Here is a 72,089-nt window from a genome sequence, read left to right as displayed (position 1 = left end):
GGTTTGCCCTCATATCTCTATTTATAGGGGTGCCCCCTCCAGGGTGGGAAATTCCTGGAGATTTCAGGGGTAGAGCCTGGAAGGGCAGGATTTGGGGAGGAGAGGGACCTCAGAGAGGTATAACACCATAGAGTCCACCCTCAAAAGCAGCCATTTTCCTCCAGGAGGATTGAGCTCTGTGATCTGGAGATCAGCTATAATTCTGGAAGATCTCCAGGCTCACTTGGAGGTTAGAAAACCTATCTATTGTCTCCAAGGATTTGACTTTGCTGCCTATGATTTCATCCATTGCTTCTGGCCTTGAGGCCAGAGAACTGACAGCGACCTGCTTTTTCATGACCCCAGGCCATTGTATACCTAGACCGAGGCCTGGTACCTGAGCATTCCCATTGCTCCCTCCTTCACAGTGTTGGAGCTGCTTCAGAAGAGTGCGGGGGATATTCCTTCCTCCTCCAGGCGTCCATTTCCAGACTGTACCTTCTAGCAATGGGCCACCCCTGCATGGCACCTCAAATGCAGGTGCTACCTCCCCCCATTGATTGGTTTGGCAACTGTTCATTATACAGCAGAAAGCCACCCTGAAGCTGTCCGAGCAACTGAGCAACAAGGCCACTCTTGCAGCAATTCTGCTTCTTGACCAAACCTAAGTATGTCCAAATGAGTCTTATTAGAAAAGGTTATACATTATACTTTCCAGATGGGATATGAATTGGTTGTGGGATAGGAGACATTTACCTTTCTAAACCCTCCATTCTTGCTCCACCTCCTTTCTCTGCCTCACATGACTATGTCTTTTCATGCACACATCCATGCCCTCCTTACTCATTGCATGCTTGCACGACAGCAGTAGCAACATGTCCTTTGCTATACAGGCAGTATACAGTGGCTAGAGAGGCCAGTTGTTACATAGGCACCATATTTCTCAGGGAAGAGTAGGAGGGAGAGAGGCAGGGGCAGTGCATGGTACAGATCACATCATTCATTCGGTTTGATTGTTCGTTCGTTCGTTCATTAGTTTGTTCATTCGTTCGTTCATTCGTTCGTTCCGTTCATTCATTCATACTCCACCTTTCTTCCCAATGGGGACCCAAAGCAGTTTACAATATTATCCTCTGCTCCAACCTGGAGTTGGGCAACCCAACTTTTGTGGGCTCTGCGTACTGTCTTGGCTGCCACCTGCAATTAGTCTCTTGGGATGAGGGTTGAATGGGATTTAGGTCCTTTTAAGGGCTTGCCAAAAGAGGCGCTTAGAAAGTGGCTGCTAGATTCAGCACATCCAGGCCCTAAAGAGATATATCTGTATTCCTCTACCATATTCAAAACTTCCCTAGGGAAAACAGATGGAGAAGGTTGCGACCAAGCCCCGTTGCAAATTGCACCTGGACTGCCAACGAGCTCTTCTCCTGGCTCACTCTGATTGCTCTCCCCCCAAGAGCCTCTTTCAGAGACGAAACAAGGCAGGAAAAGCTCTTTGCCCTAATGGGTTGCTAATTTTCATTTCAATTGTGAACTGCAGATCTGGCAGACTAAGTTCTCTGTCAAACTGTGTCAAACAGTTTGTATTTATATTCCTCTGAAAGTGCAATCAAGTTTTCCAACGATTTTCTTCTCCCTTATTCAATTTGCTGTTCAATATGAAATCTGAGCCGGGCGGAACACGCCTCAGGTTTGAAGTTTACATAGAAATTGCTCTCTAGACCCGTTTTGATCCTGATTCAGTTTGATTTGGATGGAAATGTGTTTGTTGTGACTGATCTCTCTCTGCTGGGACAGTGACAGGGGAGTGCCTTCCAACAGATTCTTTAGGATCTCTGGGCAACTTTTGATACTCTCCTGGCTCCTTCAAGAAGGAAAACTATTACATTTTAGTTCTGTTTCCAGGTACCAGATCACTAGGAAGCAGGGAACTCCGAGTCCTGCCCTACAGCCATCCTGACACTGAGAGTCTCTCTACGTGAGATGCCTTGGCATGTGTTCGTCAAGTATAGGGAGACACAACGGTTAGCCGAGAAGCATAGTTTAAAAAGACAGAGCCGGTGGAGACCGCTCCTCAGAGGGTTTGTTCATTTCATCTTCACCTCCCGGAGGGCTCTGTCAATTTCACCTCTCCAGTCTAAAACTGTGTGGGATGGCGAACAGAGGGCAGCGAAGAATGGAAATGGGCTGGAGCTGCCTTCCAGAGCTGGCCTTGGACCTGGAGAGATTATAATGGGCTGTAAGTTTCCTTTCTGGCATTTCACAGACCCTTCACACAGGCCTTTTTCCCACTACTAACCTGCTTCTGTAACGTTGCAAAACATTGAGCAAAAACTGTGGAAGATAGCGTCTTCTCGTGAGAGTTTTGCAAAACTCTCGCGAGAAGACGCTATCTTCCCGCATTTTTTGCGCACTACGTTTCACAACGTTATGGAAGCAGGTTAGTAGTGTGAAAACAGGCCACAGTCTTTGCCCTGCTGATGGCTTTATCTTTTTTAACTACCCTTCCCAGCTACCATTGCATCTCCCAACATGTGTTCTTCATCTCTCAGATGTCTCATGTAGACAGACTCTAATGGAGGGTTTAAATGAAGTGCATGCAACCTATGCTTCTAGAGAAGGGTTGTTAAGTGGAATTCTCTTAAAATCCTCTTTGTCGACTTTCTCCCTGGAATGCAGCAATCCTTTTCTATTCCTCTTTTTTAGGAATTGGGAGTCAGTTTCTAATCAATTCCTCTTTCATGAAGATTCACTTGAGCTCTCTAAGAAGTAATGCGTTTATTTATCTATATACTAGGAGAGTAGTTGAAAAATTAAGAACAAGGTGAGCCATTTAACATACAATTAGACACAAGCCAGGGCTTGTCTGACCATATCCTTGCTCCATCAGTCTGTTTTTTACCCTTTCACACCGTATTATAGTGGTACAACAGGAAGAAACCCACAGGTGAGGAAATCTACACTGTCACATGGTGAAAAAAATCCCTCCGGGATAAATTAATAAGAAACCAATGAGAATTCCTCCTTTGAAAGAGGAAAGAGATAAGAGGAACCAACTGCTGTATCTAAAAAAGAAAAATTTCTAAAAAGAAATTTGAGTCCCTGTAAATGACCTTACTCTAGATCACAAACGTGACTCTTTAAAAAGGAAAAAGAAACCGTAAAGGTAAGGTCTATCGGATGGGAAGGTGGAATGCTAGAATAACCAATATGTGAAGAGAACAGACAGAAAAGTCTTCTATGGGACTAAAGGGCTTCTTAGACATGACTTACAGAAAGGAAAATGAGAGAGGTGAACAGTTGCTCGCTATCCAAGTAATGCAATTTTTATGCCAGTGCACTCCTGTGTATATTCATTACTCATTGTGAGACCCTGTGTGTGCTACTTCCTAATAAAGGACTTGCAATAACCAGCCTTTTGGAAGTGTAAACTTTTGAGATTAGTAATAAACATGTCAATTATCAGCCATGTGGCTCCTTGTTGGTCTCTTGCTCTGAATTTCGAGATAGTTTGGCTTGTGACAAATGGCCAACACCTGTAAAACAGGTTAAATAAGCTCAGCGTTTTCCAAGCAGGAGGGAAAATTCTTCCACACTCTTTAATTGTGAAAGGTTGCAGACCCGTGGCTTAAAGAGTCCTGCAGGAATGTGTGCATCAGAAGTCTCACCTCCTTGGAGCAGGCTGTTGCGGTTTTAAAGAAGTAGGCCATGCTGAGTTATGGAGATGGGACTGAACCTTTTGTGCTGGTTCAGGATCTACTGAGACAGTTGAGGCCTCTAAGGCTTCGATGCCTCTCGAGCAACCGGTTCAGTATCCGAGGAAGTGAGATTTGGCATGGTCTTCTTGGACTCTTTATTTGTGGGGGTTTCTGGAAGAGTCCTGGGGTGACTTTATAGCTTGGCTCTTGGGCCCAAGCTTTTCCACTTTCCCATCCATTCAGAACTGAGCAAGCTTACGGTAGGGTTGCCAATTCTTGGTGGGAGATTCCTGGAGATTAGGAGGGGAGCCTGGGAAGGGTGGGGTTTGTAGAGAGGAAGGACCTTAACAATAGGGTTGGCAGTGCACTGCTGGAGGCGGGGGATCCCCTACTCTGACTATTCACCCCCTACCTCCATTTACCTGACCGGCGGGGGAAAAGGTGGGGGACTGTGCCTCCCAGGGTGCACTCCTGGGCAGTGAGGTGTGCTCCTGCGCTCCACAGTGGGACAATTTCAGCCCTAAATGGGCTCGATTTGGCCCCAAATGGGCCCAAATCACCTCGCTGCAGAGCACAGGAGCACCCCAGGACCCATCCCACCACCCCGGTTTCTGTGTACTGTCTGAGCCTAGGATCCTGGTGCCTTCATACCTACTGGCTGTTCTCCTGCATGGCTGCATCCAATCCATACTGTACAATAAAGTCCAATCACAGCACTGTAAATATGTTCCTTTGTATATAGTTAATGCAAAATAAGGATTCTAGCTTCATGTGCCTATTGGCTGTTGGTTATCTTTGGGGGCGGGGTTTGTGTGTATATATTTGGCTCACGTTGAGCTTGTGTTGTCTGTCCGTTCTGATCTTCAATAAAGACGTTGCTCTGAGCTGAAATCCTGACTAGCTGAAATCACTATGAGCAGAAATCACAACACATAACACGGCAGTGCGCCTGCACTCCGCAGCAGGCCGCTTTTGTCCCCAAATGGGCCCGATTCGCCCCCAAATGCGATGAAATTGGCCCACTGCAGAGCTCAGGAGTGCTCCCAGAGATGGGCATGTGGACTGTGCAATGACATTAGTTCCCAGAAGTGATGTCATTGCACAGCCCAGGAACACATGCGCTCAAGCCACATGTGAAGACTTCTAAAACGGTGAGTGCCAGGTCTCCTGCCTCCTGCCTGGAGGGTATAGGGACCCGGCAATGCTATTTAGCAGTGATGTGATACCAAGGTCCACCTTCCAAAGCAGCCAGTGTCTTCAGGAGAAATGCTCTCTGCCATCTGAAGAATCGGTTGTATTTCTGGGAGATCTCCAGACCCCAACCTGGCGGATGACAACCCCTATCTTAGGAGCTCAAATAATCAAGCAGATAAAATAAATAAAAAGGATGTAGAAACAAGAGTTGTTGACCCTTGTCATAGCTAAGTGAGTTCATGGAGTGCTCTTTGTTGCAACCCAGCTCATACCTGGAGATCAATGACCTTGGTTGTCCAAATGAAGCCACACACTGTACACAGATACATCCCATCTTTATCTTTTATCAGTAAGCGGCAGTAACCTTGGGTAAATACAGCTTATGTTCCCTTCCTGCTAGATTGCAGTGGTGCCAAGGGTATTTATGTTCATCTTCAGGTAAAGGGCATGGAAGAGAGAAGTCACAAGTCCATGGAAGATAAAGCTTCACTCTTCCCAGGGTCTCCCACTGCCCCCCCCCCCCCAGCCACATCAACTTACAAATTAATCATCTCAAACAGACTTCATTTCTCAGGAGCGCCGCATAGGAAAATTGGGCTTAAGAGGTTTGGAATTGAAGGTCTTGGGGGTCAACAGGACAAATTACAGAGAGTAAAAGGACAAGATCTATTTGAGGAAAATCAAATATTGTGTATTGTGTCAGACAGAGAACCTCACAGGGATGGTAAATAGTGACAAAGTGTTTTGAGAAGTCTTCAAATGGTATGAGTGTCCTAAGGCCATCATTTTCCTCCCGTCCTCTAGGCCAGGCCTTCCCAACAATGAGTATCTTATGTCCCACAAACTGCTTTATCAAAGAAACCTGGGGTCCCACTGTGATAGAAGCAAAAAGCCCCACCTTTTCTGAGAAGGATCTTTATATGTTTATAGACATTTTGTTATTACTACTAGCATACCAAAAGGTCACAAATGGATTATCTGTGGCTTGTAGGATCAGCAGGAGGTGGCAAGTCAAACTTCTAGGTAGACATGAGAGGTTGTGGGAGAGTGAATTCTCAGTCGTTGTTATGAAAACCCTACATCCCACCTATACTACTTCTGTGTCCCATCAGTAGTGAAAAAACATCAATTGAGTATCACTGCTGTAGGCCTTTTGACTGGACTTCAGAAACAGAAATCTGCAGTACCGCCTTCTGACCATCTGCAATGGTGGCGCTGAGAGCAGCAGAGTGACCTCTCAATAGCTTCTTTCTACCACGGTAGGGCAGAAAGTAAGATGCCTCAGTCAGACTGCTAGGATCCTCCATTTCAGACCTCTCAGTAAGATCATGTATAATGTGTAATTAAAAATATCTGCACCTCATCTGGAAGAAAAGGAGTTGCCCCAGTTATAAAAATCAACACATGCAGTGAACACAGAGAATGGAAATCTTTCCTACATGGAATTCTCTTGGCTCAGCTTTGTTGTTGCTGTTGCTGTTGTTGTGTGTATAAATAGAAAGGAGCAAAGTAATTAAAAGTGAATGACTTGCAGGGGGTTAAAAGGACCTCAGCACCTTCCTGGTGAAATTCACCAGACTTTGAGACTGAAGATCTTTTTTCTTGCTAATTAAAAACACAGCAAATCCAATTAAAACAATACCCAGAGATCTCTTGAGGCCTTTGGCTTACCCACAAATCACAAGTTATACAGTGAAACAAACTGGAATGTCTCTGCATACTCTTCGCAATATTGGTAATCTTTCAATGTCTCTACAAATTTGCACATGCGCTCTAGCTATCCCCTATGAGCAAGGGTGTGTCTTATTTTCCAGTTCCTGTCCTTGCTAAAACACTGTCCCTGTTTTGTCTTTGTGTGTGCTATTAGTGTACAAAGACATGCTCTAGAGACTCTGTCCATTTATGGGTATATAGATAGTAAATCTCTGAAGGTGGGGCAAAGTGGTAAGCACATGTTTCTTCACCTAATGTACCTTTATGTAAATTAATGCACATGTGCACAAATTGCCAGTATACAGCCCCACTCACAAACTACCTGCTGAATATGGTAATAGATCGAGAGGAGTTAGCCATGTTAGTCTGCAGTAACAAAATAGTAAACAGCCCAGTAGCACCTTTAAGACTAACCAACTTTATTGTAGCATAAGCTTTTGAGAACCACAGTTCTCTTCGTCAGATGCATGGGGCATCTCCATACCTCTGACAAAGCGAATTGTGGTTTTTGAAAGCTTATGCTACAATAAGTTGGTTAGTCTTAAAGATTCTACTGGTCTCTTTACTACCTGCTGGATGTTTTTGATAGGGATGGAATGCTCAAACACCAGTCGATTCAAATAATGTCCTGTTTGCGACAAGCAACTTTTTAGATGATTGGTTTAACTATTGTTCAGTCTATTGTCGAAGGCTTTCACGGCTGGAGAACGATGGTTGTTGTGGGTTTTCCGGGCTGTAATTGCCGTGGTCTTGGCATTGTAGTTCCTGACGTTTCGCCAGCAGCTGTGGCTGGCATCTTCAGAGGTGTAGCACCAAAAGACACTGGGACACTGAGAGATCTCTGTCTTTTGGTGCTACACCTCTGAAGATTCCAGCCACAGCTGCTGGCGAAACGTCAGGAACTACAATGCCAAGACCACGGCAATACAGCCTGGAAAACCCACAACAACCATCTATTGTTCAGTCTGTTTGTGGCTGTTAGGCAGGTTACTGTGCTGAATTCCTTCTTAACCATGCAGTACAGCGCAATTGGTTTTTCATGCATGTATTGTTCTTGCCCAGCCTGAGTCTGTTCCCACCATCCAGGCTGCATGACTGCTCCACTCAGCAGACAATCGCTTAAGTAGCAATTAGATCAGTCACAAATCATATAAATCAGTTAAAAATAAACATTGTGTTTGAATTAAAGTCCTGCCCTTCGGTGTTTATTTAAGTATTCCCTGGTGATGTTAACGGATGTGGATCAGTTGGAATCGGCAATGTCTTCGAGCATACATCCAGAGGAGTTAGCCGTGTTAGTCTGTAGTAGCAAAATCAAAAAGAGTCCAGTAGCACCTATTAAGACTAACCAATTTTATTGTAGCAATAAGCTTTCGAGAATCAAGTTCTCTTCATCAGATACATTGATCCGAACTGGTCAAATACAGAAGAGGAGGGATGAGAGGGGAGAAAAGAAGGGGACATATATCACAAGGAGACAGAATGCAATTAGCGTGGAGGCAGTCAAAACATTCCTTTGCTTGGAAATGTAAACATCTCCTTTTGGTGTGCAGTCAGTTTGCCGTATTCATTTGTAGCAGTGAAAGTATCACAATTCCTATGTAGCATAAGCCTTCGATGACCACAGCTCTCCCTGCCAGCTGCATCTGACAAAGAGAACTGTGATCCCCGAAAGCCCACACCAGGCGTCACTGGGCTCCCCCAGACCACGCCTCCTGTAAAGGGAATCTGTTACCTGTGATAATGTGATAACCATTCATAGTCTCTATTCAGTCCCAGCTTGACATACAGTTTTGCAAAAACCTGATGTAAACCCATTCAGCAGGCGTTCGTGGGTTTTCAGCATAAACCGAACAGGCCAGGTGATTGGCTCGCATCTGAACCGACACAGAACATTTAACTGTCGAACACATTTATGTCAAAATTTGCAGCAACCCTGTTCTTTAACATGCACCTGTTGCATAATATGTACGACCGGATTCGTTGTGAAATGGTTTAGAAAACTTTCCTGGGTTTCATCATTCAGAGAACAAAGAAAATCTTATGAGCTTCTTGCTAATATATCCTGCTTCAGAACTAGTGTGGGACAGGTTGTTTCAGAGGTAATGAAGACCTTGAGCCCAGGAAGTGAAGAATGTACCATAGTGGGGGTTGCAGACATGAATTTTTGGTGTTAAAGAGATTTTAGAATGAGATGTGTTCTAAGTTAATAAGAGTATCCCTATTTTGATTTGTTAAATTTTGGGAATCAAAATCCTGCAACTTGTTGAGCCCCCGTTGGATGTCCAGTGTGGATCCTTTTTTAATTTCACTGTAAAATGCATGATACGCCCAATTCCCCCCTCCCCCCCATGGATGCAAAGAAGGGATCAGAGATGTTTGATCATTCTTCTGTTTCATTCCATTCATCAGTTACAATCAGTGCAGCTTGAATGTTTAATGAAGCATTCAAATAGTGTGAAGTGTGGGCTTCTCAGTAAAAAAATGATTGTGCTCATGCAGTCTTCTGCTGCTTACTCACAGGATTCCCTCTCCTGGCTGCCATATCTTTCCCTGCCACCTGTGCACATGCAGTTTGCCACATTCATACAGTGAAAGAAAGAAAAAAAGATCACATCATTTTTTCAGTGGTTTCCCGAGGTGTCTCTGTATCCATTATGGCCACCTTATTAAATGTTCATTAATGCCAACGGCAGACATACTGCCTGGATGTGGATGAATAACCACAGGCACATTCTTGCACTGTCTCATGGGAATTGTAGTGCATTCCATGTCCTTCAAACTCTTATTGTTAAACTAGCAACAAAGCCGGTTGTGGGGAAAAATAGAATGGACTCTAGAAAACTGATTTGGCTCTGCTCCTCAGTGGGCTGGATAGGGCCCAATGGACCCAACTCAGGCACGGAGCACAGCAGTGCCACTGGGGAGGCGCAATGGGCCCTGGAGCACTCCTGTGCTCTGCAGCCATCCGATTCAGCCCCAATTTGAGCAGCTGTGGGGCCCTGGGAGCACTGACGGGGGGCAGAAAGGGTGCTGGAGTGCTCCTGTGATCCTAGGGTTGCCAGCTCCAAGTTGGGAAATTCCTGGAGATCTTGAGAGTGAAACCTGGAGAAACCTTGGAGAAAGTGGGATTTGGGGAGGGAAAGGACCTTGGCATGGCATAATTCTATAGAGTCCACCCCCAAAGTAGCCATTTTCTCCAGGTGAACTGATCTCTGTGGCCTGGAGATCAGTTGTAATCCCGGGAGATCTCCAGCCACTACCTGGAGGCTGGCAACCCCTGTGTGATCCACAGCCACCCAATCCAGCCTTTGCTTTGGGTGGCTGCAGACCATGAGCATGGATGGGGAGCAGAAAGGGTGGTGGAGTGCTCCTATGCGCCACCATCTCAATCAGCCCCAGCTGTGGGCCAGGAGTGCACGGGGGGGCAGAATAGGTGGTGGAGTGCTCCTGTGCTCTGCAGCCACCTGATCCAGCCCCGATTCAGGCTGAATTGGGCAGCTGTGGAGTGCAGGAGCTCTCTACCACCCTTTCCAGTCCCCTCTGTGCTCTCTTTCTTCCCCTCCATGCAGCTGCCCAATCCAGTCTCATTTGGGTGGCTGCAGGCCAAGAGCGAGGAGGGGGTGGAAAAGGCCCTTGAGCAGCCTCCTGCAGTGCACAGGAGTGCACAACACTAACAGAAAATGTGCCTGGAGGTGCGGCCCCCCTTCCTTTCCCTGTTGGCCAGGTAAGTGAGGGCAGGAGTGGAGGGTGGGAGCAGGCAACCCTAACCTGAGGTGGTACAGAGGCCCAGTGCAGCCCTCCCAAGGCCCTGCAGCAGCCACTCCACAGTGCTGCTCCTTCCCACCACATGGCAGTGGCCTGCTGGGGCCTCCTCGGCAAGCCATATTGCCGAGGCCTCACCTTTTATTCCCGCGGAGGGCATGCGAGAGTGCCTGCGAGGGGATACAAGATGAGTTGCCGCCAATGTGGCTCACCTTTTACATAGGAGTAGATGTTTGTCCCACTAACAAAAGAGGAATCTTGGGGTGATGTGGCTTGGGTTTTGGCAGGGGAACTCTTCAGATGGGGATATTTTATAGATGTGTATTCTCACACTGCTTTGTGCGACCTGTAGTTACGTTCCAGGGGAAGACCTGTTGTTTGCTAGGCAACTGCACGACTCATTCCTGCATCATAGATAAAAAGTTTGCAGTGACGGTGAAGGGATCAATGCAGTGAAGAATGAGGAAGACAGTCAAGCTTTGGATATCTTTGGTGAAGTCACCCTGTAAAGGGTGACGGGTGCCTCAATTCAGTACGTGTCCCGATTTATCTCTGTTAGGAATTTGTGTTTACTTGAAACTACTTATTCACGACACCTTCACCGCACTTCTACATGTCTGAAACCCTTTCTGCATGGGTCTATTTAGCCAGTTCAGTTCTCATACTGCAGCATTTTTTTCTTAACCGTCTGCCCCTGATTTGCCGCCTTGAGTAGTCACTCTGGCCACTATGCGGCTTTTCCCTGGCTTTCCTGGGAGTGCTTATACCATGACTTTTTTTAAAAAAAAAATCTGCTTTGCAGTCTGCTGTTTCCCTGTGCACACTCTGTCTTCCATTTTGGGGTGTTCTACGTTCTTCCCCCTCTCCTGTCCCTTGCCAGCCCACTTCATTATGATTGGCTATTCTCGTCTATCCAGCCACCCTCTTTTTCCTCCTTTCCGTCTCCCCTCCCATCCTCTCTTTCCTCTTTTTTTTTTAAAAAAAAATATTGAGTAGTGCAGGATTGATTAATTGATGGCTTGAAAGCAGGGAGGGAGGATACAACTGGGAGATGATATAACAGAGAAAGGATACAACTGAAATTGACCAGCCTTTGTCAATTTCACCTCCCAGCTAAGTAGAGGAGGCTGGTCAATTTCACCCCCTTTCCATCCACACTTGTTGAAAATAGAAAGTGTTTAAAAAGCTGCCTTCTTGTTGAGGGCAGGCAAGTTGACATTGTCTGTGCCTGCCCCCTGCCCCCCCAGTTGTCGACCTGCCAGAAAGGAGCTGCCCAAATATGAGGACAAAAAAAATTAAAAGGGGCCAGGCGGACCAAACATGAGAGGTGCGAATGGCCACAAACAAGCCAATTCCATGCCTTTTGGCTTGACTACAGAGATAGTGAGGAGTTATGTCCCCAGTGCAGAAGGGTCTTGAGGAAGAGGAGAGCTTTAAAAAGCACCTCTTGCTCCTTCCTTTCCACTTCCTTCCACCTGATGGGCTTCTCCTGCATAAGGAAGTGTGGTCGGTTGCCCTGTTTTGCTATCAAGTAGGTCACACCAGCAAATACAGAGAGGGCTAAGGGAAATGAGATGTATGGCTGCCGTTTCCAGCAGCAGCTGTGTGTTTATAATCATTATCTCTCAGTCATTTGTCAATGAAACCCTTCAGAATTTTTGCCTCCCGGTGCAAATGTGGAAATTCAAAGGACTCCCATCAAAATTCCTTTCAGGTCCTTTTGTGGGAAGGGGGAGTGGTCCCCTGCCGCGCTTTTGGAACCGTTTGGGGGATTTTATAACGGAGAACAAACCTTGCAGGATTCTTTGGGTAGGCCATTGTTTCCTGCTGCAGGAATGAAAGAAAAGCGCTGGTGCACCTTTTTTCCGCCTTGATGCACACCATTTGCCTGGCACACTGCTGTGACATTTCAAAAACATGTGCCTTCGAGGCCTGAAGGGGTTTTGGGATTCAGGCTGCCAAATGAACACAGCTGGAAACTTGACCAACCATGACTTCCCAAATTCCTGTCAGATGGCAGCATTAGAAGAGTTTCTTCTGATCCCAGCCAGAAAGGGTTTCGGGAGGGCTTGCAATAGGAACGGTGGCCAAAATGCCAACTGTGTTGCAATGGGCACTGCCAACGTACCCCTGCTTGCAGCAAAGTCCCCAGAGAATCCTCAGAAGACAGAAAGAATTACATGAGGATAAACTACCTTTCTGAAAGAAGGCTCTGCCCCTCTCACACCCTATTGTGAAGCAAAGTGTGAACTTAGAAGGGTGTAATAAGTCTGATATGAATTTCATGCGGAATAAAAAGATCAACAAACAGCCTCTGGGTTTTTTTTCTTTTTGCACTCCTTGTATCTGACAAAGGGAGCTTTGAGTCTCAAAAGCTCATACTCTGGAAATCTAGTTGGTCTTTAAGGTGCTTTTAGACCCAGGATCTTGCTTTTTGATTGCAGACCAACATGCCTACCCAACAGAAACCATCACACCAAGGGGTCATTTCGTAGAAGAAGAGCTGGAGGAATGCATTAGCATAACTCATTAGCATAACTCATTAGCATATGACACACCCCTTGACATCACCAGAAGTGTGTCATTAGCATAACTGATTTGCGTATGCCACACCCCCTGACATCACCTATCCTGGTTGTTTTGGACCCAACCCTGGTCATTCAGGGCCAAAATTGGACCCAAAATGGCAAAAAGGGGCTGAAAATGGCTGAAAAGGGACCCAAAATGGTCAGGATCGGGCCGCTGCTGAGTAAGAGAGTGATCCACCACCCGTCAGAGGCCCAATCTGGGCTGTTTCAGCCCCAATCCAGGCTGAAACGGGCCCAGAATGGCCGAGAATCAGGTGAGCGGGGACAACTGACATGTGACCTCTTTGGGGAACTACCAGAACTGCGTTCCTGCATGTTACCCCTCAAAATGAGCCCTGATCATACCCATTTAGATACTCTATTTTATTGGGATTATTTCCAGCTATCTCTGTGAAAATGTTTTTGATACATTTATTTGTTTGTTTGTTTAGATGTTCTCTCCAGTGGGGGACCCAAAGTGCATCACACCACCATTCTCCCCTCCTGCATTTCATGCCATGATGGGGGCTTTTGCCATCAGATTTTACCATCAGGACTTCAGATTTTTTTGCTGCTAGGGCAAAAAGCAAGGAGGTGGGGGACTTATGGGTAGGGCAGGGGAAACGGCATGGGCAAAAAGGAATTAAATGTGCTTCTCTCTCCTGCTCCATGCTGAGTCCCCAATATAATTTGAGGGGAAGCATTCTTGCTATTTATAGAAGAGACAGAAAATGGATCTTACATCTCCAGCATTTCATGTAATGGCACCCTAATGGAAAGACCAGATTCTTTGGTGTTTCCCTGAGGAAGGAAGCATGCTGCGCTCTTGAAAGCCACACACTTCTGAATGACTCAGAATCTCCTTCCGTTTTTCAAACCCTGAAATTTTGACCCCATTTTCTTACTACCTCGTTGCTGGGATGCTGCCCTTCCGTTGGCTGGCTTCTCTTCTGTTCGGTGCTCTTTCTGTCAGTGTATTAGGTGTATATTATCCATGTACAGTGAATGTATAAATACCATAGAGAGCAAGCATAAAACCATGCAATATACTTGTTCTATACAAAAAAATGAGGAAAATAATAACACTGAAAAGGAGACAACTGGAACAGTTAAATAGGGAACATTTGCTTATCTATTTGTGAATTCCCAATGAATATTCTTATATGATAAGCATGTTTGTAAATATGCAAATTACACCTAGACAGATATTAAAGGTCTCACACCATGCCACCAAAAATGGCAGGTCTGGGTTTCATTCTCCAGTAAGCACTTGAACGCTCCCGTTTCACATATGGGAGCAGTGGATGTGTTCCTAGGGGTCAGCTCAACAGCCTGGTACATTCATATTTGTGTGTGTTCTACACAGTTCATGCACGCATGCTGGTAATGAAAACACCTTGAGAGTCTGAGGAATGACCAGGGGAGGGAGTGGTCTACAGCAGGAAGGGGGAATTGATAAAAATTGCCAGATTGGATCTAACCCATGGAGTCCTTGCTACTGGTTGGGTTGGTGCAGAGTTCCACTACCTGGTATTAAGTGGGTTCTCCCCCATTGCATTTCCCCATGCATTGAATAGCAACCCATGATCAAGCAAGTGGTAAAAACAATCCGTGTCAGATCATTCATAGGACTGATCCCAAACCATCAGTGATCACACAGTTAACTAGCTACTTTCAGGTGGGTAGCCCTGTTGGTTTGCAGTAGATATGAATGCCTTCTAGGATGTTTTATTCTTTTATTTATTACTTTTTATGTATTGTTGACTGATTTGTAGTGTATAGCTGATCAAAGATCACAACTAGATGTAGTCATGAACCGAAATACGAACCAAAGTTCATCACAAACCAGGCCGTTTTTTGTTTTGCAAACAGGCGGTTTGTTGGAGGGCATTTCTGATGAACCATGACAAACCACAATGATTTTTAGGCCAATTCATTTGGTTAGTTTTTCGGTTCATCACTGGCTCTGATCAGTTGGTTTCCTAGGCAACGAGGGGATGGGCTTTCCACAGACCTTCTGCTGACTTGGAAGTGACGTATTCACGAACCAAATGAACCAATTTATGAACCAGGCAATTTCATGCTGGTTCGTGGTTCATGGTTTGTGAAACACTACAAACCACGAACAGCAATGAACCGCCATTTTCCCGATTCATGCCCATCTCTAATCATAACAAATAAAGCTGAACCGAACTGCAGTAGAACAGCAAGACTGGAGTCCAGTGACACCTTAAAGACCAACAGCTGAAGATGGGAGCTTTGAACCTTGAAAGCTTATACCCAGAAAATTGTGTTGGTCTTTAAGGTGTCACTGAACTTGAATAGTTAACTAGATGAGTCGTAATCCTACATAGCCAATCGGATTTGGATATGTGGAGATGTTACTACAAGAAGTCGATTGCTAGTGAATGCGAAAAAGAGAACCTTCTCTACAAGTGTCAAACATTTTCCACAAAGGAAGGAGCGTTTCGATACCGTAGGAGATATTGGTGAAAAACAGCTAGTGATTTCACCTCAGCCTTGTGTAAAAATTCTTCCTTTTCATCCAGTGGAAAATGCCTGCTCACTGTAAGGACACAGGAGCCAGTGGAGGCACATGAAAGGTAATAAATAAGTCAGTGAGACTGATAAAAATAAAGGATGAAGTATAAGTCAGCCGCCTCGTGACAGATCCCATCTTTAGCTTTGAAATAGAGTCTGTTCAAACTGTCATTGCTTCAGGAAATTAAAAGAATGGCCCCATTAGGAAAGGTGCTTAAAAAGGGTTTAAGATCTCAGGCTAGAACTGAGATCTGATACCAAAATGGATTCCACACACCCTCTGTTAAAAATAAACAGAGGAAAATTCCAAAACTCAAGCAAATTAAAAAATATATATAGTTAAGTAAAGGTAGTCCCTTGTGCAAGCACCGAGTCATTACTGACCCATGGGGGGACGTTGCATCATGTTTTCTTGGCAGGCTTTTTACGGGGTGGTTTGCTATTGCTTTCCCCAGTCATCTACACTTTACCCCCAGGAAACTGGGTACTCATTTTACTGACCTTGGAAGGATGGAAGGCTGAGTCAACCTTGAGCTGGCTACCTGAACCCGGCTTCCGCCAGGATCGAACTCAGGTTGTGAGCAGAGCTTGGGCTGCAGTACTGCAGCTTACCACTCCTTGGGCCAAATTTTGGAGCTTGTTATTCTGAAGCTGAAGAATTATGTCAATCTGAAATGATATTTCTGACCACCCCCCTCCAGTTCCTTAATTGTCTCCTTTCAAGAGATAATCTGATCTCCTTTTTTATATGATTTGAAAAGATGCATGTTGGTATATTTGTTTCACATTCAACCAGAAACAGAGCAAAGCTTAAAATCATATGCTTCTGGGATCCCAATTCAACAGCCTTTAAAAAGACCAGCATGTTAAAGGAGGGAAACAAGTCCATATTTTTGACGTCTGTGTGCCATCTAAACAAATGCTAAGGATCCACAGTAAATAAATAGCCAAGAGCCGGGATGTATTTTGAAAGGAGAAATTATTTGCCAGAATTTTGAAGGTCGCCAGAGAGCTTGCTGTGCAAGACTCTGTGGAGAGCAGGTATGTTGTCACAGGGACCACTGCTGAAAAGGCCCTGCACCATATACTTACTACAACAGTACCAGCAAGGAGAACCTTATGGATAAATGGAATACCTTCAGGACTAAACATAAATATGATTTGAAGACACATACTGCATTCACCTTGCCAAGGCTAAGGTCTTCTGTTCCTTAATGGGAGATTGCTTGGGGACACTCAGTTTATGCAATACTTTCCATTCAAAAGCGTAGCTCTGGATTCCTGACCATTTATGTATTTTATGCAGTCTAAAACTTGGCCTTTTGTTGTGATCTGGATAGTCCAGGTTAGCCTAATCTTGTTTGATCTCAGACAATAAGCAGAATCAGCTCTGGTTACTATTTTGATGGGAGGCTACCAAGGAAGTCCATGGTCACTATGCAGAGACAGGCAATGGCAAACCACCCTTTTCTGTCTCTTGCCTTGAAAATCCTACAGGATTGCTATAAGTTGGCTGCAACTTGATGGTACTTTACACACTCAGAACTGACTTATGGCAATTACAATAAGGAGATACTGGTAAGGACTGTTGAGTTCTGGCATAGTGAAGTGGCTGGCTGTTGTCTTATCTCTTTTTTAGTGATTTAATTGTACATGGCCTTTGAAACCCAGTCACCATTAGAGATGGGCATGAACAGCAATAAAAACAAAAAAAAGCCACGAACAGCCCAATCTGCTGTTCGCGAACAAACTGTTCATGAGGCCCCATTCTAAATGAACAGGTGGTCGTTGTAAGCCTTGTTCGTGAACAGGGCCATGTTCGTGGTTGTTCATGAGTCCCTGTTCGTGGATGGCAACGAACAACGAACATTATGTTCGGGTTTTTTCTGTTCGTGCCCCGTAATCACCATTTCCCTTCCCCCCCCCCACAGATCTGATTGTCACATACTCCAATCTGCTGTCTAGTTGGGACACATCTGGCTACAGTGAATACAGGGATTTCACGGGGAGTACAGAAAAATTGCAGATATTTGTACCATCCCCGATATTTTGTCTACAATGTCTATGTACATGTGATTTTCTGGTTTTGAGTGGTGGTTAAAAGGAAAATAACATCTCTGGCAATAAGAAGTTGCAGGGAACAAACGAAAAGGAAACAGAGACCTGAGAAAAGCCTCCTTCTAAATTTTATACACCCACGTTTCTAACCACCTCCTGGATTAAAGAAAAAGAGAGAAGGGTCACCTAAATGAATTTCCGAGATGGTTTGTGGCTTCCAGGGGAACGGAGGGAGGAAAGACAATGTTGCTAAAAAGGTTATGATCTCCAGTCCCGGCATGTCGAAAACTGATGGATAATTGTAATTAGCTTTCAGAATTTTTAATTATAGAAGGGGTATAAATAATCACAAAGAACAGCTCCTCTAATGAGAATCCTTGTTCGAAAGAACACTGGGATCCATTTGTTAAGGGGACTCTGAAAGCACCGCTGTTAATTAGGTGTCTCACAGCCAGCAGGGTTTCAAGTGTGGAAGGGGGGGATTTATATATTTAAATCAAGCACATTCTGAGATGTATCCAAAATCAATTATATGGGAAATGGTGGGGAGGGCGGGAAGGAAGACGGAAGGCATTCTCTACCTGACAAATGCGTCAGTGAGGTATGTGTAGACCAACAGGTTTTGGCAGGCTGCATTTGGTGTGGATTTAATACATATTTATTTACCAGGCAAGCAAAAGGAGGCCTTGGAGAAAGCTCACCTGCTCAGCATTCTCTGTTTGTTTGTAGGTGAGTACATGTTCGTTTATAATACAGACTTTCCTTCTTGAACGTCTGAGATGTCAGGATGCCGTCCAACGCCCAGGGTTCAAAGCATGTCCCTACAAGCCCCCCCCCCCCCAGTTTTCACAAAGGGATGGAAACAGGCTGAGAATTGCAAATCAAGGAGTTGTCTGTCCAGAAGAAATGTGGTAATGAGTTGGTACACACAGCTGAGACCATAGATCCAGAGAAGTCAGCCGTGTTAGTCTGTAGTAGCCAAATAGAAAAGAGTCCAGTAGCACCTTTAAGACTAACCAACTTTACGTAAGCTTTCGAGAATCACAGTTCTCTTCATCAGATGCATCTGATGAAGGTGCTACTGGACTCTTTTCTACAGTTGAGACCCAACCTGATGTTTCGATTAGATTAGCCCTTAGAGCATAGCTGGGAGAAAATAAGACCTGTTTTCTGCCCGGGCCAGGAATAAAAAGACAGAAAAATAAAACCCTAAACCACTTTATCTTCCAATAATCCCTCCATATCTTGGGAGAGGCCGTGGCTCATTGGTTGTGTATATACCTTGCACACAGAAGGTCTCTCTCCAGTTCAATCCCAGATACCTCTACTTAAAAGATCTCATTAGGAAGCCAATATTGAGACAGACCTCAGCCTGAGCCTCCAGGGTTTCTGATGGATAATACGGAGTCTGATGGGTTCTGCATAAGGTAGCTTTGTGTGTCTATATATTAATGTTCATAGATCCAGAGGAGTTAGCCGTGTTAGTCTGTAGCAGCAACAAAATCAAAAAGAGTCCAGTAGCACCTTTAAGACTAACCAATTTTATTGTAGCATAAGCTTTTGAGAATCAAGTTCTCTTCGTCAGATGCATGATCCAAACTGGTCAAATACAGAAGTGTGTGTTCGGTGTGTGTGTTCGGTGGCAGGAAAATTGCAGAATTAGCCCGTTCCCATGGACAGATTTCCAATCAGGAATCTCTCTTTAAGTTCTCTGGGAAGTACTAGCCCCCACTCAACTCTGTGCATTTTGCCTCTGGAGGAAGATGGTCTTATCATTTATTTTTATATTTCTTTATATTTCAATTTATATACCGCCCATCCCCAGGGGCTCTGGGTGGTGAACAGTTAAAATCGATAAAAACAAGAACTAAAATCAATATACAAACAATAAAACAAATTAACAAAGTGCAGTGGTGGGGAGAACCCTCCCCCACCTCAAAGGTGGGAGGCCGACATGGCACCGCCCCCTTCAATCACCAAATGCCTGGCGGAACAGCTCTGTCTTACAGGCCCGGCGGAACGATAATATGTCCCGCTGGACATATCATACCATGGCATAGAATCATTCCATCCTATTGTGGCATTCATAACAGGAATTGGCGGCTTATTTGGTTCCAGTCAGTGAGTCAAGATGCACTCCACCTCCCTAATTAATTGTTTTTGCTCTTTTGTGCCTACTGTGCCTTTAAGGAAGACATTTTGTTAGCCACAGTGGCATTGGTCAGGATTTCGTCCCTTCTCCTTGATGACGTTAACTTTGAACACTGGCGGCTTGCTATTGCAATGCAGACCCTTCAGTGAAAAGTTACTCCTTTTTAAAAAGGATCTCTTTACCTTGGGTATAATTCCAGAACTCCAAGACCTCACCTTGAGGATGGTAACCCTATTTGGTCCAGGAGGCCTAGTTGTCTGTGCAGTAGGGTTGCCAGCTCCAAGTTGGGAAATTCCCGGTGGGTGAAACCTGGAGAAACCTGGAGAAAGTGGGGTTTGGGCAGGGAAAGGACCTTGGCATGGCATAATTCCATAGAGCCCCCCCCCCCCCAAATTAGCCATTTTCTCCAGGTGAACTGATCTCTGTGGCCTGGAGATCAGTTGTAATTCTGGGAGATCTCCAGCCACTACCTGGAGGCTGGCAACCCTACTGTGCAAGGAGTTGGCAGGTTAAGTCTTCAAGTTCTGGCCTCCCTTTGTCTGGATCTCTATCCCTGCCTGCCCTGAAAACTTTCTGCTCGGCTTGTCATCAAGTTCTGCTGCTGCATCCAAGAGGCTACCTGGAGATCCCGGCTTGGCTCGCTTTGGGACAACATTCTTCGAGGACCAGCTGGTCGGATTTTTTTGGAAACTTCAAGTTCATGTGAGGTTACCTTTCAGCTTTTGTTTCTGGGACAGCGTCCCACTGATGCCCGCTTGGGCACCATGTGCATGGTTGAGCAGTTTCTGTTGATATAAGTTTACCTGCACACCTGGTAGCACATCGCTGAGTACAGCACAAAGCTGAAGTGGGGCGGGATGGAAGGGAGACCTGACAGTCCAATTAATATTCATCATTAAGAGGAGAGAAAATGCTGGATTGTTTATCATTGGTTCATTAACTGTATAGCCAAACAGAGCCTGAGCCTAATTACTCCTGTAAACTGTTCTGGCAGGAATCACACATTCTAGGAAGAAATGGATGCCTTTCGAGAGGACTGTTTTTTAAAAGGGGTGACCTTTGTGTTGGGATAGGTGACCGTCTAAAAGGATTGCGTTACAACATTGAGACATCCCCTGTCAACATCATCCCTAGACTAGCTCAGATTCTGGCATTTGAACCCATCAGGGTGGAGCCAAGTAGAGGCGCTTGGAGGAACATACCATTAGGAGGCAACTTCAGAGGAAGGCCTTACCGGGACAAAATTTAGTGGGCCAAGGTATTTCATTTATTTTAAAATACTAACATTCCCTCCTTGTCTCTTCCCATTCAAAGCCCCTAATAAAGTGGCAAAAGTTACAAAGTTACCAGAACAACAAAAGTGTTTAGTGACAAAATTAAAAGCAATACTCATATGTGGATGAAAAACACAGCCAAATCTGCCAAACAGTTTATCTTCCACTAAAGGCCCTCTGGAATAAAAACAGTCTTACGTGCCTTCCTGAAAGCAGTGAGTGAATGAGTTCTCCCCGCCCACTCTGGTAAGCCAGTTCAGGAGAGTGGACCTATCACAGAGAAAGCCTGTGACCTGGCTGTCCCCGGACAGACAATCTTAAGAGAGGGCACCACAAAGAGAAGGATGTCTGATTAGCACAATTAGTGGCTGGCTGTATACCAGGAGATGCAGTTCAATAAGCATGAGGGACTGTGAGGAGATTTAAAGGTGATAACCAGCACTTTGAAGTGGGCTCAGAAGCAAACAAGTAACCAGTTTAATTGATGCGACAGGGGACTCACGTGTTCTGAGTGGTTAACCCCAGGTGAAGCCAGAATGAAATCCAGAGAATTACAGGCAGAGGAACAATGAAATCTGACCAATAGTACACTGCTGAAACTAGGGTTGCCCGGTCATGCTTGGCAACCAGCAGAAGAGTTGCGGGCATGGATATGGGTGGGGTGTAATGTTGGGTATGCTGCTACATCATTTCAGAGGGAAACCTAGAATTAATGTAGTGTAGTTCTAGGAATCACTGGAAACTCTATGGTTTTACCATAGATTTTTCCCATGGTTCTTTGACCTACTGAAGCTCACCCTAGATTTCTCTGGTGGTTCCTTGAGCTACCCTCTGCCGCTTCTGGACTTTCCCCTGAAGTGACGTAGTGGCACAAACCAAGTCACTTTTCTTATTAATTATCCCTCTGCACAACTAGAGCTGCTGGCAGGAGATCTCTCACCATCATGGAAAGCCTGGCCTAGCTGAAGCTGCTGTAGCACAGTGGTTAAGTAATTTGGCTGCGAATCAGCACTCTATTGGTTCGAACCCTGCTACTGCCATGACCTCAGTAGGTGACCTTGAGTAAGCCACTCCTCTCAGCCCCAGCTCCCAGCTGTATTGTGGGAATAATAATAACAATAACTTGGTCACTGCTCTGGGTGGGGCACTAATCTGTCTAGAAGAATGGTATACAAGCACAGTTATTGTTATTGTTGTTGTTGTTGTTGTTGTTGTTGTTATAGTCTTCAGTGTATCAGCTTCTTCTCGTAGAAGCAAAATTCAGACCAGGTAACCCACCTGATTTCTTGCTGATTCATTCTTCCTGATATGTAACTCAATCTTTTAGCCAGGCTGTTAAGCAAGGCAGGGTCCAGACATGCACAAACACACACATACCTGTTTGCAAAGAATAGACAGCTGGGTTAATGAAAATGACACCCATTTTGTGATATAAGCCTCTAATTAAGAATAAAAATGGAAGTTGAAAGCTGATTGTGACAAAGACCTCAAAATGAAGCAAGGAAGTATAGACCAAACAGTCATAGAAGCTTAGAAGATGGTTGGTAGGTCTTCAAGTTGGTCCATGGGTGACCTGATAGCACCTCATAAGGACATAACAAAAGAAGAGCACAGCTGGATCATACCAGTGTGGTTTTTATACCAACAACTACACCCTTCGATTTATATACTGCCCTTCAGGACAACTTAATGCCTACTCAGAGCTGTTTACAACCTATGTTATTATTATCCCCACAACAAACACCCTGTGAGATGGGTGGAGCTGAGAGAGCTCTTAGAAGCTGTGACTAACCCAAGGTCACCCAGCTGGCTTGAAGTGGAGGAGTGGGGAATCAAACCCAGTTCTCCCAGATTAGAGACCCTCACTCTTAACCACTACACCAAACTGGCTCTATGCTTTGCCTGCTCTGACTCTGCCCCAGCCTCACTTGCCAGAAGGGAGACCTCTGTTTGGAACCCCAACAATTGCCAACTCACAACCAAGAATATGGACAGGTCATTGTGAGCCAAAATGAGTGTGATGGGGCTGAAGGAACTTTGGGGGCTCAAAGGCAAGGAGGGAGAGAAACAAGTTTCCATGGTGGAGGGCAAGGACTTAGTTCCTCCTTTCAGCAGAAACCTAACTCTGCCCTTTTCTCATTTTTAAGGCCTGGTATATACGTCCATGCTCAAAGTGTTTAAGAGCCCAGCAGAATGGGTCTGACGATGGCTGGGGGAAATTCCTGCAATGTTGTATTGATAATTATCACGTTTTCCCGTGATTCCCTCTCTTGTTGTATTAAATGGGCTGTTACTGATACATTTCAAAAGTGCATGGCTGATGTCGCCTCACAGAGAGTTTGAAGATAATGATCTGACGTCCCATTTGAATGCGGTTAAATTGGGTGCAGTGGAGCAGCCCCACGCCTGCTGTACATGAGGTTCTGATTGCTCCATGGCAGAGCATCAGCTGTAGAGATACAAGGCTTGCTCTTCACCAAGCATCTCTGCTTGGTAAAGAAAAAAGGAGTACCCACCTCTGTGGTTCAAGATGTAGGTCTTCTCTAGGTGAACTGCAATGCAAACACAGTTGCCCTGCTTAATAACATTAATAACATATGATTTATATACTGCCCTTCAGGACAACTTAACGCCCACTCAGAGCAGTTTACAAAGTATATTATCCCCACAACAATCATCCTGTGAGGTGGGTGAGACTGAGAGAGCTCTGGAAGAGCTGTGAATGACCCAAGGCCACCCAGCTGGCTTTAAGCGGAGGAGTGGGGAATCAAACCTGGCTCTCCAGATTAGAGTCCTGCCGCTCTTAATCACTACACCAAACTGGCTCTCAAACTGGCTTGCCTCCCATGATCAGAGGCAAGCTCCCGATTGGATTGTCTCAGCAATCATTGTTTAAGTTATCATCCAGAAGCTTTGAGCTTATCTAGTAGCCTTAGCCATTGTGGTACAAGAGCCGTCTTATGAAGCAAAAGAGCTTCTCCGAGAGGGTGGAAAAACACAATGGAAGCTGGTGCCAAGTTGTATGAGACCAGCAAGATAATGACAAGGTCTCCGTGATTTCAGGACATGGCTCCAATAAAAACTGTAACCAGGTTTGATTCCCCACTCCTCTGCTTGAAGCCAGCTGGGTGACCTTGGGTCAGTCACAGCTTCTCGGAGCTCTCTCAGCCCCACCCACTTCACAGGGTGATTGTTGTGAGGATAATAATAACACACTTTGTAAACCGGTCTGAATGTGGCAGTAAATTGTCCTGAAGGGCGGCATATAAATCGAATGTTGTTGTTGTTATTATTAATCCATGCATACTATTGTTACTGGCTGCTGGATTTTGTCTAGGCAAAATAGTTCACTTTTCTCAGAGACTCAAGGCAGATCATCTTGCTGTTAAATTTGACTCATTCTGTTGCTTTTATTTGTTGCCGTTTTGTTTTCGTCATTTAATTTGTCTATTATTTTAAGAACTGCTGCACTTTCACTCTGTGATGTCTCATTTGCTTATATTTAATTGAGCTGCTTTATGTGTATGCTTATGTATGTGTTGTGGAGGAGTTGTTTTTAAGTTGATCTGTATCGATTATGACTGAATTATTTTACTTGACGTGAGCTTGGCTGGGACTTTGAAATATTTGTGTGTCTGTTTTATTAAGCTTTGATTCGTGCCAAGAGCCTTCAAGTGCAGGGGAAAGAGGAAGATACAAAGGGTTTTAATAAATAAATATTGGTAGGGACTAGAGCTGAAATGTAGCTTGCTCTCCCACAAATCATCTACCCATATTTTCAACAAATCCTGGCTGTTTTCACACTGCTTACCGGCCACAAAACATCATCCCAAGCTCCCAGAACAATAGCGTCTTCCTGGGGCGATTTCGCGCGAGAACTGCTGTTCTCATGCGAAATTGCTCCAGAAAGACGCTGTCATTCTGGGAGCTTGGCGCGAAGTTCTGTGGCCAGTAAGCAGTGTGAAAACGGCCTCTGATGACAAATCTTCCATGATCATTTAAGAAGAGCCTGGCTGGATCAATCCTGTGGTCCATTTGTATCGCACAGCAGCCAAAACAGTTGCCCTGGAGGGTCAATAAAAGGCATAGGAGCCATGGCCTTCCTCACTCTTGTATTTAGAGGCCTACTGCTTCTGATGATTGGAGGTTCCCTTTATTCAGCCATGGCTGGTAGTCATGGGTGGACTCTCTTCCATGAACCCCATTCACTGTCTAACCCCATTTTAAAGCCATTGATTCTTGTCGGCATCGCTATATCCACTAGCAATTTACACAGTTCAATTACTTTCCGAGTAAAGAATACTTCCTCTTCTCCACATTGGGTACCTCCCCCCCTCCAGTTTGTACATTATGGGAGAGGGAGAAAAGCTCTCTCCATTGACTTTCTCCATCCCATGCGTAATTTTATAAGACTCTACCATGTCCCATCTTAGACATCTTTTTTTTCTAAAGTGAAAAACCCCAGGCTCTTATAGGAAAGGTCATCTAACTTGCCCCTTTCTTTACTTTGATAATGATAATGATAATGATAATGATAATGATAATGATAATGATAATGATAATGATAATGATAATGATAATGGTATATTGTCAAAGGCTTTCTATAACAACTAAATAATAATAACATTCGATTTATATACCACCCTTCAGGACAACTTAACGCCCACTCAAAGCTGTTTACAAAGTATGTTATTATTATCCCCACAATAATAATCACCTTGCAAGGTGGGTGGGGCTGAGAGAGCTCCGAGAAGCTGTGACTGACCCAAGGTCACTCAGCTGGCTTCAAGTGAAGGAGTGGGGAATCAAACCCAGTTCTCCGGATTAGAGTCCCGCACTCTTATTCATTTCACCAAACTGGATCTTTTTCCAGCTCTGTAGTTACTTCTTTGAGATTTGGGATCTTTCTTAAATATCTGACACAATTTCCTCATTTTAAGTGGAATTTCTTTCCTCATTCTTATCTCATTTCACATTCACATTCATAGAAAGCCAGCACAGTTGAGTTAGGATTACCAACCTCAAGGTAAATTTTGGTCCTCCTGGAATGACAACCGATCTCTAGACTACAGAGATCAGTTTCCCAGGGGAAAATGGCAGCTTTGGAGGGTGGGTGTTATGAGATCATGTCACCGCTGAGCTTCATCCTCTCCCTAAACCCTTTCCCCAAATCTTTCCCCAACCCTTTCCAAAGACAGAGTTGGCATCCTGAAGTGTAATAATAATAATTGATTTATATACCGCCCTTCAGGACAACTTAACACCCACTCAGAGTGGTTTGCAAAGTGTGTTATTGTTATCCTCACAACAATCACCCTGTAAGGCGGGTGGGACTGAGAGTGCACGGGAAGCTGTGACTGACTCAAGGCCCCCCAGCTGGCTTCAAACAGAGGAGTGAGGGATCAAACCTAGTTCTCCAGATTAGCGTCCTGCTGCTCTTAACCACTACAGCAAACGGGCTCTCAGTGTAGTGGTTAGACTGGGAGACACAGGCTTAAACCCTCACTTTGTCATGGAAGGTCTCTGTGTGACCTCAGGGCCATTCACTCTCTCTCAGCCTAACCTCCCTCACAGGGAATATAAAATTGAGGTGGGAAATATGATGTTGTAAGTAGCTTTGGGCTCCCATTAGGGGAAAAGTGGGGTATGAATATCTAAATTAAAAAATACTCATATTACCTAGTCTATGCCAAAGCCACATGGGAAAAATGACTGTGTGTGGTGATCACTCTCCCTTCCGGGGATTCTAAATGAAAACCGCATTATGTTGTCGACACAAACCGGCCTTCATTGCCACATACGTCTGAAAGCTGTTAGGACGTTGCTCTCTTTTTTCCTCAGAGCTGTCATGTTCCTGTCATTATTATGAATCACTTGGTAAACATGCAACCCATACAGGACTCTGCTTTCATTTATTTTGAGGAAGCAAGGAAAGGCTCCCACCCCATCCCCTCAACTGATTTCATATGCAAGCAACGACAGGGATGAGGTAAGTCAGGAGAAGAAAGGCAGGGAGAAGAAAAGGCAAAATGGATTGTTGATTGTATAGGAGGAAGCAAAGGGCAGCAGTAATTCAAAGGAATGGGGAACCTGAAAGCCCCTTGATGGATATTGATGAAGCCCATTTGGAAGCGTGCAACCGACATGTTCCAGTGAGGGAATCACTCAGCGAACGGAACCCAGAGTCAACCTAAGCCATTGCTTTGTTCCAAAAGTCACAGAGAAGTTGTGGCTCTTTTTCTTCTTGAAACTCTTATTTCCCTTGCAATCTCTCAGGTGTTTCAGCTAGGGTTTCCACGCCAACCCTGGCAACTGGTGGGAGGGGTTGGGATCAGGGGTGTGATGTCAGCTGTGTTTCCCTTTGGGGGGAAATCTGGAAATGATAAAAGGTAGCTCTAGGAATTGCCAGAAACTCTATGGTTTGTAGTGATTCCTAAAGTTTCAGTAGAGTTTCTGGTGATTCCATAGAGTTTCTGGCGATTCTTAGAGCAACCTATACCACAGAGCCTGGCAGCCCTGGTTTCACCTGAGGAGGGCCTCTAGTTTCACTTAGAGGTAATGATTAAGGTCAGTCTCCAGCACTCTGCCCAGCAAAATGTGAATCCTTCCTCCACCAAGTTTGAATTTCTGAATCTAGACTACAATGCACAATCCATTCCTGATTCCCAAAACCCACTGCTGTTTCATTGGCTCTTTCCCTGGGAATTTGATGCTGTAGGATAGAATAACTTTTTTCTTCCTATGTTTGATTCCCCCCCCCCCCCCTTCCTTTTCAGGTGTAAGAGACTTGCTTAGATTATGTTTCTCCAAAAACAAGACTCAAACAGCGGCTACCATATTCTATTGTATCTATTTTCATTGCATGTCCTTACTGTTGATCTTACTGTATTTTTGAATGATCTAGCTATTGATTATATTGTACATATTGTACAAGATGGGTAGCTGTGTTAGGCTGTTTGTAGCAGTAGAAAGGAGCCGGAGTCCAGTAGCAATGATAAGACTAACAAAATTTGTGGTAGGGTATGAGCTTTCATGAGACACAGCTCATCTGAAGAAGTGAGTTGTTGTGACATACCCTACCACAAATGTTGTTAGTCTTATAGGTGCTACTGGACTTTTGCTCATTTCCAGTATGCAATCCACCTTGGATCTCAGTGAGAAAGGTGGACTATAAACAAACAACAACAATAACACAAGACAATACAGACAGAGAGACCCAATAAGGCCTGATCCATTGGCGTAGCCTAGAGCCACCTGCCAGTTGTCCTCTCCATTCTCAGAACTGTATCTTGCAGTGGCCATTCCATCCACTCAATATGTAGCCATGATATAATTTACAATGCATTAGTATCTGAGTTTGCTTGCCTTCTTACTAATTTCCCATCCCCTTTTAGGCAGTTGTTTTGAAGTGAAGCATAAGACGTGAAGCTGTCTTATGCTGAATTAGACCATTGATCTACTCAGCTCAATATTGTCTACTCTGACTGGCAGCTGCTCTCCAGTATCTCTCGTCTTTCACATCTCCTCCTACCTGATCTTCTTAGATGGAGATGTCAGTGATGGAAGCTGGGGCCTTCTGCATACCAAGCAGATGTTCTGCCACTGAGAGCCAAGCTACAAGTGACGCCTGACACAGGTTGGACACTGGTCAACTTCCCTCAAGTTTTGATGGGAAATGTAGGCGTCCTGGTTTTACAGCTTGGCTCTCCATTACAGCTGCAAGACCAGGATGCCTACATTTCCCATCAAAACTTGAGGGAAGCTGACAAGTGTCCAACCTGTGTCAGGCGTCACTTGTAGCTTGGCTCTGAGCCACAACCCCAACACATTGTAAACTGTCTTAAAAGCAGTGGCAAATATAAACAGACCCCCTGAGGCAGATCATTATTTCTGTCCTTGAGGCAACTTGGTTATTGCCAGGAACTGGAAATCCATTATGGGTTCATTGCTCAAAAAATGGCACCAGAAAATCTGGGAGCAATATTTGATGGGTAGGACTATGCATAATCCGTTTTTTGGAGACTTACATACGGTAGTCCCTTTATTCGAGTATGATAAAATATGGAAACCAGTCCTGGATTTTCTAAGTGCTAAAGATGTAATTCCCTTAATACAACCTAGTTTAGGAGTTGGTTTATTGTGATTCTTGGATCTGTAACAGATTGTTAATTGCTGTTTTGATTACTGTTTTTTATGATTTAATTTTATTATTTGTTCTGTATTTCTTGCTTAATAAAATGGGGGGGGGAAATGGTTTTTTAAAAAATCTGTCCTCTGTTCTTTTATCCTCTGTCTTCTGTGGAAACTCAAAGGCTTCATCCATACAAAAAGGATGCAAATGATTGTGGCTATGCGATGAGAGCATATCGAGTAATGTGTGTGTAACCCTTGTCCATTAGAGGGAGATAAAGTGTTGGGGTATTCCTTATAAGGAAAAAAAGGTGCAAATTTTCCCTGATAGACTGGAGGGCCTGAAACTGCAGGGAGAAGCACTCTCTCCTCAGAAGCACTCCTTTGTATGAACTCTCTATTAATGTTTTAGACTCCTGTGAAGAACAGAAGGCATCCCAACGCAGAGCACAGCTACACGTTGCTGCATTTCAAGGAACTGGCTAGTAGACGTCAGAAAGACGGAGACCTGGGTCTGCTTGAGCAAAACAGGCCTGTTTTGTTACATGACTGTTGCATATGCTCTATTATTGTATTGTTCCAAATAAGATGTTTTCCAAGTTTGTTCATTGTTATTCTTTATAAATGTAAGTGTCACAAGGTGGGATCACACTGTCATAGACATGAACTCTCCCAGTTCCCAAATTAGATATATCTATTTATTTGATGTTGTTCCTTGAACAAAAAAAGGTTATATGTGGATGCTACCAAAGTGATGCATATAAGGTCTCCAATCAGTCCCAAGAACTACAATTGCTCACCTTCCCTGAAGTTGCTGCACATACCTTCAGATCATGCTGTGGGGCACGGGTCGTCCTCCTTGTTAAGCTTGTGGGCACCTTTGAGATTTTGAGAAAAGGTAGCAGGTGCTACCAGAAAATGGCTGCCATAAGAGGCTGGCCTGATCACAAAATGGCAGCCATGAGGGGCAATTACAATTTATTGGGAGGTTCCAAGGCTAGCATCTTTCTATGATGGGATGAGGTATTTCCAAATGGAAATATTTCCCTGCACACCAGAAGGTGATGCCTGCTGAGATCTTCTGAAGAACCTCTAGCTCCAATGAGGTGGGCCAGGATGGGCCAGGAAGAGCTCTGGGCTTTGAGAAAGAAGGAAGGGGTTGCCATGAAACACACAGGTGGGCACTGCAGGTGTCATGTTGGTTTGAGGACCAAACCAAGAACGCCTAACCAACCTGATAGTTCTAGGTGGGTAGCCATGTTGGTCTGCAGTAGAACAGCAGGATTTGAGTCCAGTGGCCCCTTAGAGACCAACAAGATTAGCTGAGTATAAGCTTTTGAGAGTCAAAGATCCCTTCTCAAGATACTTCTCCCTGAAGAAGGGAACGTGGACTCTCGAACGCTTATACCCTGAAAATCTTGCTGGTTTCCAGGGTGTCACTGGACTCCACTCCTGCTCATCAACCTGATCAGCATCAAAGGCCTTGTATGCCCACAGTACCTTCAGAAGTAAGATAGGTGGTGACCAGAGGTGGGTCTTTTTCTGTATCATTACCCTGATTGGAATGCCAGCCCTAAAGCGATGCCTGATTTGTGGACTTTTAAGCACTAAGTAAAACTTTGCTGTTCAACCACACTTTTTATTGTGTGTAGATGCTGCCCCCCCCGCCCCCGCCTTTCTTATTAGTATTCTGTCCTCTAGGACAGCGTAATTATTACAAAGTTTTTATTTGATGCTCTGATTTTTTTTCCGAGCGCACTTTTCTGCAGCTTTGGATTGGCTATTTATTGCAGCTTTCTTTATGCATTGTTTTTGTCTTTTGATGTTTAAAAATATATCTGTGTGGCTTTATGCTTTAATTTGGTAAGTTGCCTCAAGAATTTTTTATAACTATCTCAAGGGGATAAAGAAAACAGCTGGGGGCTTTTTTGTGTGTCTCAAACTGTAACTTAAACAGGGTCTCTCGGACCCCCACAGCAGGTTAATGAAGAGATTTTTCTAAGCATACAATGTTTTTTTAAAAAAAAAAAGATCTTTATAAAATCCAAACTTCACTCCCCCCTCCAGCAACACTTCAAATGCATAAAGACAGCCTTTAAAAAGAATCCATTTTCATTCTTGTTCTTCTGTTGTCTCTTCAGCCTTTCTTCTCTGTTCTCTTCACTATCTTTTGTACCTCTGCTCTTTAAAACAAGTGAAAGCTCGGCTCTAGGGATCGCATTTGTCTGTTCCTAACTTTCAAATACCCTGTGGGATGTGGTGCCATGTGGCTTGCCTCACAGTGTGAAAGGAAGCGTGTGCTTGCTCCGAGGGAAGAGGCGGGTGCGAAAACGACTTTGCTTGAGTGGGTGATCAGGGAGGAATCGTAAGAGGAACATGAATTCCTGCACATCTCAAACATCTATTTGGTCTATAGAAATTTCCTCGGAGGGCACGAGTGTTTGCAATGGATGTGACAAAGTGCTGGCCTGTGGTACCCAAGTACCAAAGAGCAACGGTTGATGGGACAGGCAAAAGACTGTCTCTCATGGCTGTTACTAATAACATTATAATAACATTTGATTTATATACCACCCTTCAGGATAACAACATCCACTCAAGAGTGGTTTACAAAGTATGTTATTATTATCTTCATGAAAATCACCCTGTGAGGAGAGCAGGGCTGAGAGAGCTCCGAGAAGCTGTGACTGACCCAAGTGGAGGAGTGGGGAATCAACCCTGGTTCTACAGATTAGCGTCCCGCCGCTCTTAACCACTACATCAAACTGCCAACAGCCAGGTGATGCCTGACCATCGCCCAAAACTACAACTGATTCCCAAACGACAGAGATCAGTTCCCCTCAAGAAAATGGCTACTTTGGAGGGTGCATTCTATAACAATATAACCAGCTGCGGTCCCTCCCTGCCCCAAACTCCACCCTTTCCAGGCTCCACCCACAAATCTCCTGGAATTTCCCAAACTTGAGCTGACACCCTTATGCTAATATCATTTTACAATAGTGCTTATTAAGGAAGTCTTGACTGCTTCTTCGCCCTCTGGCTTCAGGAATGACAGTTGGTAACCAGGTGGGTGGCACAGTTAGATCTGCACTAAGGTGTGGCACCAAGTGATTTCCTCTTTTCCTTTTGGCCTCAAGAATGGAATTTAGCATCTGGGAAGAGAAGCGCTGACAGCTGAGTGGAGCCCAAGTAGAAGGAAGGGGGGATGTAGCTATTTGTTCTCCTTTCTTCCATGTTCCCATTAATGGCAGCTAAAGAGAAGGGGACTCAACGACATCTGAATCTAAGCAAGGTGGAGGGGTGTCTCACAGTTATCTCTCCTCCCTTTAATGACCTGGTAGTGTGAGGTCCCACTCTTTCATCACAGCAAACCACTTCTGCTCGGTGATGGCTGTCCAGGGAATGCTGTGAGCGGAATTCCATCACCTCCCTCTTTGAATCTGTTGACGAAGGTTCTGCTATATTAACAAACTGAAGGTTTGCTGAAGAGGAAGTCTTCCATGTAGTCTGGCAGTAGGGACAATGCCTCATTTCAGGTTCTCGAGGGTCAAAGTGAAATTGACTAGCAATGCTCGCTCACCCGTCAGTTTGGATCACATCCGGATTGCAATCAGCACTCTCAAACACATGGGGGAAATGTTTATTTCATTTTGGCATCATCATCGCTTTGTGGGGAAGTTCCCACAATGCTCTTCCACACCCTGATCTTCATTTTTATTACATACCAGCAACAACACCCATTGTGTGAAAAAAAATACCATGGGCTCTAACAAACTTATTTGACGGGGCCTCTGTGGCGGGCAGTCGCTACGCAGTGGCCTGGAGGCCAGAGTGGGAGGATGCTGAGCGGAGGTGTGAGGAGGAGTGCTTAGGCTGTTGATTCGGTGAGCCCCCTCCAAGCGGCAAGCGGGTGCTTTGCAGCGGCCTCAAAGTCGGTGGCAATGTGCCTGCACAAGGATAAAAAGTGAGTTGTTGTCAATACGACTTGCCTTTTATATAGTAGGATTAAAAAAGAAAAAGAAAATGAAAACAGGCATGCTGATTCTTTGGGTTGGGGTAGTGGAAGCAGCACGCCTCTTGATTCTACCCATGCCCCAACCTAAGTCTTTGGATAGCCACTGCAGTCTGAGTAGACCGAACTCACCTGGATGGACTGGATGGATGGTCTTGAACTACTTGGATCAAGTATTGAAAGATTAGGAACTAAGTGGGGTAGTCGTGTCAAGGAGCTTTTTGTTTTCTGGTCAGCCTCTTCCTTTGTGTTTTTCCCCCTGTATTCATTCTGCCCTATTTCTATAACTTTTCTCCTATTTACTTACTTGCTATAATATTTGTTTAATAAACTGTTTTGTATTCATTCTGCTCAGGTCCTTCGTGCCTCAAATTTGGCCATGTGTCAGGGTATGCCCTAACCAAAGAGAGCATTGACTGAGAATAACATTCAATTTATATAACATTCGATTTATATACCGCCCTTCAGGACAACTTAATGCCCACTCAGAGCGGTTTACAAAGTATGTCATTATCCCCACAACAACAAACACCCTGTGAGGTGGGCTGGGGCTGAGAGAGCTCCAGAGAGCTGTGACTAGCCCAAGGTCGCCCAGATGGCTTCAAGCGGAGGAGCGGGGAATCAAACCCGGCTCTCCAGATTAGAGTCCCGCACTCCTAACCACTACACCAAATAGGAAAGGTGCTCTTGACCCTATCTAGTAAAGCCTTAGAGTCAGAGTAGTGGCAGTCAGTTAAGGTCCTTGCTTACGTCCAGCTTGAAGGGGGCAGGGGGAAACTGTATGGGGAGGAAATGATCCCTGGAAAGAATAGACTGTTTGTTGCAAACCCGCATGGTCCCCTAAAAAAATATATGAACTGATAGATTCAGAATAAGGCAGCTACATGTGTTGGTCATGTGAGTGTTTGTTTTACCTGCCTGGCTTTGCACATGAAAGCAAAGGCTCTGCACATGCGCACTCTTGCACCACTTTGCCACAGCTGTCCCCCCCTCCCTTTTATATTCCAGACTTGGTCATTCTGCATGCCTTGGCTACCAGTGTTAAGCAAATCCGGTCACAAAAGGTGTGTGCGCTTTCGCACTGTCACATGGGAATTGTAGTCTGATCTTGTCAGTTCTGAGACTGCCCCAATGTGATGAACGCCATGTGTGACGAATGCCACTAACAGTGCAGTTGCAAACTCGAATGTAGTTAGCACACAACCTATCCATGGTGACTGGTTGGGGTTAATGCACATACTATGCATCAGCGGTGGCAGCCTGGCCCAAGTGTGACTAATGCACAACTGAAAAACTGCTCAAAATGACATCAGCATCATCAGGAAAGTAATGAGGTTTGACTAGACTGGAAATTATTTGGGAACATGATTGGCTGTGAAGCCTATTGCAATAAAAGTGGAGGGCAACCAGCTTTAGGAACCTCTATTAGCCCGGCTACAATTGTCCTGGACCAGCCCTATGCCAGGTTGCACACGGCCTGGCACCCCGAAAGCTTCAGAAGCAGAGCAAGTGGTAGAAATGTTTTTGTGCAATGCATCAAACTCACTTCTGGATGAAAACTATACCAATGAGATTTGGAAAAATTCCAGTGTTTTTCCTGATGCACTGACACCATGTTCAGGTTTTCACCCTCCCACATTTATCCTACTGGCATAAAGTGAAGGGTTGATAAGGGGGACTATCTTCAATGGCAAGTCTGCATATATCAGATGGTGGAATACCACGAAAGGGAAAGCAGTGTGTGATTATTTAATAATAAATTTTAGCACCATTGCTGAATGGGCATTCAGTCTCTTGTATCAGGAACAAAGACATGGTTTGTTTCTGTGGCCCACTTGATATAAAAGCATGTGAGGACAGAAGTCCCAGTTTATGCCTGGTTTTTCTGCCCTCTCTTCCCTTTCTTCTTATTCCATTTCATTTCAAAATATGACGTCCAGCTCAGTCCACGTGTTTACTGCTTCATTACTCTATTTGGATTAGTCAAACAGGTGATTCCAACCAATCAGGGATCACTTACAGTGCAATCCTAAGCAACATTACTCCAGTCTAACCCCATTGATTTCAATGGCCGTAGACTGGAGTAGCTCTTCTTAGGATTGTACTGTTAATGAATTATGCTATGTAGTCAGTCAGATTCAGCTACACAATGAAATCAGTGGAACAGCTGAAGTCTACTGGGGGAAGAGTGCTTGCTGATTGGTCAAGGATGTAGCTACTAAGGGATTGTCGATACATAGGAGGACAGCATCACGGTCTATTGCTGACCTTATTTGGATATGCAATAGCATCACCAAGCAAATGGAGTCAGTTGAGGGAAGATCAATAGGAAAACATTTTTTAAAAGCGACAGCAAAAAAAAAAATGGAAAGGGGCAGACAACTCAACACCGCTGGAAAAAATTCCCCCAGATGGAGAGTAGTTTGAGATCAACCATAAAAATAATAATAGATTTCTCTTAGGATGAAAATCATATTTGGTTGCTATTTTAATGCTTCCTCCTTAAAGCCATGAATGGGAATGGGGAATAGCAAGAATCCCCTTCTTAATGCAAATACAAGCCTCAATCCGATTCAAATGAAATTATAAGAAACAGAATCTGCAGCCATGGAGATAAATATGGTAATAATGCTAAGCATTTGCTGTGATTTCCTCTGATGAAATTTGCTCCAAGAGTCGTTTATTGCACTGGGAAGCCACTTGTTCCCAAGCCATACATCAGACAGCTGGGTAGTGCTTGCTAAAAAATAAAAATAAAAATATGTCCATCACTATTATAAACACAACATTGCTTGTTGGCAGCTGTGACACCAAGGAATTGGGAACACAGTCAATCGGGTGCAAAGGTGCCCTTCTTCTGGTGCAAGTGTTCTTCTCCTAGTACAAAAACAGATTTCCATTCATGGATGAAAGGTGTACTGAAAGTTAAAAAAAAAGATTGTTATGTGCTGCATAGTCCTTCTACAAAGGTAACGCATGGCGCAAAGCTGAGCAAAACTATTCTCCTCCCAGGTTTTTGTCATCTGGGCCTAGCTATAAATTTCATGGGGTCAGGCTTGAATCTCTGCCTGGACAACAGCTAGATTCTGGTCTTGTTTGTAGGTGCAGTCTAAAGTCCCTTCCATCCTAACCTTTATTGCCTATTCCTCAATCTCTCTTTTTAATCTGCTTTTCCACCTCCGAACAGACATTCATCTGAATGTACCCAGTTTAGAGTTGCCAGTAGAGGTGGGCACGAACAACAATACGAAGGGGGAAAAAGCCACGAACAGCCCAATCTGCTGTTCGTGAACAAGCTGTTCATGAGGCCCCATTCTAAACGAAAAGGTGGTCGTTGCAAGCCTCTTCATTGCTGTTCGTCAAGCCAGACAGTCTGGAACCTGCAATCAATTCCCTTGGCAACCGGAGGCAGGGGCTGCCTGAATTCTGTCTGAACTCCTGCTGTTGCCCTGGGAACCCCAATCTAAGCCCAATTTAGCTTGATAGGCAGGGCTTCCTTTCAAGTGTGGAGCTCCAAATTTGTTACAGCAAGGGAGCAAAGAGCAGGGGGGAAGGGGGGCTCCCAGCTTTGACTTTGCAAACAGTGGAGAGGGAGAGACAGTTGCTGTTGGCATTTTGATAGAGAGAGTGCATTGGAGCTTGAATTTTCTTTGTGTGTGGTGGGATAGGGATCTACCCCTTCAAGTTCCAGGGCTGCTGCCAGGCTCTGGACCAAGCTATTATTTAGTATTGGTACCTTTCCTGCTGCCTGCTCAGGTAAGGTTTCTGGGAGTGGTGCAGTAGGAATCTTGACTTGGATGATGGCTGAAGGAGAGCCTGCTGGCCCCCACGAACAGCCAACCACGAACATGTTCGTGAACAGGGCCATGTTCGTGGTTGTTCATGAGTCCCTGTTCGTGGATGGCAATGAACAACAAACATCATGTTCATTTTTTTTTCTGTTTGTGCCCATCTCTAGTTGCCAGCACTGTCTTGGCAAATGCCAGGGGATTTTAGGGCGGTGCCTGGAGAACCCTGTAACATCATTTCTGGGTGATACTCTAGGAATTTCCCCTCTGTGGTAAAAATCATAGAGAGATGTGACAATTCTTAGAGCATCACTACAGATGCCGTTGTCCGGCTATCTTTCTACCACTCCTCAGTTTGTTGAGTATGAAGGATTGGAGCTGAGAGAAGGGGTTTACCAACTGTGTGTGGGCAAAGGGCAAGGGTAGCTTAACCCACTTACCCTCAAGCTCTGTTTCCATTTTGGTGGAACAGATACTAATCAATGGGCTTAGATTGGAGTAACTCTGGTTAGGATTTCATTGCAAGTCGCTCAGCATTTCTAGGTATCCATGCCCTAGTTGTCTGTGACCTCACATCCCAGAATCCTCCTGTTCCCAGGAGAGAGGAATCTGTGGAATCAATCCCATGCTACAGTCTGCCATAAAGGTCCCACATTTGTCCTTCAGTCTGGCCAGCTTGCAGGTAGCCATCTGTCTGGTCCTTTATAGGGATGTACACACATACCCCATGCCCTCTTTCATACATTTCCATGCATTGCCTGAAAGAACCATTTTCTTCTTGCTTGTTTTGAAGCAAATTTTCTTAATTTCATTTACTTTGTCATTTAATGCTGCTTTTATACCATGCATACACTGTTTGTGCAAAAAAAAAAGGCATCCATTTCAACAGCAGTCTTTCTCCTGAGTTTTGTTAACAGTTTCAGAGATAAGGGTGGCTTTTGCAAGTGTGGAGAAAGCATAGAAAAAAACTGAACTTTCACATCACATTAGAGGAGTCCAAAAATTCAGGGTCTTCCTGAACTAGTTGCATGCCTTCCTGTTTGAGGGAATGATACCGTTACACAAATCAGAGGAATAACCACTTAACCATATCATGAGCAGATGTGGGATTTCATCGCATTTTGGAAGGCAGCAATCGAATCCTCTGAGCGTAGCTTTCCGCACTCTCCTTCTCACCCCGCCTGGCATCTCAATTGTGCTTGCGAAGAAATATACGGGTCAAATAACAGGTGGAGCTCTGGATTTCTTTTCTCCTCGAGCATGAGGGCAACACTGGAGCGCTAGAAAAGAAAGTGTTGTGGTGACAATCTGCAGACATCTCGTCACAGTGCCCCAGACCACCTCAGAAAGGATTAGAGCAATGCCGAAACTGATCTGGCAAGTTGTCCAGGTCATTCACCCCATGCTATGAATGTGATTGAAATGTCTGCTGTGGATATCACAAGGGAAAGACAGAGAAGGGCAACCCAGAATGCTAATTCGTTCGGGTCAGTGCATTCCAGGGTGTAGCCTGTATGGAGAGAATGTTCGTAATTTTCAAGAGTCTCTGGGCCAAGCAAGAAGTGACGAATTACACTCGAATGGCAAGTGACTCACATGTATTCCTCCCTGATCATCAAGTGTAGTGCAAGTGAACAGGGAGGAATACATGTGAGTCACTTGTCATTCAAGTGTAATTCGTCACTTCTAGCTTGGCCTGCTCTGAGCCAAGCTACGAGTGACGAATTGCACTTGCCTAGCAAGTGAACAGACTCACGTGTAGGGATGTGCGTTTCGGCATTCAGAATGCCGAAAGAATGCCGAAACAAAAGTGTTTCGGCTTCTTTCGGGGAATGCCGAAACGTTTCGGGGAATGCCGAAACGTTTCGGGTAGCCGAAAGAAAAAAGCCGAAACGTTTCGGGATTCTTTCGGCTTTCTTTCGGCTTTTCTATGGGAAAATGCCTCCGTCTTCCAGGACGCCTGGAGGAGGCATTTTCCCACCGAATAAGCCCAAAATTGGTGGGGACCTTCCTCTAACCCTTCTCTAACAACCACCCAAGTTTCAGACAGATTGGACTTTGGGGGGCCATGTTATGGCCCCCCAAAGCAGGTCCCCCCATCCTCCCATAAGAAAGCGAAGGAGCAGCATATTGTTAGCATGCTGCTGCTGATCTTTCTTCATTATTTCCTATGGGGAAAAAATGAAGAGGCAGGCTTCCTTTGCCAGGGGTGGCATTTTGCATGCAAAATGCCACCCAGCCCTCAGGGGCCCTTCTCCCACCCCTCCTCCCACCCCCCACCAAGGCTCAGCCTGCTCCCACTTGGGGGGGCCATTTCATGGCCTCCCCAAGTAGGTGCTCTAATCTCTACCACTGACAGCTGGGGGAGGCTTGTGTTGCCAGGGGTGGCATTTTGCATGCAAAATGCCCCCCAACCCTCTGGGGCCCTTCTCCCACCCCTCCTCCCACCCCCCACCAAGGCTCAGCCTGCTCCCACTTGGGGGGGCCATTTCATGGCATCCCCAAGTAGGTGCTCTGCTCTCATCTCTACCACTGACAGCTGGGGGAGGCTTGTGTTGCCAGGGGTGGCATTTTGCATGCAAAATGCCCCCCAGCCCTCTGGGGCCCTTCTCCCACCCTTCCTCCCACCCCCCACCAAGGCTCAGACTGCTCCCACTTGGGGGGGGCATTTCATGGCCTCCCCAATAGGTCCTCTCAGCCCCTAAAGTCCACCCCTTACAGCCCCACACAAACCCAATTCCCCCCCAGCTGCCACACACAGACCCAAATCCCCACATTAGCCCCTCACAGACCCAAATCCACCCCCACCTGCCCCACACCCATAACCCCAGGAACAGGCTGGCAAAGGCCAGCCCTCTCCCTTTGTTCCCTATGCTGGGAACTTCTAAACTCTCTTTCCCTGGGCAATTCTGCACAGCCCAGGGGTGCCACAATGGTGGGCACACTTCTGAGTGCCAGCTGGTCCCTGTGAAAGAGCACCTGAATCACAGACACCCTCCCTCAAATTCCCCCACCACCTACAGAGATGGCTGGCCAGCCAGCCCCATTGTTCCCTATGATGGGAACCAACTGCACAACAAAGAATAAAACAAGAACAACACAAAATAAAGTTTTAAAAAAATTATATTCTCCCTTCCAAAGTACAAGTAGGCAAAGCATTATGACACATTACACCAGCAGTCCCCCACACAGAAAAATTAAAACAAAACTCACTTAACATCAGAGAATCACAAAGCATGATTCCTGTCAAAAACACTTTATTTCTTGAACAGCTTTAGGTTACACAGCAGGGGGGAACACCAAAGGGCATGGCAGCACTATCTTACACAAAAATAACACAACTCACTTAACATCAGAGAATCACAAAGCACAATTCCTGTTAAAAACACTTTATTTCTTGAACAGCTTTAGGTTACACAGCAGGGGGGAACACCAAAGGGCATGGCAGCACTATCTTACACAAAAATAACACAACTCACTTAACATCAGAGAATCACAAAAACACAATTCCTGGCAAAAACACTTTATTTCTTGAACAGCTTTAGGTTACACAGTAGGAGGGCACAACAGGGCATGATAGCAATGTACTACAAAAAATAATACAACCCACTTCACCGTTTTTGACAGCAATTGTGTTTGTGTGATTCTCTGATGTGAAGTGAGTTGTGTTATTTTTGTGTAGTACACTGCTTTCCTGCTCTGTGGTGCCTTCCTACTGTGTAACCTAAAGCAGTTACAGAAATAAAGTGCTTTTGACAGCAATTTTTTGGGGTGATTCTTTAATGTGAAGTGAGTTGTGTTATTTTTGTGTAAGATAGTGCTGCCATGCCCTTTGGTGTTCCCCCCTGCTGTGTAACCTAAAGCCGAAAGAATGCCGAAATAATGCCGAAAGAATCCCGAAAGCCGAAAGCCGAAAGAGATTCTTGTTTCGGCTTTCGGCTTTAACGATAGAGAATCTTCTTTCGGCTTTCTACTTTCGGCTATAGCCGAAAATTTTTGGCTTGCACACCCCTACTCACGTGTATTCCTCCCTGTTCACTTGCCATTCACTTGCTCTCCCCTTGATCAAGTGGAGAGCAAGTGAATGGCAAGTGAATAGGGAGGAATACACGTGAGCCTGTTCACTTGCCATTCAAGTGTCATTCGTCACTTCTAGCTTGGCTCTCTTTCAATCTCTCTCTCTCTCTCTCTCTCACTCACTCGCTCGCACTAGTTTTTTCCTCTGAGGATTCTTTTGCAGAAGGATCTATTCCATCGGTAACTTTTGCGAAAGTCATTTCCAAACTGCCGTTTCTCACAGGGGTAGGACTCAGTGGGGAATTGTTGAGCTGCTCACCCCAGAAAAGGAAATTCCTTTAGGGAAGTCAGCCTCCTCTTTAGGTAAAACGAACATTTATCCAGGAGAGATGTTTAGGGGTGTCCATGGCACGCTGGCCCTAGAAAATACTGATTTATTGCAGCATTTATGAGAAGGAGGGAAAAGGCTGTAACTGTGCCGTATACTCTCCAGTTTTTTATTTTCAGTTGCAATTGGCAATTTTGGAGGCATGGAGATTATTTCCAGAGGTGGGGGACTTCTTACACACTTTCCACATAGGATTTATTTAGCACAGTTGCAGAGGAGTTAGCCGTGTTAGTCTGTAGTAGCAAAATAAAAAAAAGTAGAGTAGCACCTTTAAGACTAACCAACTTTATTGTACCATAAGCTTTCGAGAATCACAGTTCTCTTCGTCAGATGCGTGGGAAACATGCCTTTATTTCGCACAGTGGAAGGTTACTTTTCCATAGTCCATTGGAAGCAGAGCTGACGCTGAGGGCCAAGCTACACATGACGAATGACACTTGAACAGCAAGTGTATTTCTCCCTGTTCACTTGCCCTCCACTCAATCCACTTGCCGTTCAAGTGTCATTCGTCATGTGTAGCTTGGCCCTGAGATTCCCTATGGAATTTACAGTGTTACTTTCTCCCTGCAAGCAAGATCCTCTAATGATGTTTACTTGGAAGTGAATTCAGCTCAGCAAAGATCCCACGTTTCCCTGCAATTTTCCTTTGTATTATCTGCTGCTTTGTCTTATTCCCTCATTATTTATTCCTTTTTCTCTCCGAAGCTGAGCTCAATGGTCAAGAATCAATTATTAGTTGCCAGTTTTTGGTTTGAGAATAGGGGTTTAAAAGGATAACATACCCCTGGGAAAGTCTCTATAGTATTTTGACTCTCTGCATGGGAGGGCCTATGTTTGCAGTTGTATTTTGTACGTTATAAAAAGTCCCACAAATCAGATATGGAAAAAAATGGGGGGATCATAGGGAAAACACTAGAATTCAATAGCTTGCTGATAACATTGTCTGGATTCTCTACAAAAACTGGCTAAACAGAATCCAGACTAAATGGCTGAAAGCACCACTCGGTTGTGTGAATAGTCACTTTTTAAAATACAGTTAGACACCATTGTTTCCCATTCCTGCATCCATTTTATTTGTTGTTTCTTGATCCTCCTGCTCTTTTTTTCTTTAAAATAGCACACAATGTTCACACCATTGCATGACAATACTTCCTTACCAATAACGTCACAAAGCTATTAGCCAGTCAGTCTTAACTATATGCAAGTACCACTGAAAGTAAATGAGCTTAATATAAAGGGATAATTTAATGATTTCACAAAAGGAACCATAAAAATGCCAATTTTTAATTGTTTGGATTTGTTTGGGCTCTGCTTTAAGAAGCAGATCATGGGGGAGTAAGTTTTATATTTTGAGTTCATGAACTAAGGGCAGAGAATATAGAAATGCTGTTGACTCCAAAGCTAGAAACTGCACCTTTAGTCTCCCCCCCTCCCCCGGCTGCAATAGCTGTGAACATCTCTTGATTGTTCACAGCTATGAGAAAAATACTTCAGAATTTTGCTGATCTTGTGGCAGGGCAAATAAACAAAACTGGAATGCCATCCCCCCCCCCCCCCTTAAGCTAGCTGTTTACCTACTGGGGTGGGAGATTTCCCATGCACAGCTCCCATTATCTCCAGCGCTCCAGTAACTGGCAAAAGTGATGTCACTCTGCTCTAGGAATTGCCATTTTATCATAGAGTTTCAGGCAATTCCTAGTGAGGTGTGATGCCACCTCCAGGTTCTTCCAAGAAGTGATGTAACACCATCACCCAATGGCACTTCGCTCTGATGTCCCCCTCCCCCAGTCTCCCACCAGCTGACAGCCTGTAGCGGGCAAGCCTATCCTTCCTCACTAGCACTTCTCTCTCCACTTGATGCCAACATTTTCATCCGCTTTCACACTATCTTAACATTTGGTCACACTTTTCTAGCACTGTGAAACAGAAACAAGGATGTCAGTCTTCTTCAATTTGTATTAAATATTGGAAGTTGGGACGGTGGGTGTATTCGGATACTCCTAGCATATGGGTGGAGGTGGGGATAGGGGTGCCAACTCCAGATTCGGAAAGTCCTGGAGATTTGGGAATAGAGTCTAAGGAGAGGGGAATTTGGGGAGGGGATGGACCTCAGTGGGGTAAACACCATACAGTCCACCCTCCAAAAGCTGCCATTTCCTCCAGGGAAACTGATCCCTGTAGTCTGGACATCAGTTATAATTCCAAGAAAACTCCAGGTCCTACCTAGAGGATGGTAATGCTTATAGGGTTACTAACCTCCAGGTAGGGACTGGAGATCTCCTGGAATTACAACTGATCTCCAGACCAGAGAAGTCAGTTCCACTGGAGAAAATGGCAAATTTGGAGGATGTACTGTATGTTATTATACTCCTCTGCGGTCCATCCCTTCCCCAAGCTCTGCCTTCCTCAGACTCCATTCCAAAATCGAGAAGAATTCCCCAACCTGGAGTTGGCAATCCTACAAAAGCAAGAGGGCAGATGTGAGCTCTAAAGTACCCTCTCTTTCCTATGAGCAGCATGTCCTCGACATTATGGGGGGGGGATTAAGCAGTGTATATCTCAGTCATGTTGCTGTAAGCACAAAACTTGCATATTCCGAAGTTGGACTCAAACAACCACGTTTTGCATCAAATTATTTATCTTCCAGGCAACACTGCCTTGAAGCTTCTTCCCAACTTTGGAAATAGAAATTAACACAGAAACACTCAAAGAAACTGGCAGAGTAGAGGAGGAAGGAGGGCACACACACCCGGCCCGGTGGTGGCAGAGTGTCTCTGTGCAGAGAGAGAGAGAGAGATTGTGTCCAGGCCTGGCGCATCCATGGAGGTGGTGCCAGCAGCTGCCTCAAGTGCTAACCTCTAAAGGAGGTGCTTTGCCGGCCCCCGATGACCCCCCCTGACCTGCAAGTGGGCTGCATTCCCACTCGCCTCTCCGCCCCTTTGCCACTGCCGCCTGCCTCAGCTCAGCTCCCAGCGAGCCAGGCGGCGAGTGGGGAAGTAAGCAGGAAAGCGGGCCACCTCCCTGCCCCTTCACTGCTGCCACCCACCTCGGGTGAGGGGGACACTCCTGCACGATGATGTCCCAAGTGACATCATTGCACAGGGCCAGACATCACCGTGCCAGGCAAGGGGGGCAAGTAGGTATCTCGTGTCAGGCACCAGAAACTCTGGCACCAGCCCTGATTGTGCCCCTTTGCAAAATCTCTATCAACAAAGGCCAACCTTCCCCAGATTAGAAGCAGAGGCTACCTTTACCTTCCCTGCAAGAATATCCTCAGGACAGGGCTTTACTTCTCCATGTAGCATTGAATAAGGAGGTGCACTCCAGGACGCCAGTGGAGCAGGACCCAAACTCGATCCCATCCATCCAGGACGAAGCCTGCTCCAGTCTTCACAGTCCCACTTCTTCATCTGCTCTGGGCTGGGAAATTCCCAACGATTTGGGAGGTGGAGCCTAGAGAGGGCAGGGTTTAAGAAGAGGAGGGGCCTCAGCAAGGTGTCAGGCCATGGATGACAGGATATGGCAGACAGATCTCTGGATCATTGCAGCAAGACACGGGTCCTTGGTTAAACGACTTTTATTCAGAAATCAGATCTTTTCCATATGCACAGGTCCATAGGTTTACTTAGAAGCAAGGATGCATCCGAGCAGTACAACTTCTTTGAAAGGAGTAAAGGCTTGAGGCAAGTACAGGTCTAAATGCTCAAACATTCCCCTCCCTTCTAAACCACAAGTTGGAGCGGGGAGAAGTCTGGGGACCCTTTCTGGAGTTTATACATTAGTTAGACAAGATATAGAGAACTGTAACATTTCAGACATACAAGGTCATTTCAAAGAACTTCAGAGGAGGAGATTGTCCACATCTCTCCCAGTTGCATTCCCAGGTCGTGAGAGGGAGAAAACGAAAGTGATACACACAGTCTATGGAATCAACCAGTTATGTACCTAGCAGTTACAATATTAAATCAGTTACAATACTGAGTACCTCAGGATTATATTTACGATACAAAAATCAGTCCATGCTTCAAAATACTTGGATTATGCATCAGACCCAGAATTATTAGTGGAATGGGTGAATGGGTACATACATACTTAAGGTATAATGCCGCAGAGTCCGCCCCACGAAGCAGCCATTTTCCCCACGGGAACCGATCTCGGTCATCTGGAGATCAGTTGCAATTCCGGGATATCTACAGTCACCACTTGGAGATTGGCAACCCAAGAGCATCTCATTCTGGATTTCGTTCCTTCATCCCACAAGAGTATCGTGGGATGCTGCACACTGCCTTTTTTGGTAGTTAGTCCTGTTCATGCACCAGGCATAGAGAACTGCCAGAAAAGGGGTGCGCTGTCCCAACCACCTTGGAACGAGCTTCCTCAAGGTAGAGGGGGGGGGGTGGAATTGCCTTTGAGATGGCCAAGCAGCTGTCCTCCCCTGGGGTGTACATTAGAGATGCTCAAGCAAATTAGCCCAAAATAGAAAGCGGAACATATGGGTCTGTAGATAATGTTTCATTATAAATTATCACATTCTTCAGGGAGCTATGCCTGTTCTCTTCACACCAACGATGTGAAGAATGGGTTCTCCCCCTCTTCCATTTCTGTGTATGCAATTTAAGAAACAAAACACTTTTAACTTTTTTCTCCAGCTCCTGTAATTTTTTTTTTTAATGATTGGACTCTACAGTCAATTTCTAAACTTGGGAAAGGGGAAGGGGTGGGGGGAGAAGGGAAATGCTCTAATATTTCAAATCCTAAAGGTCATAATATCTTAATTTGTCATTCTACATGCAAGTGGATAGAACGTTTTGGAGGTCTTTCATTTATAGGGTCACCATAGGTCAGAAACGACTTGACGGCACATAACACACACACATGCAAGTGGAAACTGGTATAAAACCAATATTCTCAACAACAAAAGTTACAAATTCTCTTCTCTCACAAAAATCCCTGTTTTCTGCACCCCAAACCATTTATTTGTATGCATTATTGATTTATTTTTATATATACCCCACATTTGTCCCCAATGAGGGGCCCAAAGTCATTTGCAATGTCCTTCTCCCCTCCGATTATCCTCACAACAATCCCCCTGTGAGGTAGGTTAGGCAGGGAGGCAGAGACTGGCCCAAGGCCACCCAGTGTGTTCCCACTGCAGAATGAATTCACACCTGCATCTCCCGATCCTAGATTGCCACTCTAATCACTACAGCCACACTGCGTAGTTGGATACCAATGCGGATGAGAAATGTTGTAGCAGCTGGGAACTAACCCTTCATTGTCTGGGGCATTGCATGGCCATAACAACAGCATGGATAGGCTGCCGCTAGACATCTCAACAATTTCGTAGCAAACATGCTGTATGAATTTCCTGGATTACACAGACCACCTGGCTATTCCCTGAATAACTTTGTCTCAATGAGTCTCTCTACACGAGACGTCTGACATGTGAAGAACACATGTTGGGAGATGCAACGGTAGCTGGGAAGAGTAGTTTAAAAAGACAGAGCCGGTGGCAAGACAAAGGCTTTGCAATACACTGGAGCTGTGTGAAGGGGTTGTGAAATGCCAGAAGGGAAACTTCAGCCCATTATAACATCTCCAGGCTTCCTGGCTAATTTGAGTGTCCCCGTGTAAGCACAGAGAGACTCGCACATACTCAGTTACACCCAATCTTCAATGTCTCATCAGTTCAAAACAAAATCCCACCCCATCCATCCATCCATCTATCCATCATATCACACATGCACTCCCTGTGTTTAAATATCTTGGGCTACTTTAAATGAGTTTTTTAAAAAAAAATAGGCTGGGTAATTTGACTGCCTTAATTAAGAAAAAAAATCTTGGCATTCACACCATGAAGCTAATTGGCACCATCAAAGCACTGAATGATCCCTAATTTTGCTAGTTAGAGACACACCTGTTACCTGCGTCTCTGAGTAATATCCAGAGATTAAGAGGAAAGACGGTATAAAAAAGTAGCAGCTGCTGAAATGCAAACACTCCAGCAGACGATGCCTGGAACGGTGCACCTTCCCGGCAGGCTGCGGCCCCTGTGCCTGCGTGTAAAATTAGCTAGTTGGGTTTCCTAATACCTTCCGGCAGCTGCCAGAGAAAATGCTTCGTGGAAACATGATAAAGGGCGTCTCCTCAGCATCGTAATGGATGGATTGAATCAGAGGTCACTTATCCCAAAGAAGGATAGTCAACATCAGAATCCAGATCACGTCACCATGCCCTACTGATTAATCCATGTGTCCTTAAGTGTACAGCAAAATTGCAGGGTGTACCATAGGCTCTCCAGTGGTTGTTCCTTCCTGCCTCAAAGACTGGGTTAGCAGATCCTGGTGTGGAACTGGGCCATAGTACTGGAGCCACTCTCCCATTTCCTTGCAACTGGGCCCAGAAAACAACTGGGAGCCAGAGTGGAAATTGTTCAAAACTACCATTGATTTCTGAACACTCTTCAAAGGCAGCCCCATAGACAGTGTGTTACAGTAGTCTAGTCTGGGTCTTGCTGAGGCATTAATTACTATGGCCTCCTTTCTAGGAAATGGCACTGGGTTGGCATAACAGCTGAAGCTGGCAAAAAGCTCTCTTGACCACCTCTGCCACGTAGACATCAAGGCGATAGCTCAAGAGAAGAACACTTAGCACACTGGAGGTACTAAGTTCAATTCCTGGCATCTCCTGGCGCAAGATTTCAGGTGGCTGGGGCTGGGAAAGATCCTGAGAACCAGGAAAGTTGCTGCCAGTCAGAATAGACAGTACTGCACTAGATTTAACGATGGTCTGATTCAGCATAAGACTGCTTAGGTAAACTCTTACATGAGCAAGCGTCCTCCTCTGCAAGAACACATGAAATTGCCTTATACTGTATTAGAGCCTCATTCATTCTAAGTCACAATCCCTGTGGCTCGAACAAGTGAATCATGGTGCATAAGATTTTAGGAGGGGTATGCAATATTAGTCGCGGTGATTATCCAGCCGCATGAGGCATCCAGACATATTCAGCTGCTTTTTACCAGATCAGACCTCTCGTCTATCGAGTGTAGCCTTGCGACTGGCAGCGGCTGCCCAGGGTCTGAGGAGGAGGTCTTTCATGTCACCTACTACTTGGTTGTTTTAACGGGAGGTGCCAAGAATTGAACCTGGGATCTTCTACTTGCTGAGCAGTGCGCTGCTACTGCGTCATCATGGCCCTTCCAATCTGGACTGGTCCGGCCTAACATGTCTAGGAGTTTGGCTTTCTGCTTAGTTAACGGGTCGGTGTTCTCTAACGGGGCAGCGATCTCTCTCTTTTTGTACTTTTCATGAAGCTCCCTAGATGTTTCACCCAAGCGAGACTCTAGATTAGCCCGATCTTCACCACCCAGCTAGAGAATTTCAATTGATCTGATTCAGGCCTCAAAATTTCTTGTTGCAGGAACCGCCCCATTTGTTTTTAGGTTACATTGAAGTTAACTCCATAGTTGGCATTGGAGCCTGGAATCAAATTGCCCTAGCCACCTAAGGAAGAGGAGTGGCTAACTCTGCCAGCTACATCTCAATGCTGAGTGGCAGGTAAGTTTGGATTGTTTGCCTTCTTGTTCTGACTCAGAGCGTACAGAGTTCTACCCTACTGTTTAAAACTCCCCTTTAAGATGTGTCATCCGTTGAATAGCCAATGAGATGCACCGTTGAGACTCCTCTTTAAGACTTGTCATCAGTTAGGTATCCAATGAGATGGACCGTTAAGACTCCCCTTTAAGACTTGTCATCAGTTAGATATCCAATTAGATGGACCGTGAAGACTCCCCTTTAAGACATGTCATCAGTTAGATATCCAGCTAGACACATGGTACAACAAAACTGAATTATGAATGGGCTGCTCGGATCTCCTCTATGTTGCTTGAATACTAGAACTGACTGAAAGAATGAGATGGTGAACTGGCAGGTGTTTGTATTTAGGACCTTGCTGAACGATCAAACAACCCCCACCCACCCAATCGTTATTATTCTTCTATCTGAAATTTTTAACAAATGACTGGGATATTCAAGGAGAGAATCAATTCTCTGTGCTTTCTGGAATCTCGGCTGGAACGAGATAGGGAGAGAGTGAGTCGGCAGATAATATAAATGACAGGGAAGTTTTCCAGCCAGCATAGTTACTGATCTTGTAACTGAACAGTATTGGGTATAGTATTTTCACTAGTCATTGGACTGTAGCTGGGGGAGAGCTTTCTGGATTGCACACAGCAGTGCTGTCAGTTCTTTGCCCATGTGAGTGCTTTCCCTCCGAGAATGTTGTATTTATAGTTTCTTCTGTGGCTTGCTTGGCTATTACCAGATATTTCTGTGTCCCTGAAACTATGGTTTGCTACAGTGTCTTAGGGAGCATTGCTATTTAGTTAGAGTTTGAGGTTTTTCTCCTTCATTTCCTGTAGCGTGTTTGACGCCAAGATAAATTGCAGTGCACACAAATGAAATAGCGAGGAGTTGCCTCACACAGAGTTGACGCTCATAGTCTGTTTCTCTCTCACTGTCTGTCGCCCATTGCAATGCACACACAAACTGATTTCCACAAAGTCCTTTTTATCTATTTATTTGAAATATTGATACCATGCGTCTCCATATCTGTGCGGTAACTTATATTCTGTAATAAGTAAAACAACAAAGCTGCAAGATAAAAGGATGAAAACAGCAGACAAACCAGAGAGGGGGAAAAATGCAATAAAACAATTTAAGATAGCATCAGATATAGAACTGGTAAGGTCTTAAAATCCTGCAACCAGCCAAAAATACAGCAGGAAAGGGCTGTTTAAAAAAAACATGGGATAGAGGATAAAGCAACTAATAAAACTCCACAGAGGAATGGAAATCTGGCTCCAGTGGACCAAAATAGGACACAGATTTACAAACAGGGGGATCTAAAATGTCTGGGAGAATAAAAACATCTATCACATGATACTACGTTGAAAATTTGGCTCCGGGTCAGCTTCTACTGGAAGGCAGTGGCAGAGCTTTGGGGCCACTACAAAAAGGCCTCGACTCCGGTGCTTACCCAGCTAGCTTGTGAAAATAAGAACACACAGAACGTAGACCCTTATGAAGATCTTAGTTAGCAGGCAAGTTCATAGGGGATAGAACATTCCTTCTGGTTCCCTGTAGGGATACTGCCAACTTCACCATGAATACGTTTGCCTGTTGAACTTACCATGTTCAGACATGGCAATCAGATATAATCCAATCATTTTGGTCTGTTTGGTTTATGCTGAGCTATTGTGAATGCCTGTTGAATCAGCTTGAATGGGATTTTCCCAAAAACATACGCGCAAAGACTTTGCCAGTTCAAACTCATTGGCAGCCATTCACATTGCTAAGGACTATTTAGACAAATTACAAAGGGTAGGATTTGACTGAAACCCAGAATTTATTGATGACTGATTTATGTAATTTTTGAAGAGCAAGATTTGGGTCCAGCAGCACCTTAAAAATGAGCTAGATTTTCAGGGTATGGGCTTTTGAGAGCTAGAGTTCCCTTTGTCAGATCTTTGACTCTTGAAAGCTCATATCTTGGAAATCTAGTTAGTCTTCAAGGCGCTACTGAACACGAATCTTGCTCTTCAGCTACGGACCAACAAAACTACCCACCCGAAAATATAATTTTTGAGCGATTCAGAACAAGGATAAGCAAGGGCAATGTAAACCGATACACAGACATTTTCGTGAGCAGGGCTGCAAGATCCTTGAAAGCAGACACATTTTTAAATACAGTTGACAATGTTTCTGAAAGAACGAGAATACCTTTCTGTTCCGTTCTTGTAAAATCAAAATCTAATTTCAAGACAGGTTTAAAAACCACCACTGGTAGTATTTGTATTAGAGGAACAATCTGGATATTCTAAATCTGTACCAGAAGAATTCCAGTAGTACAGAATGACCTAGATTAGATAACAGAAGAACATCAGTTTGGGGTTTTGCTGACAAAGAATCTATAAACTTTGCAAATACACAGAACAGACGCTTCTTATCTTTAGAGTCTCTTTTACGGGGAAGCATGACAAGTTGTACATAAATCACATCCCTCTTCTGCTAACACTGGGGTGCAAATTCCGTTGTCCATGCTAAAAAGAACCATGCATACATGATTATATGGTTAGAGTGCCATCCCATGCAGAGAAACTCCAGTCTAAGTCCACAGACGTCAGTGAATGCCCACAGAGTGCTGGCAAAGTCCAGATTTGAACCCAGATCCTCTAGCATAATATCTAATCACTACATCATATTGACTTTCTAGCACACATTTTAGTAATAAATAGCAAGAAAATAATAAAAAAAATAACTGTGCAGTCACTCCATTGGCTACAGTGCTCAGTTCAAGGTGTTGGCTATCACATACCCAGCCCTTCATGGCCTTGGTCGCTCATATATACAGGAGTGCCTCTCTCATTATGCTCCACCGGGGCAGCTTCGCTCATCTGACCAGGGCCTTCTGCAGATGCCACCCTACAAATGGGCGAGATCAACAGTTGCCCATACAAGTGCATTCTTTGTGGTGGCCCCCATCTTATGGAATGGCCTGGCAGATGAGGTTAAGAGGGTTCCCCCTCTCCTGCCTTTCCCCAAACCATGCAAAACTGGATTATTCAGGAGGGCTTTTTTTACACAGGTGGGTACGCCTGATCTCATTAGATCTCGGTTAGTAATCAGGTTAGTAATTAGTTATCAAAGTAATTGATAACTAATTACTAGTTAGTAATTAGTAATTACCGGTTAGTAATTAGATGGGAGACCTCCGACAAAGGCCAGGGTTGCTATGCAGAGGCAGGCAATGGAAAACCACCTCTGTTAGTCTTTTGCCTTGAAAGTGCCAGCAGGCTCCTAGAGGTGTCTTACTGCCTGCCAACTGTAGGGGCCGATATTGCACACCTGTAGAGATCCGTGAGGCCTGAGCATAGAATCTAGAGCAGTCTGCATTACAAGTTGATTGTAAGTTGTGAGAAGGAAGCACAAACCCTAGGAAAAAATGCTGGCTTTTTAATGTCTCAAATTGTTTCAGAGTTTCACAAATGGTTTGCAATGGTTTACAGCATAGTCTACTGTAAAAAAATGGTTCAGAGAGATGCACTGGTTAAGGGACAGGGGCTGCAGACTATACTACTGGGTAGCTTCTGTGTCATTTAATGTGCCATATCTAATTGCTTACACTTTATTTTAGCATTGTTTTCAGCTCTATAGCAATTTTCTGTTGGCATTCAAATGTCTGCAATCCGTACCCTATTGCATTGTTATTGAAAGTCCAAGCCATTGATTGTATCAACTAACACCATATAATCTGCCTCCAATCTCAGTGAGAAATGCAGACTATAAATAAAATAATTGAATAAACAAATAAACAACAAACAGCTGTCCTGTTGACTGGGCAAGCACAAAATGCCAGGCTCCTAGAGGTGTCTTACTGCCTGCCAACTGTAGGGGCTGATATTGCACACCTGTAGAGATCCATGAGGCCTGAGCATAGAATCCAGAGCAGTCTGCATTCCTAGTTGATTGTAAGTTGTGAGAAGGAAGCACAAACCCTAGAAAAAATGCTGGCTTTTTAACCTCTCAAATTGTTTCAAAGAGTTTCACAAATGGTTTGCAAATTTCTCACCCTGTTTTTCAGTGACTGTCCCTAATCCTATCCTCCCATCCCCCGTTTGTCATCCACCTAACCTAGAGAGAGAACAATGTCAGCTTTCAATTTTCCTTAGCTGTTTTAAGCATGCTTTGGTAGTGGAGGGAAGAACTTGTCTCTCTAATATGCCCACCCCACTCATTTTACTTACCTGACCCCACAAAACAGAGCATGTTTTTGTCAATTAGGCATCTGACTCAAATACAAAGCACATTTTTGTATGGGTATCTGGGAACTGTAGTTCAGTCAGGTAAATTCTGAGAATGTGCCCATATGCTGAGTGCTGCAGACTGAGAAGGAGCAAAAGTGTATGAAATGCAGCTTTTTAAAACTGATACTTGACCTTCCCATGATGACTCTGGGACATATATAAAGCTGGCAAACCATAAATTGCAAGCATGTGCCAACAGCAGATGTCTTGCCAACTGGCTTGCTGAATGCCACTGCTGTGTATAAGCAAAACTATTTTTCTTAAATTATAAGCAAATCATCGATGTAATCTTACTTGATGCTCAGCTCAGCAAAAAAACGAACATGGTGAACAAAGTAAGTTTCGTCTTGGTTCACCTTATTTGCAAACAATGACATCATTCTTGTCCCACCAGTAGCTGACCAGCTAGACTCCAGTTTAGGACTGCCAGCCCGAAGTGTTTGGGAGGTGGGATCTGTTGGGATACCAGCACTGGGGAAATCAGCATTGCATGACACTCTAGAAATTCCCCCAATTTTTATGGTAAAAAACTATAGAGTTTGGGCAGAATTCCTAGAGTGTTGCATAATGTAATTTCTGGATACTCACCTAGAAATGATGTCACGGCGTTGTACTCTGTTGTCTCTTCTCCCAAATTGGAGCTCCCACTGTCCCATTGAACAAGGATGGAGGTTGGCTAAAAGGTCAATCTGGTAAGTCTACCCTAGCCTCATGCCATGAATTCCCCATTCAAGGCCCCCCAAACCCAAACACTGGTGCTTCTCATCTCTCATCTCTCCTGTTAAAGCCAACCTGCTCTCTCATTTCCAATGATGATTAATCAAAAGTTTGCGGCTGTAAATGTTCAAAGGCATGATGTATTGCTCTGGCTGCAATTTAATTATAGGTCTGAAGACTTGGAAATGAGCAGAAGAAGAAAGTGCTGGGATGACAATAGCACATCTGGCAGGAATGCAGCTGCTTCCTGCTGAAGGGTAGTAGATTCTTCTCTCCCCCCCTCCTGACATTAAAGCAAATGGTCCTTTCTCATCTGATCTCCAGAACCCTATAGAGTCATCAGCATCCAAAATGTCATTAGCATCTTTTCTCCCTGTGGGCACAGAGTTGCAAATCTTCTGCATCTGGTATGTCTGCATTCATAGAGTTTAAATGAAGATATACAAACCTGTCAGTTAGGGTTATTAGTCCCCCAGCAGGAACAGGAGAGAGACACACCCCGTTCCCTGCCTCTCATTTGCTGACACTACTTAGAGAGGCACTGGAACAATTTTTTTTAAAATGGCTGTTGGGCCAATGGTGTGACATCACTTCCAAGGGAAACTCAGAAGTGATGTCACACATTTCTAGGAATCACTAGAGACTCTATGTTTTTACCATGGAGTTTTCAGTGTTTCCTAGAAAGGTGTGACTTCTCTCTGAGTTTTTCCCAGATAAGACATCATGCCGTTGCCAATGGTTGCTGCCCCAAGTCCCTGTTCCCTGTCTCCCACTGGTTGTCAGGCTGGGTCTGACATAGATATAATGATCTTAACTAAACAAAGGGGCCCCACGGGGATGCTAACAAGAAACAAAAAAGCTGTGGAAACAGTAATATCTTTAAAGTGCACCGTGCCTAATAATTACAACTGTTTAATATCACTATTTAATGTCAATAACATCACAGTCCTAAAGGCTAAAGTGCACAGTGCGAAAAATGAACTTATACAGTCACAAATGACAATTACAATGTATTCACATCCAAGAATCCACATAATATTAAAGACACATCAGAGAATCTTTGAGGCTCGATTACACAATTTTCTCTTTCTCAACTTTCAATAGAGACTTGCAGCCCAACAAAATTCTTATAACAGTGTCCTCATATGATTTCTTTCCCTGGTGGACTCCCACAGCCAGAAGCAAGGCAGTTGCCGTCTCCTGGGCAGGAGAACCCTTAGATCTTGATATGAAGGAAATTAAACAGCTGTTCAGAACCACTCAGCAGGAAGCCAGCACTTCTCCTGTTTCCTACTTGCTTTTTCAAGAGTGTTCCACTAGCGATTATCTCCAGCTCCAATTGCTTGGAAAGTATATTTAGCTTCTCTTGACCCAATTGGGAACCCAAATACAGCCAAATATAATGATATAATGATAGCTGTGAGTGCCAGAATCCAAGTAGATCATGGCGTTCTGGGTTTACAATAGATCTCTGGACAACAGAGATCAGTTCCGCTGGAGGAAATGGCTTCTTTAGGGGATCGACTTACAGGGTTCCCAGTCTCCTGGTGGGAGGGGGGATCCCTTGCTCCCAGCCTCTACCCCCTGCTCCTCTTACAGAGTCTTTACATACAAGGACTAAGTGTGCATGGATTTTGAGACTAAATTTTTGGACTCCTTAAGAACTGACTCCACACTTTATCACCGTCTGTACAATATGAACTCTTTTTTTAATTCTCATATGGAACTGTGCAATAGTTGATTACTGTCTTGTGATTGTTAGACTTACTGAGCACTGAAGCACATGCATTTTAATGGTTCATTATATACTTGGAATTCAAATGATAATAGTTTGTTTGCACATGCCACTTTAAGAGAACAGTTCCTTGTTGATTTGGGACTGAGAACTTTGCCTGTTCATCCAACTTTGTGAATCTACTTGAAAAACGGTTTGTTTGACTTCAGAGTAAATAATCTGTGTGACGTATATTCATTATTTGGTTATATAGTAAGATGTAGTAAGATTTCACAAGTTGTTTTTGCTGTATGCCTGTTACATAGCCAGCAGGGGGAACAGTGCAGAGAATGGGCCCAGAAGATCTAGAATACACCATTGTTGCTCTGGAAATGATGTCATTCCCAGTGCGACAATGAAGGCATGCACATGCACATGGTAAGTACCTCCAAAGTACACCCCCCATCCCTCGGTTTGGACCTCAGAGGACTTGGCAACCGTAGTGGTATACCATAGAGGCCAATCAATGAAACTATGGTATACCAGAGAGTCCGGAGAAACAGAAGTGCTAGAGTGTCATTCCTTGTCGTTCCTTGACAATGGTATCAGCACCAAGAAAATCTCTCCTCTTTGTTTTCCTCTCAAAAAATATGGAAGAGAGTATCCTAAGCAAGAAGTCTTCCCAAGGCGGAAAATTCATGTTTTGGGGGAAGGAGGAGGCTTGCCAGCAATGTCAAAAGTCTTACCAGCACAACAGGAAGTGACATCATTATGTCACCAGTGAAACTATAGCATTTGCCACACACTCTATGGTTTAACAAATGCTAGAGTGTCACATGACATGATGTCATCAATGCTGTGTTGTGCCAGAAGTGACATAATGAGGTCAAGATGGCTCCTATCACCCCCCTATTCTGCCCATTTTTCTCCACAACCCAGCTGAGGGGAAACAGGATGGGTGGCCGTAGCATTACCAAACTCCAGATGGGCCTTGGAGTTCTCCTGAAATTACAACCAGTCTCCAAATTGCAGAGATCAATTTTCCTGGAGAAAATGGCTGCTTCATAATAATAATAATGACAACCGTATGCTTATATACCTCTCTTTGTCATACCATGTGGAAAACTCCATGGCATTAAACCCTACTGAGGTTCCTCCCCTGCCCAAACTCCACCTTCCATAGGCTCGACCCTCCAAGTCTCCAGGAATTTCCCAACCTGCAGTCAGTAACCCTAGACTATGGTCTCCCTAATGGGACAAACTTCTAAACAGAAAGAATGAAACAAGCGACAGAGATTAAAACACAACACATCGATTTTCCCTATACTGAGTAACTTGACTGGTCTGGCAAGGTCAGTATTGCCTCATATGACTAGCAGCAAATATCCAGGATTTCAGGTGGTCTCTCATATCACTTACTACCTGGATCGTGTTACCTGGAAATGCCGGGGATTGAACCTGGAAACTTCCACCTGCAAAATAAGTACTCCAGCACAGATACTCCACGACCCTTTCTACGGACCCATAAAACAGAATCTTCTGATCCCATGCCCCTGAGAATGCAGATGTGTAGGAATATCAGATCTTAGCGACTGCCTCTCATGTTCTATCTCCAGCTCATAAATGCAGGTTTACAGGATAGGTAATTAGAATCCTTGCAAATCTGTTTGTGCCAAAGATAAAGAAAAACAATGTGGAAAGCCCGATTTTTCAGTAATGTTTTATTGTAAATAATCTGGGTTTTAATAACCCCCTCATTAGCACATTAGAACATGTCACAATGTTTGTTTTATCATTCCCCTGCAAACAGAAGAGGCAACACCTCCCATTGGCAAAACAAAGCAAAGGGGGGTGGGGAGAAAGAAAAATATGGTAATCTTTTTTTGTTTGTTTCTTTTAAATAATTGAGTTCACACCCAACAAATCATTAAAGCAGTTTTAAGTTGTCTTCAGCGAGAGTCTGCTGGTGGAAAGCTTTAGCAAGGACAACAGTTGACTAAGCATGCTGGCCGGAATGTTTGCAGAGGTTGCAAATTAATTTATTCAGATTTAATTGATTAAAAACTGAGGGCATCATCCAGCCCCTCCCCTCCCCTAGACAGAGATGCATGTGTAAGTGAGGACTGACAACGTGCTCCATTGAGTTCTCTTCCCTCCCACCTCCCTGACAAACATATTGGTGTGCACTAGAGATGAGCACGAACCGGGGAAATGTCAGTTCGTTGCAGTGTGGTCCATTGTGTTTTACGAACCATGAACCGGCATGAAATTGCCCGGTTTGCGAACCGGTTCGTTTGGCAGGGCTGGATCGACCGGGGGGGGGGGGGTAATATGATATCACAACTAGAGATATCACAACTAGAGATATCACCAAATATGGTACCATGATATCACAACTAGAGATGGGCACGAACAGCAATAGGAACAAAAAACGCCACGAACAGTCCAATCTGCTGTTCGCGAACAAGCTGTTCATGAGGCCCCATTCTAAACGAAAAGGTGGTCATTGCAAGCCTTGTTCGTCGCTGTTTGTCAAGCCAGACAGTCTGGCACCTGCAATCAATTCCCTTGGCAACATAGGCAGGGATTGTCTGAACTCTGTCTGAACTCCTGCTGTTGTCCTGGAAACCCCAATCTAAGCCCAATTTAGCTTGATAGGCAGGTCTTCCTCCCAAGTGTGGAGCTCCAAATTTGTTACAAGAGAGCAAAGACCATGGAGGAGGGGGGCCTCCCAGCTCTGGCTAGTCTTTGCAGATAGCGGAGCGGGAGAGACAGCTGCTGGTGGAATTTTGAGAGAGAGACAGGGAGAGTGCATTGGAGCTTGAATTTTCTTGGTGTGTGGTGGGATATGGATCTACCCCTTCAGGTTCCAGGGCTGCTGCCACGCTCTGGGCCAAGCTATTATTTACTATTGGTACCTTTCCTGCTGCCTGCTCAGGTAGGGTTTCTGGGAGTGGTGCAGTAGGGATCTTGACCAAACTTGGATGATGGCTGGAGGAGAGCCTGCTGGCCCCTACAAACAGCCAACCATGAACATATTTGTGAACAGGGCCATGTTCATGGTTGTTGTGAGTCCCTGTTTGTGGAAGCAAAAAACAATGAACATCATGTTCAGTTTTTTTTCTGTTCGTTCCCATCTCTAATCACAACCTGGGTTGGTTACCTAAGATGTTCTGGAAAGAGAAGTTAAGCACCCCATTTCTGGATTTTGTGGTGGCAGATCCAATCGTGTGGAGCAAGAGTTGAGACTTGAATTCATTGAGACTTGAATGTATTTAACTCATGGACGCAAAATTTGTTGCTATCTAATAAATATTTACCGACGTGTCTCCACTTCTCTCTGATGAACATTAGAACAATGAGTTTGGTGATAACATTGCTGTTGATTTATGCCACAGAAAGCAAGCAAGATCTAGCTTTTCCTGGAACTGCGATTGCTACACGCCTCAGAAATCCATCTTGTAAGTGTTTGTTCGAAAGTGATATATTTGCACTGCACAGACATTGTGGAAACCTAAACTAAAACTGATATGCAAATTAAAACCACTGATGCACCCCTTTCAATTAAATCAATTGTGCAGGGAGAGGCTTAAGAGTGGGGGAGGGTACTCAGAAGAGGCTCTATGGCAGCTGAAGATTGGGTAGCGGTTAAGGAGAAAAAATAGGGATGCTTTTGTAATTTCTCTCACCCAGAGTTTGGAGCTCCAAATGACCTGTTCTTGTGTTTGGAGCGGAAGTGACGTATTAGGAATTTTCCAGTGGAACAGTTCAGATTTCCAAATTTTGTGCAGGGTGCAAGCCAGGTGCCATTTGCTGCAACTTACAGTTTATTCGCATCATTTCCTCTCTACCACATTAGCAATGCGCGTTGAAAAAATATTGCCAATTAGCCAACTGGATGCCGTTGTGCATAGAGTTGGGGAAGGCATAGAAAAATGTTCACACCGAAATGCCTTGAGAAAGAGAAGTTTGTTTGTGCCATGCTAGAGACCTTGATGTCATGTGCCCCTCCCCTTATTTCAAACAAGGCAAGAGCCACCACTGATAGGGTGGGGCGGGGCTGGCACCCCACCAATGGGGGAGCACCCTGGAGAAGCTGATAGGCCTGCCATGTGTTTATGCTGTTTGCCATGTGTCCCTTAGAAAATAATGTACAACTAGCCAGTTTCCCTGAGCTGAGCAGGAACCGTTTGCATCTCCTTCAAACTGGCTGAGAAAAGCATTTTTTTTTCCATTAGAAATGTTGGTCATGGGATGAGGTGAACATCAATTGGCCTTATTTACACGGTTGGTTAGGCTTATAACAACGATGATCTTTATTTTGCCCCGCCATCCCCCCGCAGAGCTCCGGATGGTGTACTTCGTTCTGTTCTCTAAATTGTCTTCACAAGCCTGCTTAGAGGGAAGTTAGGCTGAGAGTGAAAGGCTGTCCAAAGGTCACTGAGGAAGTGTCATAGCAGAGTGAGGATTTGAAGCTTGTTCTCCCGGATACTAGTCTGATGACTGTTACAGAATTTTGGGGTCCCCTACTCTTTTTTAAATATCACCCACCTTTGCTATGCTGTGGAGTAACTAAAGTGTCTCTGATTAACATGCACTCACACACACATTGTGCTTATCGTTTCCTTTTACTCTGTTGTCCCAGTACTTGGTTGGTACAAGATGAAGGACAAGTTCAACATGGCAAACATAAGTCTTGAGTGAATAAAGACTCAGATGTTTTTCTTTCCCGCCCTCCTCTTTCCACCTTGGGTATAGCCTTTCCCAGTCATGTTTAGGTATCACTGGAGCCTTAATAGTTAGCTTATGGTAATGCTTAAATATCAGTGATGGGGTAGAACACAAGATATGGAAACTTTGGTGTAATAGTTAAAAGAAATAGAAATGATCTGTATAGAAGCATTAGACTATATTAAGATATAGCAATAAGAATGTGCATGGAGACCAGTTATTATGATCTTTAGTTGATCTAAAAGTGAACACTCTGTAGAAAAAAAATGTATTTAGTTAGTAAGGTACACAAACGCTGGAATATTAGATGCAATTTTCATTTTAACGTTGATGAACTCTGATGAAGGTATGTTGTGTGTGTGCTGTGTTTTAACAACCCTTGGAGTGCAAAATTTTACCGTTTCTTGGACCCTGTTATCCCCCTCCCTTCTTTCTTCTGTACCCCTCTTTGTTATATATATATATATATATATATATATATATATATATATATATATATATATATATATATATATATATATATATATATATATAATAGTCAGCTTATGGTATTTGACCCAAAGCAGATATGAACTTAACCTGTCAATCCATCATGTCTGAACATCATGTATTTTTTATTTTTATTTTATTCAATTTATATTCCGCTCTCACCGCAAGCGAGCTCAGAGCGGATCACAGGTGGTAATAAATACAATAAAAAATAAATATCATACATTAGATTAAAATGTATCAGTCAGTACAATGAAGTTTAAAATGGACAGTTGTGCCCCTATTGCACATCCTCCAAGCATTAAGTCACATCTGTGGGGCGGGGTGGCCAACTACCAGTTGACAACCATCTCTAACTTTCTCTTGACTATTTATATTTTCATGTCATAATTTTTTGTTCTGTAAACCAAATTATTTACCTGTATCCCCTCCTTTTGAAAGGTATAAAGATGGATGTTACCAAACTCTGTCTGCTATGTGCATCAGGTTTATTAGAAAATAAACTTTACTTCTGAGATCATCAGTTTGGAAGTCTCTGTTAATTATTCAGACTAAGAAAGAGGGGAACCTCAAATTGGCACACTGCGGAATTTAAGAATTTCCCGAATGACGTCTTACACCACACAGGTGGCAGGAATAGCACAGGCTGCTAGAACACTGATAGATGGTCAACAACTCTGTCTTGTCAGAGCCTTTTTGGTTGTGGCTCTCCTTCAGTGGAATGGATATAATGAAGGCTCCATTTAGTTGCCAGCCTCCAGTTAGGGCCCAGAGATGTCACAGAATTACAACTGATCTCCAGACTACAAGATCAGTTGTCCAGGAGGAAATGGCTGCTTTGGAGGTTGGCCTCTGTGGCATTATACCCCACTGATGTCCTTCTCCTCCCTGAACCCCAGTCTTCCCAGCTCCATCCCCAAATCTCCAGAGATTTCCAAACCCGGATCCATAGGAGAGCTGGCAAGGCAGTTGTCTTTCAGGGGGCTGTCTGCTGATTCTTTGGAGTTGATTGCTTACTGTAGGCTGTGCTGTTGAATCAGAATAATTTAATGGAAATACTCTTGATTTAAAATGGATTTGTTCTGTAGATCTGCAAACGACAGTAAAAGGCTTGCAAAGAAAAGGTGGTCTACAAATGCTTTTAATAAACAAGCATCAAAAGTGGAGGGGCATTTTTCGATACTGCACCCCCCCCCCCCAATGGTAGCATTGGCTCGGGTCTGAGGATTTCTGAGTTATTGAGGGAAGAATTTCAGCCTCCCATTGCTCTGAACATTGTGTCTTCTGGGAACATCACATTGGGTCGCGACATTTAATTTCTGTATATTTATGGACTGATGTTCATCTTTCATTTGGCTGGAATCTTCTCTTTATCTCCTCCGTTCTTTCACAAATTGATAATATCTTCTAAACGCAAGAAGGTTTGGCAGCTTCCCCTGCCTCTAATCCCTCCCCCCTCCCCAATTGGACCGCTTGATTTAGCCTTCCGTGCGGAATCCATTTTCCCTCCTTGTTATGGCTTTTATTACTTTCATTTTCAGCGTTCGCCTCCAAATGGCACGATCCATCTCGCACTCCTTAGAGCTTGAGATTCAGACTTTAAATTAGCTGCTGTTTCTTTACCTGGAAACATTACAGCCTCGGCATAATTTGTTTATGAATCAACCTGTCTTTTGTGCCTGCAGCTCTAATTCATTCATTAACGAGCCAGCCAGTCATTTTGTAGCTCAGGGGAGCTGGCCGAGATGTTGCAACCAGACAATGGGCAAAATTCTGGCACTTCTTTCTGGCATCCTTCCTTTGGGGATCACTTCATAAAAAAGTAAATTCTTTCTCAGTGGTAGGTGTCACCAGAAGCAGGGAGCAGATTTATCCCCCGTGCTGCAATAGTATCCTTCAGAGGACGTCTTTACTTCTTCTGATACGCACCAATGGATAGGATAAACTTATAGCTTCCTAAAAAGTAACAATTTTTACTCTAGAATAAACTTTTTTGAATGAATGTCCACTTCGTCAGATGCATATGGTCTGTTCTTGCTACACAGACCTATATGTACATGAGTTTATAAAGGAAAAAATCAGCATCAGGGTCAAAAGGCCAAGAGGTTTTGGTAGTACATTGAGACATTAGGGATCCCAACCCCCTAGTGGGGGCAGGGGATCCCTCGCTTCCTCCCTTTGCCCTCTGTCACCACTTACCTGGCCAGCAGGGGGAAAGGTGCGGGAATGGGCCTCCCAGGTGAGCTCCTAGGCAGCACAGTGATGTCACTTCCTGAAAGTGACATCATTGCTCCACCCCAAGAGTGCTCCCATGCTTCACAGTGGGCTGATTTAAGTCCCAAATGGGCTGAACCAGGTCTGTTTGGGGCCCCAATCAGCCTGCTGCAAAGCATGCCTGTGCCTTGCACCTATACAATGACATCACTTCCTGGAAGTGATGTCATGAGCACAATGGGAGCAGCCCATCTCACCCTCTAGAGATGAGGTGGGCAGACCACACTTGGCTGTTTTTAACCACCTGATGCCCTGAATCAAAATACACTTTGAATTCACATTATCTGACTTCACTCTTCACAACTCCCCTCCCGCCCCGTGCTCCACCAAGCATTCTCCTGCAGGAAACATTCTGATTGATAATAACAAACCTACCCTTCTGTTCATTAGGTAACAATTTTTGATATGCAAATGTTCTTTTAATATGCTCTAATAAAAATACCGTTAAATACTAATCTGATTGCTATTTATAAATGTATACATAATTAAAGAGAGATAATTCATGTAGACAGGGTTTGTTAAAATGTATTTTTTTTAAAAAAAATGGAATAATGAGAGGTAATTATGTTTGAATAGAAAAATGTCAGAAAAAATATTGAAGTATCTATTTGCATTATTTAAATCTGAACAGTTGGGTGAGAAATATTCCTGTCAGACACAGGAGAAGAAGGAATGCTGCATCTTATTTCTTGCAGTTTGCAACAAGCACAAGGAGAAAGTGGACCATGCACGGCAGGAGAACCCTCCATGCACCAAAATAGACCTTTGATAACAGATTTGTTTCTGTGAAAGCATTGGAGCCATTGGAACTCATGTCTCCAAGATTATTTTCTACCACCAGGGCTTTTTTTCAGCTGGAATGTGGTGGAATGGAGTTCCGGCACCTCTTGAAAATGGTCATATGGCCGGTGGCCCTGCCCCCTGATCTCCAGACAGAGGGGAGTTTAGATTGCCCTCCATGCCGTTCAGCGGGGCTACCAGCCATGTGACCATTTTCGCCAAGGCTAATTTAAACTTTAAAAAGCTCCCCCTTGTTCCAGATGACCCAAAGTGATGTCATTGTGTGGTCCTGAGTTCCACCACCTCTTTTCCCATAAAAAAAGCCCTGACTACCACCACTCAAAATTCTACATTTTGTCAGCTCTCTAAAAGAGTGCCTCTTACTCTGTTTCTGCCCCATTTTAAGCCAGTGACCTTTTGGGTGTGTGGCTAGTGTGATAAGCGCTGTTCTACAGAAACACAAACTAGAAACTCACCACCTCTGCTTCTAACTTGCCTTGAAAACCCCTTGCTGATGTTGCCACAAGTTGGTTGTGTCATGACTGCACATACATGCCTACATAAGCCACCCTAGGAATGGGCAAGATAACCAAGGATATAACTCTGTCTAGAACAGCTATATGGATCCAAGCAGAATAGTTGTGCTACTGCCACTGCTGTAGCATAAGGGTTAAGTGGTTCGGCTGTGGATCAGCTCTCTACTGGTTTGAATCCCACTACTGCCATGACCTCAGTAGGTGACTTTGGGTAAGCCATTCCTCTCAGCTCCAGCTCCCCAGCTGTATTGTGGGGATAATAATAACACTAACTTGTTCACTGCTCTGGGTAAGGCACTAATTTGTCTAGAAGAGCGGTATATAAGTGCAGTTCATTGTCATTGTCATTGTACAGTCAAGCTTATGGAAAGGTCAGTAACATCTATTTTCTTTCAGCTATTTCATTTTCAAAATACCCAGCTACCCTGGCATGAACTAGGCTGGATGGTACATGTTGTGTTGTGATGGGATTTGCTTTGCCCGTGCACTGTGAAATGGGAAAGGAGCACATCTTGGCAATTATAAGGGCCATTAAGAACCATTGACCAACTGGGACCATCTGTTCTCTTGTGTTTGCTTCCTGAAGTTACAACTGCAAGCCGTATTCAAGCAGGGCAGCTACATTCCTGCCAAAGTCAGAATTAGCTTTAAGGAAATTTTGTCCTTAAAAATTTGGTTGTCGATTAAGCTATGGTCAAGTGTTTACAACGCGAAGGCTTGGTAGGGAGGATGCCAACTGGCAACCTCTTTGGTTCAACTGGAGAACATTTTATTGGCAGGAGAAAGAAAGCAAAGTCCACCGTAAACAGACAGCAAACAGAATGCAGCCGAAATGAGCAAGATCCATTCATTGCGGGAAGCCATGTGTCCCATGAATCCATGGTAGCGCAACATTATTATTGTTATTGTCAGTAATAATAACATTGTTATTGTTGTTGTTGTTGTTGTTAACAGTAATGAAGCGTTTGATCATCTCTCTGTGCAAGAGAGAACAACTGGTTTTGAGAACTGAGATCTCTCTCAGATGTCTTTATTTAAAAACACTGCTGCTCAGAGGAACTTGATATCCTCCAGAAATGCAAGATGGGAGAGGAAAGAGAAATTTCCAAATTAAAGAAATCAATGCCTTCTTTTCAGAAATCAGACTCTGGAATACAGAGTCTGATAGAGCCATTGAAAGTCAGGCACTTAGCGCAAGCTTGAGAGTAAAGTGTAAATTCTTCATATTATCCAGACAAATGACATTTAGTATGGTGGAGGGGCAGTCACGATGGGGAATTCAGTCCACCGTACTATTTGAGTTTGACACCTCTGATTTAAGGGCAACTCTTTTACAACCTCCACAATTTCATAGATAAAAAACAAGGAGACTTGTGTACTTGTAACATGCCCTGTTCTCCTATCAAGGACCATGGAAGGGTGCACACGTCACTATTATAAATGGCCCCAGGCTTTTCAGCTGTCTGCTCTATTCATTTACTCTACAATAACTTGTCCCGCACTGATATGAAAGCAAAACGAATGTTTGTTCTTTTGGCTAATGATGTACTAGAAATACCGATTTGTCATTCAAAACAGAATTCAACAGCGGCAGCATGCGAAATTGCTGGCTGTGTTTCACACGATGCCTTAGCGTCCATGCGCGTGCATCAACAGGCATGCATGCTAAAGATAAATTTGTCTAATCTACCCCTTGGGGGTTTAACTTCTAAAGACAAAATGGAGGAGTCTGGAAATTGACTTTTTTTTTCATTATAAAATTTTATTTTAAAAAAGTATAGTAAAGTAAGTACATAATAAAAAGATTATACAAATTCTAGATTAGACATTAAATTGAAACTTATACAATCATATATAAACAATAAATATTTGAATAGGACATACAGAATAGTTTGGGGAGTTAAACAAACAATGCAAATAAACAAAAATCTTGTATAGTTAGCATTTCTAAGCCTAGATACATTATATTTCTCTTCCCTCTTCTTCCCTCTATTTAGCATATTTTAATGTGAACTTCTATGTCATTTATTCTCTATGTCATAGAAATGGACTATTTTAACTTAACAGCTGGCACCCTGAACAATGCTTCCCATGGCATTCCCTAAAACCATTCTTAGAGACCGAACGGGGACAACCGTTTGTATCCAGAAATTGGACAGTCACTGGCAAATGGAGCACATAGGATCGTTTGCATCTGATGAAGAGAACTGTGATTCTCGAAAGCTTATGCTACAGTAAAGTTGGTTAGTCTTTAAGGTGCTACTGGACTCTTTTCTATTTTGCTACTACAGACTAACATGGCTAACTCCTCTGGATCATAGGATCCTTTGGTATTGAATTCTTTGGAATGCATAACAATTTTACATAAGCGCAAAAGGAGAATATGCACATGAATAATTTTTAGGGCCAGGCAATCAGGGACAATCAATGCGCTGGAAACTGATCACAAAGATCCATGTCCATTTGACATCTTTATTCTATACTTTTAAATGGCAGGGGTTTGGCATAGTTGCCAGTTATGTTGTTAGACTGATTCCATCTTGCAAAACATTCCTTTTTTTAATGTGAACTGGAACTGAATGGATTCCAAAAGCATTCTTAACCGGTTACCAAACTTTGATTAGTTTGGACACAATCCAGACTGGATCACTCTGAACCAAATCGTTGAATGATTTAACTCCCTTCTTAAATGGTGCATTTTTCACTGCCCGGAATGTCTATAAATAACGTCACTCGCCTCTAGGTGAGAGATGGAAGAACATACAGCTTTTGAAAACAGTACCGCAGGACTGGAGCTAAACTTGATGGAGGATATGAGCTTATTCCTGAAAATAGCAGCTCTGTTTTGCTTCGACCTCCCCTCTCCCCTATAAGTGTACACAATATGTAGTCTACAAACTATATCACAATACCACTCTGAAGGGTTGATTACAAGTGCACTAAACTCAAGGTGCGTTGAGGGAAACTGCAACACAATTTGCGTTGAACATATGACCGCACTAACCTTCAAAATGATGTGTGTGTGTGGCAGGGGGCAGGGGAATGGGCTTCCAAACTGCGTGTAGGCAGGAATTACTTCATTGGTCCCTGCTTTCCACCCAGCACATTTTTTGCAGATAGAAGAGGGCCACAGGGGGCAGGCCATTCATCTTACAGCTGGCGGCACATGTCTGCCCAGGATATCGTGCAGAGAAACAACAGTTGGTCTTTTCTGTGAATGGGTACTTTGAACTCACAGAATTTTTATTCAGTGAATGTACTTTATCCCCCATGGTTGTGTTTTTTGCATGCAGAAAGTTTTTTAGACTATATTGGCCTAGCAAGTGCATAGAGGATTGAAGCCCTGGATTGTTTACTTATGCTATCAGTTTCTATTTGATTAAATGAGGTTTTGCTGTCAAACTGCATTTGAGCTGGTAATGAATGCATCTTTGGCTCTCTCTCTTATCCTTTCCTCTTTGTGTGCGTCTGTTATTTCCATTTAATTCAGCAGGATAATTAGAAATGAGTTGTCTTGAACTCACTTGTCATCCATCAATTTGCCAGTGTGTAGGAAAATACTAAATGCAGCCGAGGACTTCTTCTTTGTGCTTTGCTTCTGTGGAAACAACAGGCTGTTTCATTTATTTTTTTGTCATTGATTGTGGTTCTTCTTATAATCCAGAGTTCCTAACTTTTGGACAGGCCTCCCAGTCTCATTTTTCTACCTGGGATGGGGATTTACCCACCCCCAGCCCCAATATCCCGTCCCTGAGGAATTAAGGACCAGAAGATTTCGATGCCATTGCATTGAAATCGCAGGAGGTCATCATAGTCCCTCTAAATACTGCCTTGGTCAGGCCACACCTGGAGTATCGTGTGCAGTTCTAGAGGCCTCACTTCCAAAAGGGTGTGGACAAAATCAAGAGAGTGCAGAAGAGACCGATGAGGATGATCAGGGGTCTGGGGACTGAGCCCTATGAGGAAAGGCTGAAGGCCTTGAGAATGTTTAGTCTGGAGAAGAGGAGATTGAGGGGGGACATGATTGGTCTCTTTAAATATTTGAAAGGCTGTCATTTGGATGATGGCAAGGAGCTGTTCCAGTTGGCAGCAGAGGATAGGACCCAAAGCAACGGGCTTAAATTACATGCACAAAGGCACCTGCTGGATATTAGGAAAAACTTTTTCATGGTCAGAGTAATTCAAAGGTGGAATCAGCTGCCTAGGGAGGTGGCGAGCTCCCCCTCACTGGCAGTTTTCAAGAAGAGGCTGGATGAATATTTGTCAGGGATGCTTTAGGCTCATCCTGCATTGGGCAGGGGGTTGGACTAGAAGCTCTGTATGGCCCCTTCCAACTCTGTGATTCTGTGAGAAAAAAATAGCCTTCAGATAGTGCCCTGACCTGGATGCTAGCATGATGTTGTCAGATCTTGAAACCAGTCAGCCCTGGTTAATATTTGGATGGGAGACCACTGTGGAAATCTGGGGTTGCTGCACAGAGGCAGGCAATGGCAAACCATCTCTGTTCATCTGTTGCTGTGAAAACCTCATGAGGGTCACCATACATCAACTGCAACTTGACTACACTTTACACACACATACTGATAGTGACTCTCTAGGAATTTCCCTTAGTCTCTGTGGTAAAGACCATAGAACTCATGGGAAGCAGCCTAGACCATTGTCTTGAAGAGGCGTCGTATCTTCCCCATACTCTGCCTCCCTCAGGTATGCTTCTTAAACTATCCCAGCATTTGCCAAAAATGTTGAGAACGCTACTTTTGACTGATTTATGGATAACAACTAGCCATTTTGGTGGAGTGGATGTTTTTTTTTTCCAGAAAATCTCTCAGAATGCATTTTCTAATCTTGTTTTGAATCATTATTTCCCCTGGCTGTTGATGCTGTTTTAACCCTATTTCTCCCCTTCTTCTGCTTCCTCCCTGAATTAGGTTGACGTTTCCACCCAATGTGAACTATGAGTTGAATCATTATCCTTTTAATTACACACTGATGCTATGAAATCATGTGAATTTGGCAACTAAGTGTTCAACGAATGCAAGTGACAGCAGTTGAGACTGAGGGCAAGATAAAGAAATCAATACTGAAAATGTCGAATGCATTGTTATCCCACCTTTACTACTCCTCAGGCCAGTATACAATGTTCTTCCTTTCCTAATTTTATTCTCACAACAACCTTGTGAAATAAGTCCATTTGAAGGAGACAATGGCTGGCCCAGGATCACCCAGTTTGCTTAATGGCCAAACATGGATATACTAAAACTAAGGGGAGACAATAGTATCAGAAACACTCACAGTGACCAAGAACTAATTTTAAGTTCATAAGCTTTTACCACCATGTAACAAACTTTTTTTTTGTCTTCCAAGGCTGATTGTGATCTTTTAAAAAAATTCCCTGGACCTCAGAAAAGTTTGGGTGGGATTAGTTGTGACCCTTAACCACAATTTTGGGGGTGCCCACTCCATGAGCCTCTAACCCAAATCTCACATTGTAAGTGGAAATTCTTGTGTCAACACTTTAATAGACTGGTTTTTTTTAAAAAAAATTGCATTGGGAACAAATGTCCCAGATGGAGCAGTACTAGATCAAGATGGGTAACTGTGTTAGTCTGTCTGTAGCAGTAGAAAAAAGCAAGAGTGCAGTAGCACCTGTAAGACTACCAAAATTTGTGGTAGGGCATGAGCTTTCATAAGTCACAGCTCACTTCTTCAGATACTGGAGAAGAGCTTTCTGAACAAGTGAGCTGTAACTCACGAAAGCTTATACCCGACCACAATTGTTTTAGTCTTATAGGTGCTACTGCACTCTTGCTCTTTTCTACTAGAGCAGTGCTAGGGTTGCCAACTCGGGGCTGGGACATTCCTAGAGATTTGGAGGTGGATCTGGAGAGTGCAGAGTTTGGGTAGGGGAGGGATCTGTCTGGGGTGTAAAGCCACAGAGTCCACCCTCCAAAGTGGCCATTTCCTCCAATGGGAAGCTGGTGAATTGGATTTATATTTGACTCAGTTAGACTTGGATTGAAAAGAGACTCTGGATGGTTATCTCATTACCAGAAGTAACTGTCTTCAGGCATTCCACATTCTGCTATGGATTGCTATGGATACCCAGCCTGGATTGTGCACTCCGCCTCTTTCATGACTTTTGCAACTGATTTGCATTTACATGACCCTCACTCCCTGCACCCTCTTCCCCCTCCCCTCACCACCTATATATCTCTGGCCAGTTTCTTCATACCCTCCATGCATCTGACAAAGAGAGCTGTGGTTCTCAAAAGCTTATGCTACAAATCAGGGGTCATTTCGTAGAAAAAGAGCTGGAGGAACTCATTAGCATAACTCATTAACATAACTCATTAGCATATGCCACGCCCCTTGACATTGCCAGAAATGTGTCGTTAGCATAACTGGTTTGCATATGCCACACACCCCTGACATCACCTATCCTGGCTGTTTTGGACCCAATCCTGGCCATTTAGAGCCAAAATTGGGCCCAAAATGGTAAAAAGGGGCTGAAAACAGCCAAAAAGGGGCCCAAAATGGTTAGGATCAGGCTGCTGCTGAGTGGAAGAGTGATCCACCACCCATCAGAGGCCTGATCCTGGTTGTTTCAGCCTCAATCCAGGCCAAAATGGGCCCAAAATAGCCGAGAGTCAGGTGGTTGGGGCCACCTGACATGTGACCTCTTTGGGGAACTACCGGAACTGTGTTCCTGTGCGTTCCCCCTCAAAATGAGCCCTGCTACAAATAAGTTGGTTGGTCTTAAACGTGCTACTGGACTCGTTACTATTTTGCAACTAAAGACGAACACAGCTAACTCCTCTGGATCGATTTCCTCCAGGGGAACTGATCTCTATAGTTTGGAGATCAGTTGTAATTCTGGGAGCTCTCCAGGACCCACCTTGAGGTTGGAAACCCTAGGCAACACACTGAGTGACCCACCCATGACTTTGGCCCTGTCTCTGGAAGATATACCCGGCACCCACCCTTTAGCTCTAACCTCATACCTCTTGGCTGCTGTCCATCCTACACCTTAGCAGAATTGTGATAAAGTCTCCAACTTCAATGCAGAGGGAGAACCCATGAGCACTGGCTCTTTCCACTCGTATATCCTTAGTTAAAATACAAGTTGGATCCACTTTGCCACGAAGCTCTCCAAACAGAGGCGACCTTTGTGCAAATCAGGGTTGATCTTTGTCAGTCCGATCATCTGTCATACCCATCTTTTCCGGCTCCCAATGGAAACTTTCCCCAAATCCTTTTAATATATGTGAGTTTTAGAGAGTCTCATTTTAACCGGAGCAGCGGGAGACCCAGAGGATTCCAGCCTCCGCTAAGCGCCAACTGCAAATTACCATCAGTGTAATATATATAGTGTAATATTTACGATTTCGTTGCGTTTTCTCCACCGCGCTCTTTTCTAAACTCTTGGTGTTTTATGACATCTCGTTCTCTGCAAGTGCTTTCTTGCTGCAAATCACTGTAGCCAGCTGCCTTGCTGATATTAGCAGATCAATGGAGGAAGAAATGCAAGCTTGCTGTATGGGATAGCTATAAATGCAAAAGCCAGACCACCCGTATGCTGTCACTTTAAGGTGTAACCACAAGACAGAACCTAGGATGGGATGATGCAGACAGGGATTCACTTGCCTCTCAATAGTACTTAGGATCAGTGGGGTCAAGGCAACGGCCAAGCCCCCACCTCAGTGTCATA

The sequence above is a fragment of the Eublepharis macularius genome, chromosome 17, assembly GCF_028583425.1.
Source record: "Eublepharis macularius isolate TG4126 chromosome 17, MPM_Emac_v1.0, whole genome shotgun sequence".
Taxonomy (NCBI): domain Eukaryota; kingdom Metazoa; phylum Chordata; class Lepidosauria; order Squamata; family Eublepharidae; genus Eublepharis; species Eublepharis macularius.
Note: the sequence above shows the minus strand (reverse complement) of the source record.